At 40.4% G+C, this 72,089-nt stretch overlaps 1 protein-coding gene across 1 annotated transcript; it reads left to right on the top strand.

The window, feature by feature from the left end:
• The first annotated feature begins 6,219 nt into the window (after positions 1–6,219).
• On the top strand, positions 6,220–41,725 carry LOC118965956 (uncharacterized). Its single transcript, XM_090183254.1, has 10 exons — positions 6,220–6,402; positions 9,805–9,849; positions 20,635–20,985; positions 25,437–25,685; positions 25,996–26,205; positions 26,364–26,420; positions 27,890–27,970; positions 28,709–29,055; positions 30,033–30,075; positions 40,811–41,725. Exons 1-8 carry the CDS (start codon positions 6,378–6,380, stop codon positions 29,041–29,043), a joined length of 1,353 nt encoding a protein of 450 aa, XP_090039380.1. The 5' UTR covers positions 6,220–6,377; the 3' UTR covers positions 29,044–29,055; positions 30,033–30,075; positions 40,811–41,725.
• The last annotated feature ends 30,364 nt before the right edge of the window (positions 41,726–72,089 follow it).

A 72,089-nucleotide genomic window follows, 5' to 3' on the forward strand; every position in this document is an offset into this window, starting at 1 on the left:
CCTCAATTAAGCTAGAAAAATAGGATGATCGAGCAGCAGTAAGGGCTCTTCGGTACTGCACGGTACTGTCTTTCCAAGCTAGTCGGAAGACTTCCAGTTTGGTGTGGCGCCATATCCGTTCCAATTTTCTGGAAGCTTGCTTCAGAGCTCGGGTATTTTCTGTGTACCAGGGAGCTAGTTTCTTATGATAAATGTTTTTAGTTTTTAGGGGTGCAACTGCATCTAGGGTATTGCGCAAGGTTAAATTGAGTTCCTCAGTTAGGTGGTTAACTGATTTTTGTCCTCTGGCATCCTTGGGTAGACAGAGGGAATCTGGAAGGACATCAAGGAATCTTTGTGTTGTCTGTGAATTTATAGCACGACTTTTGATGTTCCTTGGTTGGGGTCTGAGCAGATTATTTGTTGCAATTATAAACATAATAAAATGGTGGTCCGATAGACCAGGATTATGAGGAAAAACATTCAAATCCACAACATTTATTCCATGGGACAAAACTAGGTCCAGAGTATGACTGTGACAGTGAGTGGGTCCAGAGACATGTTGGACAAAACCCACTGAGTCGATGATGGCTCCAAAAGCCTTTTGGAGTGGGTCTGTGGACTTTTCCATGTGAATATTAAAGTCACCAAAGATTAGAATATTATCTGCTATGACTACAAGGTCCGATAGGAATTCAGGGAACTCAATGAGGAAGGCTGTATATGGCCCAGGAGGCCTGTAAACAGTAGCTATAAAAAGTGATTGAGTAGGCTGCATAGATTTCATGACTAGAAGCTCAAAAGACGAAAATGTAATATTTTTTTTTGTAAATTGAAATTTGCTATCGTAAATGTTAGCAACACCTCCGCCTTTGCGGGATGCACGGGGGATATGGTCACTAGTGTAGCCAGGAGGTGAGGCCTCATTTAACACAGTAAATTCATCAGGCTTAAGCCATGTTTCAGTCAGGCCAATCACATCAAGATCATGATCAGTGATTAGTTCATTGACTATAATTGCCTTTGAAGTAAGGGATCTAACATTAAGTAGCCCTATTTTGAGATGTGAGGTATCATGATCTCTTTCAATAATGACAGGAATGGAGGTGGTCTTTATCCTAGTGAGATTGCTAAAGCGAACACCTCCATGTTTAGTTTTGCCCAACCTACGTCCAGGCACAGACACGGACGGTCTCAATGGTGATAGCTGAGCTGACTACACTGACTGTGCTAGTGGCAGACTCCACTATGCTGGCAGGCTGGCTAACAGCCTGCTGCCTGGCCTGCACCCTATTTCAATGTGGAGCTAGAGGAGTTAGAGCCCTGTCTATGTTGGTAAATAAGATGAGAGCACCCCTCCAGCTAGGATGGAGTCCGTCACTCCTCAGCAGGTCAGGCTTGGTCCTGTTTGTGGGTGAGTCCCAGAAAGAGGGCCAATTATCTACAAATTCTATCTTTTGGGAGGGGCAGAAAACAGTTTTCAACCAGCGATTGAGTTGTGAGACTGCTGTAGAGCTCATCACCCCCCCTACCTGGGAGGGGGCCAGAGACATTTACTCGATGCCGACACATCTTTCTAGCTGATTTACACGCTGAAGCTATGTTGCGCTTGGTGATCTCTGACTGTTTCATCCTAACATCGTTGGTGCTGACGTGGATAACAATATCTCTATACTCTCTACACTGGCCAGTTTTAGCTTTAGCCAGCACCATCTTCAGATTAGCCTTAACGTCGGTAGCCCTGCCCCCTGGTAAATAGTGTATGATCGCTGGATGATTCGTTTTAAGTCTAATACTGAGGGTAATGGAGTCGCCAATGACTAGAGTTTTCAATTTGTCAGAGCTAATGGTGGGAAGCTTCGGCATCTCAGGCCCCGTAACGGGAGGAGTAGAGATAACAGAAGGCTCGGCCTCAGCCTCAGACTCCGACTCGCTGCTTAATGGGGAAAACCGGTTGAAAGTTTCTGTCGGCTGAATGAGCGACACCGGTTGAGCATTCCTACAGCATTTCCTTCCAGAAACCGTGAGAAAGTTGTCCGGCTGCGGGGACTGTGCCAGGGGATTTATACTAACGTTACTATCTGTACTTACTGGTGGCACAGAAGCTGTTTCATCCTTTCCTACACTGAAATTACCCTTGCCTAACGATTGCATCTGAAGATGGGCTTGTAGCTATCCTCGCCGTAAGGCGATCGTTCTCCTGTATATTATGAGTACAGCGACTGCAATTAGAAGGCATCATGTTAATGTTACTACTTAGCTTCGGCTGTTGGAGGTCCTGACGAACCATGTCCAGGTAAAGCATCCAGAGTGAAAAAGTTGAGGGAAAAAAACAAAATATAAACGGTAATTAAAAAGTAAAAACCGTAAAGTTGTCAGGTAGCAAAATAGGTTGGCAACAAAACGCACAGCAACACGTAAACAAGTCTGCAAGTTGTGACCGGAAATGGCGTTGAAAAGGATACTACGGATAAAACCTGGGGCTAGAGAGTAGGGTCTGGCTAGGGAGTAGGGAGTAGAGGCTAGTGACTAGGGACTTGCGACTAGTGAATAGGGGCTAAGGAGTAGGGAGTAGGGGCTAGAGTGTAGAGGGTAGGGAGTAGGAAGTAGGGATTAAGGAGTAGGGAGTAGGGAGTAGAGGCTAGGGAGTAGGGAGTAGGGGCTAAGGAGTAGGGAGTAGGGGCTAAGGAGTAAGGAGTAGGGGCTAGGGAGTAGGGAGTAGAGGCTAGGGAGTAGGGAGTAGGGGCTAAGGAGTAGGGAGTAGGGGCTAAGGAGTAGGGAGTAGGGGCTAGGGAGTAGGGAGTAGGGGCTAGGGAGTAGGGAGTAGGGGCTAGGGAGTAGGGAGTAGGGGCTAAGGAGTAGGGAGTAGGGGCAAGGGAGTAGGGGCTAGGGAGTAGGGGCTAGGGAGTAGGGAGTAGGGGCTAGGGCTAGGGAGTAGGGGCTAGGGAGTAGGGAGTAGGGGCTAGGGAGTAGGGAGTAGGGGCAAGGGAGTAGGGGCTAGGGATTAGGGGCTAGGGAGTAGGGAGTAGGGAATAAGGGTTGGTTTGGACCATGGTGCTTTTTTTCACCAGACCCAACTCTGCTAAATGGCTCCCTCTTCTGTTCAGCTTAGGCAGCTTTGCCTAGTTGACATCTTACTCGTCAGCAGCCTGATCTGTAGCTGTAATACCATAGAGAACCAGAGAGGAACCAACACAATGTTGTTCACTACACTACCTTGTTCCTGTCCTCGGTAGCTGTAATACCACAGAGAACCAGAGAGGCACCAATACAATGTTGTTCACTACACTACCTTGTTCCTGTCCTCGGTAGCTGTAATACCACAGAGAACCAGAGAGGCACCAATACAATGTTGTTCACTACCTTGTCCCTATCCTCTGTAGCTGTAATACCACAGAGAACCACAGGGGTGTTGAAATCTCACCTGACATTAGCCAAATATATTTAAACTCAGTTTTTCACAACTCCTGACATTTATTCCAAGTAAAAATTCCCTGTCTTTGGTCAGTTAGGATCAACACTTTATTTTAACTTTGGAAGTATGCTTGGGGTCATTGTCCATTTGGAAGACCCATTTGCAACCAATCTTTAACTTCCTGACTGATGTCTTGAGATGTTGCTTCCATATATCCACATCATTTTCATACTTCATGAAGCCATCTATTTTGTGTGCACCAGTCCCTCCTGCAGCAAGCACTCCCACAACATGCTGCTGATACCCCCGTGTTTCACAGTTGGGATGGTGTTCTTCGGCTTTCAAGCCTCACCCTTTTTCCTCCAAACATAATGATGGTCATTATGGCCAAACAGTTCTATTTTTGTTTCATCAGACCAGAGGACAAAAAGTTATATCTTTGTCCCCATGTGCAGTTGCAAACCGTAGTCTGGCTTTTTTTATGGCATTTTTTTTATGGCGGTTTTTGTGCAGCGGCTTCTTCCTTGCTGAGCGGCCTTTCAGGTTATGCCGATATAGGACTTGTTTTACTGTGGATATAGATACTTTTGTACCTGTTTTCTCCAGCATCTTCACAAGGTCTTTTGCTGTTGTTCTGGGATTGATTTGCACTTTTCGCACCAAAGTACGTTCATCTCTAGGAGACAGAACGCGTCTCCTTCCTGAGCGGTATGATGGCAGCGTGGTCCCATGGTGTTTATGTAACGGATGTGAAATGGCTAGCTAGTTAGCGGTGGTGCGTGCTAAATAGCGTTTCAATCGGTGACGTCACTTGCTCTGAGACCTTGAAATAGTGGTTCCCCTTGCTCTGCAAGGGCCGTGGCTTTTGTGGAGCGATGGGTAACGATGCTTCGAGGGTGACTGTTGACGTGTGCAGAGCGTCCCTGGTTCGCGCCCAGGTCAGGGCGAGGGGAGAGACGTAAAGTCTATACTGTTACATTTATACTTGCATACTATTGTTTGTACAGATGAACGTGGTACCGTCAGGCATTTGGAAATTGCTCCCAAGGATGAACCAGACTTGTGTGAAATGTCCTTTGTAGAGCTTTTCTGTCCTGGAGTGTTCGATAGTATAGGTACTTCAGGTGTACCACATGGTGGTGAGAGGGATCTCTTCCCTCTCGTCTTTGTTCAAATGTCCTACAATGTTGTTCACTACACTACCTTGTTCCTGTCCTCTGTAGCTCTCATACAACGGAGAACCAGAGAGGCACCAATACATTGTTGTATTTATCATCCCTCTAATGGTTAATGTCAGGATAATTTGATCCTAGGCAGCAGGAGGTTAGGAAGTGCAGCTCAGTGTCCACCTCATTTTGTGGGCAGTGTGCACATAGCCTGTCTTCTCTTGAGAGCCAGGTCTGCCTGCCATTCTCAATAGCAAGGCTATGCTCACTGAGTCTGTACATAGTCAAAGCTTTCCTTCATTTTGGGTCAGTCACAGTGGTCAGGTTCTGCCACTGTGTACTCTCTGTTAGGGCCAAATAGCATTCTAGTTTGCTCTTGTTTTTGTTCATTCTTTCCAATGTGCCAAGTAATTATCTTTTTGTTTTCTCATGATTTGGTTGCTCCTAATTGTGCTGCTGTCCTGGGGCTCTGTTGGGTCTATCTGCATTTGTGAACAGAGCCCCAGGACCAGCTTGCTTAGGGGACATTTCTCCAGGTTCATCTCTCTGTAGGTGATGGCTTTGTTATAGAAGGTTTGGGAATAGCTTTTTCGGTTGTAGAATTTAACGTATTTTTTGGATTTTGATCATTAGCGGGTGTCGGCCTAATTCTGCTCTGCATGCATTATTTGGTGCTTTGCATTGTTCACGGAGGATATTTTTGCAGAATTCTCCGTGCACAGTCTCAATTTGTTGTTTATTCCATTTAATGAATTCTTGGTGGGTGAGTTGACCCCAAACCGTAGAGGGCAATGTGTTCTATAACTGATTAAAATATATTTTTTTGCCAGATCCTAATTGGTATGTTGAATTTTGTGTTCCTTTTGATGGCATAAAAGGCCCTTCTTGCCTTGTCTCTCAGATCCTGTGGCTTTTAGGGTATGTACAGTTTTTTTGTGTGCTCTATGGTAACAGTGTCTAGATGGAATTTGTAATTTGGAACACCATATTTTTGTCTTACTAAGATTTACTTTCAGGGCCCAGGTCTGACGGAATCTTTGCAGAAGATCTATGTGCTGCTGTAGAACCTCCTTGGTTGGTGGCAGAAGCACCAGATCATCAGCAAACAGTACACATTTGACTTCAGATCCTAGTAAGGTGAGGCCGGGTGCTGCAGACTGTTTAGAGCCTTCGCCTGTGTTTACTGCCAATTTTAACCGCACACCTGTTGTTTGTGTACATTCATTTTATAATGTTGTATGTATTTTCCCCAACACTACTTTCCATCAATTTGTGTAGCAGGCCAAATTGAGTCAAACGCTTTTTTTTTAAATTAACAAAGGTTGAGAAGACTTTTCCTTTTATTTTGGTTTGTATTCTTGTCAATTAGCAGGTGACACATCTGTTGTATGATAATTTGGTAAATAGCCAATTTGACATTTGCTCAGTATATTGTTTTCTGAGGAAATGTACAAATCTGTTAACGATATTACAGAGCCCTCTGTCTCTCCATCTCTCTCTCTGTCTCTCTCTCTATCTATCTCTCTTTGAACCTCCATGTCTCTCTCTCTCTGTCTCTCTCGCTCTATCTCTCTCTAAACATCCATGTCTCTCTCTCTGTCTCTCTCGCTCTATCTCTCTCTGAACCTCCCTGTCTTTCTCTCTCTGTCTCACTTCTCTGTGTCTCTCTTCTTTCTAGCCCCTTTCTGTCACACACATCTTTCACACCTCATTCTCAGCACAGAGGAAGTATAGATGGGTAGTGGAGAGGTGGGGTGGGGGATTGACAGTCTACAAGTCACGAGAGTTTAGAGAGAGTTACTGATCGACACGTTGAGATGGAATGCACCTGTCTTCTACTCTGTGAGTTTAATATTATCTATATGCTTTAATATCTATGTAGTTAATTATCTATATAGTTTAATATCTGTACAGTTTAATATCTGTATGGTTTAATATCTGTATAGTTCAATATCTATATAGTTTAATATCTTTCTCATTTAATATCTATATAGTTTAATATCTTTCTAGTTTAATATCTATATAGTATAATATCTTTCTAGTTTAATATCTGTATAGTTTAATATCTGTATGGTTTAATATCTGTATGGTTTAATATCTATATAGTTTAATATCTGTATGGTTTAATATCGGTATGGTTTAATATCTGTATAGTTTAATATCTGTACGGCTTAATATACAGTTGAAATCGGAAGTTTACCTTAGCCAAATACACTTCATCTCAGTTTTTCACTATTCCAGTAATTTTATCGTAGTAAAAATGTCCTGTCTTAGGTCAGTTAGGATCCCCACTTTAATGTAAGAATGTGAAATTTCGGAATAATAATATAGTGAATGATTTATTTCAGCTTTAATGTCTTTCATCATATTTCCAATGGGTCAGAAGTTTACATGCACTCAATTAGTATTTGGTAGCATTGCCTTTAAATTGTTTAACTTCTTATGCAAATCTGCTTTTAGAGTACTTTAAACTTGGGTCAAACGTTTCGGGTAGCCTTCCGATAGCTTCCCACAATAAGTTGGGGGAATTTTGTCCCATTCCTTTTGACAGAACTGGTGTAACTGAGTCAGGTTTGTAGGCCTCCTTGCTCGCACACACTTTTTCAGTTTTGCCCACAAATGACCGATAGGAATTGAGGTCAGGGATTTGTGATGGCCTCTCCAATACCTTGACTTTGTTGTCCTTAACCCCTTGGAACGACCCAATATCTATATAGTTTAATATCTATATGGTTTAATATCTATATAGTTTAATATCTATATGTTTTAATATCTATAAAGTTTAATATCTATATAGTTTAATATCTATATAGTTTAATATCTATATGGTTTAATATCTATATAGTTTAATATCTATATGTTTTAATATCTATAAAGTTTAATATCTATATAGTTTAATATCTATATAGTTTAATATCTATATGTTTTAATATCTATATAGTTTAATATCTATATAGTTTAATATCTATATAGTTTAATATCTATATAGTTTGATATCTATATAGTTTAATATCTATATAGTTCAATATCAATATGGTTTAATATCTATATAGTTTGATATCTATATGGTTTAATATCAATATGTGTTAGTGTAATTTAATTAAGCCAATATGCTTTCATCAATTGAAAGCCCTTCATCTATTTTATGAGAATTTATAAGATTTCTTGTTTGCATAAAATAGACGCAGACCAGTCTTTAAATAATAGGTAATAGAATTTATTCTCGGAGCGCGATTCCACTCAAAAACATGCATCAGTTTAAATACAGATCATGACGTCATTTCACTGCCATAACCGAACCCCCTCCTGTCGACCAGGACAAAGTAAGGTGAAAAGTTCATTCTAACTTACTAACACACTCCCAGATAACCTTTGACCCCTCAACATTATCGATCACCACTGAACTGACAGTTTTAATTAACAGAAACCCTAGGAATGCACTCACTGCCTAATCTAAAAACCCCAGAGCTAAGTTTCAGGTTGGGTCAACCATAGGCTAACGACCTTATGTGTTTACACAGTCCACAACCCATTTGTTCCTGCCCAGTTGGAATGGTGTTCATTAACAATGTATTACTCCTTTCTCCTGTCACACAATTTCTTCTTATGAACTCATATTGTCTATTAAACATAATATAACAGAGTATAAGTTTACTTACAGTTCCATTTAAAATGATTTGTTCAGTCATATTAATCATAATTTCCTAACATATGGTTTAATATCTATATGGTTTAATATCTATATAGTTTGATATCTATATGGTTTAATATCTATATGGTTTAATATCTATATAGTTTAATATCTATATGGTTTAATATCTATATAGTTTAATATCTATATGGTTTAATATCTATATGGTTTAATATCTATATGGTTTAATATCTATATAGTTTAATATCTATATGGTTTAATATCAATATGGTTTATGGAAATTCATATCTGTGGTACAGCCCAGTGTTTACATCATGTACCATAGTGATAGTTCTCTCTGTGTGTTTCAGTGTTTACATCATGTACCATAGTGATAGTCCTATCTGTGTGTTTCAGTGTTTACATCATGTACCGTAGTGATAGTTCTCTCTGTGTGTTTCAGTGTTTACATCATGTACCATAGTGATAGTTCTCTCTGTGTGTTTCAGTGTTTACATCATGTACCATAGTGATAGTTCTCTCTGTGTGTTTCAGTGTTTACATCATGTACCATAGTGATAGTTCTCTCTGTGTGTTTCAGTGTTTACATCATGTACCATAGTGATAGTTCTCTCTGTGTGTTTCAGTGTTTACATCATGTACCATAGTGATAGTTCTCTCTGTGTGTTTCAGTGTTTACATCATGTACCATAGTGATAGTTCTCTCTGTGTGTTTCAGTGTTTACATCATGTACCATAGTGATAGTTCTCTCTGTGTGTTTCAGTGTTTACATCATGTACCATAGTGATAGTCCTATCTGTGTGTTTCAGTGTTTACATCATGTACCGTAGTGATAGTTCTCTCTGTGTGTTTCAGTGTTTACATCATGTACCATAGTGATAGTTCTCTCTGTGTGTTTCAGTGTTTACATCATGTACCATAGTGATAGTTCTCTCTGTGTGTTTCAGTGTTTACATCATGTACCATAGTGATAGTTCTCTCTGTGTGTTTCAGTGTTTACATCATGTACCATAGTGATAGTTCTCTCTGTGTGTTTCAGTGTTTACATCATGTACCATAGTGATAGTTCTCTCTGTGTGTTTCAGTGTTTACATCATGTACCATAGTGATAGTTCTCTCTGTGTGTTTCAGTGTTTACATCATGTACCATAGTGATAGTTCTCTCTGTGTGTTTCAGTGTTTACATCATGTACCATAGTGATAGTTCTCTCTGTGTGTTTCAGTGTTTCCATCATGTACCATAGTGATAGTTCTCTCTGTGTGTTTCAGTGTTTACATCATGTACCATAGTGATAGTTCTCTCTGTGTGTTTCAGTGTTTACATCATGTACCATAGTGATAGTTCTCTCTGTGTGTTTCAGTGTTTACATCATGTACCATAGTGATAGTTCTCTCTGTGTGTTTCAGTGTTTACATCATGTACCATAGTGATAGTTCTCTCTGTGTGTTTCAGTGTTTCCATCATGTACCATAGTGATAGTTCTCTCTGTGTGTTTCAGTGTTTCCATCATGTACCATAGTGATAGTTCTCTCTGTGTGTTTCAGTGTTTCCATCATGTACCATAGTGATAGTTCTCTCTGTGTGTTTCAGTGCTGTTGAGTACTCTGGTATACTGTAGCCTCGGACAAGGTGGAGGTGAGTACATTTCTCTATATTCATCACCTGTTCTATAATAGTAAAATTTCTCTATATTCATCACCTGTTCTATAATAGTAACATTTCTCTATATTCATCACCTGTTCTATAATAGTAACATTTCTCTATACTCATCACCTGTTCTATAATAGTAACATTTCTCTATATTCATCACCTGTTCTATAATAGTTACATTTCTCTATATTCATCACCTGTTCTATAATCCCCTCCTCATCTTCTCCTCCTCTTCTCCTCCTCTTCTCCACTTCTTCTCCTCCTCCTCCTCTCCTCCTCTTCTCCTCCTCTTCTCCTCTTACTCCTCTTTTCCTCTTCTCCTCATCTCCTCCTCTTCTCCTCTTACTCCTCTTCTCCTCTTCTCCTCTTACTCCTCTTCTCCTCTTCTCCTCTTACTCCTCATCTCCTCATCTCCTCCTCTTCCTTTTCCTCCTCTTCCTTTTCTCTCTCTCCTTTTTCTCATATTTTTCCTCCATCTTTCTCCTCTCATAGTAAATTCTAATTCCATTGTGTTTGATCATGTTAGTACAGCCTGTATGTGTCAAACATCTCAGAGTGCTGATCTGGGATCAGGTCCCCCTGTCTGCCCATGTATGTTATTCATAGTACAGGCCCTGTATCTCAGAGTGCTGATCTGGGATCAGGTCCCCCTGTCTGCCCATGTATGTTATTCATTGTGATCTAAAGCTCAACACTCAAAATAACTGATGAATACAGTCATATAACTGATGATACCACTGGGTGTAAATAGAACAGTAGTGTTGAATACAGTAATATAACTGATGAATACAGTAATATAACTAATGAATACAGTAATATAACTGATAATACCACTGGGTGTAAATAGAACAGTAGTGATGAATACAGTAATATAACTGATGAATACAATAATAGAACTAATGAATACAGTAATATAACTGATGAATACAGTAATATAACTGATGAATACAGTAATAGAACTAATGAATACAGTAATATAACTGATCTATACAGTAATATAACTGATGAATACAGTAATAGAACTGATGATACCACTGGGTGTAAATAGAACAGTAGTGATGAATACAGTAATATAACTGATGAATACAATAATAGAACTAATGAATACAGTAATATAACTGATGAATACAGTAATATAACTGATGAATACAGTAATAGAACTAATGAATACAGTAATATAACTGATGAATACAGTAATATAACTGATGAATACAGTAATATAACTGATACCACTGGGTGTAAATAGAACAGTAGTGATGAATACAGTAATATAACTGATGAATACAGTAATATAACTGATACCACTGGGTGTAAATAGAACAGTAGTGATGAATACAGTAATATAACTGATGAATACAGTAATATAACTGATGATACCACTGGGTGATAGTAGAGCAGTAGTGATGAATACAGTAATGCAACTGATGAATACAGTAATATAACTGATGATACCACTGGGTGATAGTAGAGCAGTAGTGATGAATACAGTAATGCAACTGATGAATACAGTAATATCTGATGAACACAGTAATTTAAATTATAAATAGTGATATCTGATGAATACAGTAATATAACTGCTGAATTCTGTAATATAACTGATGAATACAGTAATATAACTGATGAATACAGTGATATATCTGATGAATACAGTTATTTAAATGATGAATAGTGATATATCTGATGAATACAGTAATATAGCTGATGAATTCAGTAATATAACTGTTGAAAACAGTAATATAACTGATGAATACAGTAATATAACTGCTGAATACAGTAATATAACTGATGAATACAGTAATATAACTGATGATACCACTGGGTGATAGTAGAGCAGTAGTGATGAATACAGTAATGCAACTGATGAATACAGTAATATCTGATGAACACAGTAATTTAAATTATAAATAGTGATATCTGATGAATACAGTAATATAACTGCTGAATTCTGTAATATAACTGATGAATACAGTAATATAACTGATGAATACAGTGATATATCTGATGAATACAGTTATTTAAATGATGAATAGTGATATATCTGATGAATACAGTAATATAGCTGATGAATTCAGTAATATAACTGTTGAAAACAGTAATATAACTGATGAATACAGTAATATAACTGCTGAATACAGTAATATAACTGATGAATACAGTAATATAACTGATGATACCACTGGGTGAAAACAGAGCAGTAGTGATGAATACAGTAATATTCCCTTCATGAAACATTCGACCATAACAGAGTTTCAGTAGCTAGAGGCTGCAGGGTCACAGAAAACCCCAAGCCAAGGACACAAACAAGCAGCCAATACAGAAAGATAAATGAGGTCCAAGCAGCACCACCCCCTGTTATTCTGAGCCTGGCAGGGTTGGTCCTACAAAGACAAAGCAGCACCACCCCCTGTTATTCTGAGCCTGGCAGGGTTGGTCCTACAAACACAAAGCAGAAAATCATCCTAACAAACCATACAGTCAATGCATTCATCTTAAGATATATTTTTTCGGTGGTACAGAGATGGCACACACCCACCCGGAAACAACAGCAGATACACATAAAACACCACAAAAACCTAAAACCATACAGATATTAAGCTGTACTTATGAAGTTTCTGAGAGTACGTGTGATGACTGGTTTTTAGGTTTTTGTGATATTTTATGTGTGAATCTTTTTTTATGACGATTCTCTTCCTGTATCCTGTCAATGTGCTGTCACGTTCGTTAAATGGAGGAGACCAAGGCGCAGCTGTCACACTCTGACCATGGTTTGCGTTGTTTGTTTCTATGTTTTGTTTGGTCAGGGTGTGATATGAGTGGGCATTCTATGTTGTATGTCTAGTTTGTCTGTTTCTATGTCTTTTTGGCCTGATATGGTTCTCAATCAGTGGCAGTTGTTCGTCGTTGTCTCTGATTGGGAACCATATTTTTGGTAGCCTGTTTGGTGTTGGGGTTTGTGGGTTATTGTCTATGTGATGTTGAATGTTAGCACTCAGTTTTGATAGCGGTCACGTTCGTCTTGTTATTTTGTTTGTTTGTTTAGTGTGCTTCGTGTTTTTTCGTCTTTCATTAAAAAAAGATGTATTCACATCGCACTTTGGTCTCCTCACTACGAGGTTCGTGACAGCAGCGTGATATGAATACATGTTACTTTAATGACGACGAAGAAACACATGAAGAAACACATAAACAAACAACAAAACGAACGTAAAGCTAAATATAGTGCTGACACAGGCAACTAACACATAGCCTATAACCCACGAAATACCCAAAGAAGATGGCTGCCTAAATATGGTTCCCAATCAGAGACAACGATAAACAGCTGCCTCTAATTGAGAACCAATCTAGGCAACCATAGACATACATAAACACCTAGATAGTAAACAACCCCATAAACCTACAAAATCCCTAGACAGTACAGAAACACATACATCACACATGTCACACCCTGACCTAACCAAAATAATAAAGAAAACAAAGAATACTAAGGTCAGGGCGTGACATGTGCTGTGCTTTCATTGTTGCCAAAAAAAGAGGATTTGGCTCTTTAAAAAAATGGCGACCTATTGCATTGCTGTGTGCAGAATATAAAATTATATCTAAGTGTCTCTGAAACCGGTTGAAAGAATATCTGGGTCTGTTGGTCCACAAGGACAAGTCTTACCTGACCGTTCTATTGTTGGTAACTTAAATATTTAACCTTGATTTAACCAGGTAGGCTAGTTGAGAACACCTTTATTTAACCAGGTAGGCTAGTTGAGAACACCTTTATTTAACCAGGTAAGCTAGTTGAGATCAAGTTCGATTTTACAACTGCGACCTGGCCAAGATAAAGCAAAGCAGTGCGACACAAACAACAACACGTAGTTACACATGGAATAAACAAACATACAGTCATTAACACAATAGAAAAGTCTATATACAGTGTGTGCAAATTAAGATTTGGGAGGTAAGACAATAAATAGGTCGTAGTGTCAAAATAATTACAATTTAGCAAGTAAACACTGGAGTGATAGATGTGTAGAAGATGAATGTGCAAGTAGAGATACTGGGGTGCAAAGGAGCAAAAATAAATACAGTGCCTTGCGAAAGTATTCGGCCCCCTTGAACTTTGCGACCTTTTGCCACATTTCAGGCTTCAAACATAAAGATATAAAACTGTATTTTTTTGTGAAGAATCAACAACAAGTGGGACACAATCATGAAGTGGAACAACATTTATTGGATATTTCAAACTTTTTTAATTAATCTTACTTCTACCCCCTCCTTTTTCGAACATTCTGTTAAAAATCGCGCAACTTTTCAGCGTCCTGCTACTCATGCCAGGAATATAGTATATGCATATGATTAGTATGTGTGGATAGAAAACACTCTGAAGTTTCTAAAACTGGTTAAATCACGGCTGTGACTATAACAGATCGTGTGTTTCATTGAAAAACGCAAGAAAAACTGCTCTCTGAAAGCTAAAAATAATTTCCATAAGTCACTTCCATGGGTTGTTAAAAGAGGACAAAATTTAATATCGACCTGCATGCAATTCATACAAATTCCACACGATGTCGCCATTGTCGTCATTTTCAATTGAATTTTTTGTTGGAAAATCCATCTATCTGGCTTCCGTTTCTTCCAGTCTCCACCAGGATGTTGTTAATGTGGACATTGGCAGCCATTGATTTGCAGACGAGGAGCTATTGAATATGCATCGCCCTGTAATCATTTTGATAGATTATAAACGTTTACTAATACCTAAAGTTGGATTACAAAAGGATTTCGAAGTGTTTTGTGAAAGTTTATCATCGACTTTTTTAATTTTAAAAAATGACGCAGCGTTTAAAAACAATGTTTTTTTCTGAATAACACAGCTTCCATAGAAAGCTATTTTGGGTATATATGGACCGATTTAAACGAAAAAAAGACCCAATAGTGATGTTTATGGGGCATATAGGAGTGCCAAGAAAGAAGCTCGTCAAAGGTAAAGAATGTTTTATATTTTATTTCTGCGTTTTGTGCTGCGTCGGATAAGCAGAGTCTTTGTTTACGTCGCATTCAGGCATTTTCAGGTGGTGCATGCTATCAGATAATAGCTTCTCATGCTTTCGCCGAAAAGCATTTAAAAAATCTGACTTGTTGGCTAGGTTCACAACGAGTGTAGCTTTAATTCAATACCCTGCTTGTGAATTTTGATCAAGGTTTGAGTTTTAGCGAGTACATTTAGCATTTAGCGTAGCGCATTTGCATTTCCAGGTGCCTACTTGAGACATATGCGTCTCAAGTAGAGTCAAGAATTAACAAATCAAAAACTGAAAAATTGGGCGTGCAAAATTATTCAGCCCCCTTAAGTTAATACTTTGTAGCGCCACCTTTTGCTGCGATTACAGCTGTAAGTCGCTTGGGGTATGTCTCTATCAGTTTTGCACATCGAGAGACTGACATTTTTTCCCATTCCTCCTTGCAAAACAGCTCGAGCTCAGTGAGGTTGGATGGAGAGCATTTGTGAACAGCAGTTTTCAGTTCTTTCCACAGATTCTCGATTGGATTCAGGTCTGGACTTTGACTTGGCCATTCTAACACCTGGATATGTTTATTTTTGAACCATTCCATTGTAGATTTTGCTTTATGTTTTGGATAATTGTCTTGTTGGAAGACAAATCTCTGTCCCAGTCTCAGGTCTTTTGGTGTGTCTCCCAGGTGGCTTGTGGCAAACTTTAAACGCCACTTTTTATGGATATCTTTAAGAAATGGCTTTCTTCTTGCCACTCTTCCATAAAGGCCAGATTTGTGCAATATACGACTGATTGTTGTCCTATGGACAGAGTCTCCCACCTCAGCCCATCTCTGCAGTTCATCCAGAGTGATCATGGGCCTCTTGGCTGCATCTCTGATCAGTCTTCTCCTTGTATGAGCTGAAAGTTTAGAGGGACGGCCAGGTCTTGGTAGATTTGCAGTGGTCTGATACTCCTTCCATTTCAATATTATCGCTTGCACAGTGCTCCTTGGGATGTTTAAAGCTTGGGAAATCTTTTAGTATCCAAATCCGGCATTAAACTTCTTCACAACAGTATCTCGGACCTGCCTGGTGTGTTCCTTGTTCTTCATGATGCTCTCTGCGCTTTTAACGGACCTCTGAGACTATGACAGTGCAGGTGCATTTATACGAAGACTTGATTACACACAGGTGGATTGTATTTATCATCATTAGTCATTTAGGTCAACATTGGATCATTCAGAGATCCTCACTGAACTTCTGGAGAGAGTTTGCTGCACTGAAAGTAAAGGGGCTGAATAATTTTGCACACCCAATTTTTCAGTTTTTGATTTGTTAAAAAAGTTTGAAATATCCAATAAATGTCGTTCCACTTCATGATTGTGTCCCACTTGTTGTTGATTCTTCACAAAAAAATACAGTTTTATATCTTTATGTTTGAAGCCTGAAATGTGGCAAAAGGTCGCAAAGTTCAAGGGGGCCGAATACTTTCGCAAGGCACTGTATATATCTATATCTATATCTATATCTATAAATAACAATATGGGGATGCGGTAGTTCGATGGGATATATTCAGTTGGGCTATGTACAGGTGCAATGATCTGTAAGTTGCTCTGATAGCTGATGCTTATTGATGGTCTCCAACTTTAGTGATTTCTGCAATTCATTCCAGTCATTGGCAGCAGAGAACTGGAAGGAAAGGCGGCCAAAGGAGGAATTGGCTTTGGGGGTGACCAGTAAAATATACCTGCTGGAGCACGTGCTACGGGTGGGTGTTGCTATGGTGACCAGTGCTACGGGTTTCTAATAAGAGACGTTTTCGACATTTGTAAACTGTCTGATGTGAACCTTACTTTGGATCAGGAGAAAACAATGAAAGCCTTTAGGTTTGGGGATGATTTTTTGTCTTGGATGAGTTTACTGGATGCTGGGGCCTCATGTATGGTGAAGGTGGGGGGTGGTTTGAGCTGCCCCATCCCTGTCCAAAGGGGCATCAGGCAGGAATGCCCAATTTCAGGACAGTTGACAGTGTTATGACAAAGAGACTGGCAATTGAACCAATGCTTCGTTTTTTTAAGAGTGAGGCTTACTGGTTTCTCTGTGCCAGGAGTAATGAAGGGTCCCACGATAGCACTGTCTGCATATGCAGATGACATGACCGTTTTTATTACAGGGGTGAGGATGTTAAGATTCCCTCAAATGCTTTAAAGATAGTGATTCACTGTGGGCTGGGTCCACTCCATGGTTACCAGGGGGGCTTCAATGGGGCAGAGATGGGATGAAGACTTGGGTGTTTTTCTTCGCTCTGATGTCTTACAAAAAATAACTGGGTGGGTGTGGTGGAGAAGGTGTATGCCAGATTGTCTAGGTGGAAATGGGTGCTACTCCAGCTGTCTGATAGGGGAAGGGTGCTGGTAGCCAATCACCTAGCCTGATTTTACAGCCACTGGGGCCCTGATACAAGAGCTTCATTGGACCGTTGTCAATTTCTTCTGGTCTGGACAACATTGTATTAAAGCTGGTTCCTGTACCTGCCACTGCACGAGGGTGGGCCTGGTGGACATTTCTTCTAGGATCATGGCTTTCCAGCTCTAAGCAGCCGAGAGACTGTTGTACAGTGACGGTTCTAGCTGGGTGGATACAGCCGACACATTGATGAGGAGTGACAAGCACCTTTTCTTCTTAAAGCAAGAGGGGGGTGATTTGTATATCCTGACTCCATTCTATCTGTTATGCAGACTTGGAGAGTTTGACATGTCCCGTAAGGCCGGCACGACACCAGGGAAGTGGCCTTTTGAAGAGTCTCTTTGTCATAACACTGTCATCCAGTCCCGTGCTATGGGTTCAGCCAGCCTACATTCATGCCTGTTAGGTGTGGGGTGTACCAAGCTGGGTCATCTGATGCGGAGCAGGAGCAGATTGTTGGAGGAGCTGGGAGAAAGAGCGGGGATCCGATCATCTCGCCTACTGAGGAAGGTCGTCGCTGAGGTCTGTGACTCCTTGCCAGTACTTCATCGGCAGTATGTGACTGACACTTCCAATTCTGATCGGTGGAAGGAGGGTCTGGATTATGTGTTCCCTGCACTGATTGTTAGTGCTGCGATGGGGGCATTAGAGGAGGATGTGGGGATGCTGCTTTCCTTCCATACCCCAGAGCTGGGGTAGTTCAAGGAGCTGGGGGAGTTCAAGGAGATGGGGGAATTCAAGGAGATGGGGGAGTTCAAGGAGCTGGGGGAGTTCAAGGAGCTGGGGGAGTTCAAGGAGATGGGGGAGTTCAAGGAGCTGGGGGAGTTCAAGGAGGTGGGGGAGTTCAAGGAGCTGGGGGAGTTCAAGGAGCTGGGGGAGTTCAAGAATGTGGGAAAGAAGGACATGTACATAATGTGTAAAAGTGTCCCGTGCTTCTCCCTTGGAAGGGGTAAAATCGACGAGGTGGGCGGGTGTGTTTGGTCCAGCTGCCTCCCCAAAAGCCTTTTGGTGATCATTAAACAAACTGCCTATTTAAAACAGCTGACCTACAATGGAGGATAATACATGGAGCCATAGCCACTAATATGCATCTGGTACACCTGGATCCTACAGTTGGGGAGGGGTGTCCATTCTGTGCTGAGTCTGAAACTCTGGCACATCTGTTTTTACTGTGTCCCAGGTTGGTCGGGATGACTGACCTGATCACTTCTTGGTTCTCAGCGTTGGGAGAGGTTCTCTTCCCAACTGTATATATTTGAGCCAAAGTACAGGTTTAGTCAAAAGGGTGTAGTTGTGTTGCTTAATTTTGTATTTGGGGCAGCAAAATTAGCGATATGGAAGACCCGAAAGAACAATATTCGGGGACAGGGATGTGGTGGGAATACTGGAGGGAATGTTGGCAGCGAGACTGAGGGTTGAGTTTGCCTATTATAAACTTGTCAACAATATTGATCTGTTTATGAGTATATGGGGTATTCAGAGGCTGTTGTGTTTAGTTACTGTGGAGGAGGATTTCGAGTGGTGTTTTTAAATGATGTGTAACTATGGTTTTGTATGAGTATTTAGTGTGTTGTGGGCTCCCAGACCCAATAAAGATTATATAAAACTCTCTCTCTCTCTCTCTCTCTGTCAGGACCCGGTTACGAACTCGGGTCTCCGGTGTGAGAAACAGTCACTTAGTAAACTGAGCTACTAATAGTTGGCAGAACCCAGAAGATGAGGCAGACACAGCAGTACTTGGCACTAATAGTCAGCAGAACCCAGAAGATGAGGCAGACACAGCAGTACTTGGCACTAATAGTCAGCAGAACCCAGAAGATGAGGCAGACACAGCAGTACTTGGCACTAATAGTCAGCAGAACCCAGAAGATGAGGCAGACACAGCAGTACTTGGCACTAATAGTCGGCAGAACCCAGAAGATGAGGCAGACACAGCAGTACTTGGCACTAATAGTCGGCAGAACCCAGAAGATGAGGCAGACACAGCAGTACTTGGCACTAATAGTCGGCAGAACCCAGAAGATGAGGCAGAACCCAGAAGATGAGGCAGAACCCAGAAGATGAGGCAGAACCCAGAAGATGAGGCAGACACAGCAGTACTTGGCACTAATAGTCGGCAGAACCCAGAAGATGAGGCAGACACAGCAGTACTTGGCACTAATAGTCGGCAGAACCCAGAAGATGAGGCAGAACCCAGAAGATGAGGCAGAACCCAGAAGATGAGGCAGAACCCAGAAGATGAGGCAGACACAGCAGTACTTGGCACTAATAGTCAGCAGAACCCAGAAGATGAGGCAGACACAGCAGTACTTGGCACTAATAGTCAGCAGAACCCAGAAGATGAGGCAGACACAGCAGTACTTGGCACTAATAGTCGGCAGAACCCAGAAGATGAGGCAGACACAGCAGTACTTGGCACTAATAGTCGGCAGAACCCAGAAGATGAGGCAGACACAGCAGTACTTGGCACTAATAGTCGGCAGAACCCAGAAGATGAGGCAGACACAGCAGTACTTGGCACTAATAGTCGGCAGAACCCAGAAGTTGAGGCAGAACCCAGAAGTTGAGGCAGAACCCAGAAGATGAGGCAGAACCCAGAAGATGAGGCAGAACCCAGAAGATGAGGCAGAACCCAGAAGATGAGGCAGAACCCAGAAGATGAGGCAGAACCCAGAAGATGAGGCAGAACCCAGAAGATGAGGCAGACACAGCAGTACTAGAGAAGGTGATTTAATAAAGAAAAAAGGAAAAGATCTTCTGGCAAAAATATAAATCCACAACGTCAAAAGTAATTCCAAGAGAAAAAATGTATATCCTCCAAGACACAAGGAAAATCCACAAAGTGGTAAGAACAGCAGGGAAAAAACAAACCTCAAAAGAATAATCAAAAATAAACAATCACAAAACCAGAGTTTTCACAGCATGGCTGGGGCTGGGTGCTAACATACAAACACAGAGCAAAGAACTGAGGAACACTAAGGGTTTAAATACATTCAAGGGAAATGAGGCACAGGTGCAAATAATAACTGGAAACAAGGGAAAAACAAAAGCGTCAAAAAAGCACAATGGGGGCATCTAGTGGCCAAAACCTGAACAATCTTGGCCAAATCCTGACACAATCTCTCTCTCTCTCTCTCTCTCTCTCTCTCTCTCTCTCTCTCTCTCTCTCTCTCTCTCTCTCTCTCTCTCTCTCTCTCTCTCTCTCTCTCTCTCTCTCTCTCTCTCTCTCTCTCTCTCTCTCTCTCTCTCTCTCTCTCTCTCTCTCTCTCTCTCTCTCTCTCTCTCTCTCTCTCTCTCTCTCTCTCTCTCTCTCTCTCCTCCAGCCTCTCTCTCTCCTCCAGCTTCTCTCTCTCCTCCAGCTTCTCTCTCTCCTCCAGCCTCTCTCTCTCCTCCAGCCTCTCTCTCTCCTCCAGCCTCTCTGAGCATCAGTCCTGACAGATCTCAGTTCTTTGAATTTGAGCGTGTCACTCTGAGCTGTGAGGTTCAGGGGAAATCGACTGGATGGAGAGTGATGAGGACCACAGAGAGAGGAATCCATTCAGAGTGTAATTCTACCTGGGGAAAACCACAAGGGTCTTCATGCAACGTGTCACTAATACCATCAGACAGTGGAGTGTACTGGTGTGAGTCTGGGTCTGGAGAACACAGCAATGCTGTCAACATCACAGTACATGGTACGTCCACAAACACCATCTACTAACATTATAGTGTTTAGTTGTTAATCTGGTTTCAGATAGCTGATGTTAGGTTTATACAGTTGAAGTCAGAAGTTTACATACACCTTAGCCAAATACATTTAAACTAATTTTTCACAATTCCTGCCATTTAGTCCTAGTAAATATTCCCTGTTTTAGGTCAGTTAGGATCACCACTTTATGTTAAGAATGTGAAATGTTGAGAGAATGATTTATTTCATATTATTATTATTATTATTATTATTATTATTATATTATTATTATATGCATATTATTAGTATTATTGGATAAAAAACACTAAAGTTTCCAAAACTGTCAAAATATTGTCTGTGAGTATAACAGAACTGATATTGCAGGCAAAACCCTGAGGAAAATCAAAACAGGAAGTGGCTTCTATTTTGAAAACTCCATGTTCCATAGCCTCTCTTTGCTGGATTTAAAGGGATATGAACCAGATTCCTTTTCCTATCGATTCCTCAAGGTGTCAACTGTCTTCAGACATAGATTCAGGCTTTTATTTTGAAAAATGAGCCAGAAAGATAACATCGCGTCAAGTGGTCACATGAGTTTTGCTCGCGCAACAGAGTTTGGATAGGTATTGTTTTTCCATCTCCTATTGTGAAAGACATTTGCGGTTGATATATATTATCGATTATATATTTTAAAAACAACCTGAGGGTTGATTATAAAAAATGTTTGACATGTTTCTGTTGACATTATGGAAACTATTTGGAATTTTCTTCTGCGTTGTCGTGACCGCTCTTTCCTGTGGATTTCTGAACATAACGCGACAAACAAACAGAGGTATTTTTGATATAAAAAAAATCTTTCTGGAACAAAAAGAACATTTGTTGTGTAACTGGGAGTCTCCTGAGTGAAAACATCCAAAGATCATCAAAGGTAAACGATTAATTTGATTGCTTTTCTGATTTTCGTGACCAAGCAACCTGATGCTAAGTGTACTTAATGTTTTGTCGAGCGATCGATAAACTTACAGAAACGCTTGGATTGCTTTCGATGTAAAGCATAATTTCCAAATCTGACACGACAGGTTGATTAACAAAAGGCTAATCTGTGTTTTCCTATATTGCACTTGTGATTTGATGAATATAAATATTTATAGTCATATTTATTGTATGTAGCGCTATGCTATTCAGCGGTTGATGATGACACTTATCCCGTTAGTGGGATTGCAGCCATAACAAGTTAAGCCATTTTGCCACAACTTTGGAAGTATGCTTGGGGTCATTGTCCATTTGGAAGACCCATTTGCAACCAAGCTTTAACCAAGCTTTAACTTCTTGACTTATGTCTTGAGATGTTGCTTCAATATATCCACATAATTTTCCTTCTCATGATGCCATCTATTTTGTGAAGTGCACCAGTCCCTCCTGCAGCAAAGCACCCCCACAACATGATGCTGCCACCACCGTGCTTCACGGTTGGGATGGTGTTCTTCGGCTTGCAAGCCTCCCCCTTTTCCCTCCAAGCATAACGATGGTCATTATGGCCAAACAGTTCTATTTTTGTTTCATCAGACCAGAGGACAAAAAGTTATATCTTTGTCCCCATGTGCAGTTGCAAACCGTAGTCTGGCTTTTTTTATGGCGGTTTTTGTGCAGCGGCTTCCTCCTTGCTGAGCGGCCTTTCAGGTTATGTCTATATAGGACTATTTTTTACTGTGGATATAGATACTTTTGTACCTGTTTCTTCCATCCTCTTCACAAGGTATTTTGCTGTTGTTCTGGGATTGATTTGCACTTTTCACACCAAAGTACATTTATTACTAGGAGACAAAACGCCTCTCCTTCCTGAGCGGTATGACAGCTGCGTGGTCCCATGGTGTTTAAACTTGCGTACTATTGTTTGTACAGATGAACGTGGTACCTTCAGGCGTTTGGAAATTGATCCCAAGGATGAACAAGACTTGTGGAGGTCTACAATTAGTTTTCTGAGGTCTTGGCTGATTTCTTTTGATTTTCCCATGATGTCAAGCAAAGAGGCCCTGAGTTTGAAGGTAGGCCTTGAAATACATCCACCGGTACACCTCCTATTGACTTAAATTATGTTAATCAGAAGCCATGACATCATTTTCTGGAATTTTCCTAGCTGTTTAAAGGCACAGTCAAACTAGTGTATGTAAACTTTTGACCCACTGGAATTGTGATACAGTGAATTATAAGTGAAACAATCTGTCTGTAAACAATTTTGGGAAAAATTACTTGTGTCATGCACAAAGTAGATGTCTTACCCGACTTGCCAAGACTATAGTTTGTTAACTTCTTGACGCACACATCCATGTCACAGGATCATTTTCGTCAGCAACCACTGAATAGCACAGTCAAATAATATTACTAGAAAATATTAATATTCATGAAATCACAAGTGCCATATAGGAAAACACAGTTTAGCCTTTTGTTAATCCACCTGTCGTCTTAGATTTTGAAATTATGCATATATATGTATATATATATTATATACATATTCTAGCATCTGCTTATGAGAAATAGGCCGTTTACTTTGGGAATGTTATTTTTCCAAACATAAAAATAGTGCCTCCTAGCTTCAAGAGGTTAAATAATAAGACATTTGTGGAGTGGTTGAAAAATGAGTTTCAATGACTCCAACCTAAGTGTATGTAAACTTTTGTGGAGAAATATTCACTCAAAGACTTTGCAGATACCAGAGCTTGTGAATTCAATTATACTTTTATTGCAGAGAGCAACAAAGCCTCCATGGAAGAACTGCCTCCTCATTCTTAGTGCTTGGCTTTTATACATTTTTACGGTTTTCTTCGGGTGAAGGAGAGTCGGAGCAAAATGCAGCTTGGTTGATTCGATACATCTTTAATGACGACGGAAAGACAATACAAAAAACAAGAAACGGACCGTGAAAACCTATACAGCCTATCTGGTGACAACAAACACAGAGACAGGAACAATCACCCACGAAACACTCAAAGAATATGGCTACCTAAATATGGTTCCCAATCAGAGACAACGATAATCACCTGCCTCTGATTGAGAACCAATTCAGACAGCCATAGACTTTGCTAGAGAACCCCACTAAGCCACAATCCCAATACCTACTAAAACCCCAAGACAAAACACACCACATAAATAAACCCATGTCACACCCTGGCCTGACCAAAATAATAAAGAAAACACAAAATACTTCGACCAGGGCGTGACACTAATAATGTCATCACCCCATTTGCTTTGTTACATAGTTTCCATTCTCTTATTGGCTCAGATATTGGGGCATATATTCTATTGGTGGCATGACATGCCACCTTTAGCTAATGTTCCTGTCCAAAGGTCTTTACAAGTTCAGACCTACATTATCAATGTATGCTTAATTGATATATTGTATGTTCAGATATGGCCCAGACCTGTCACGTCTTGTTGGTTTACCTTGCCTCATCTATACATATTCTGCTTACGTTCTGTTCTTTACATGTCCAATGGTCAAAATGTTGATCTAGATGGACACTCACATGGGTTCAGCCTTCATTCTCTTGACACATGTCTAATATTTAAACTTATATTGATTATTCGTTCTACTTCAAAAGGAAAAGTATAGATACTGAGAATCATCAGATGACTGGAAAATATCCAACAACTTCCGACTTCAACTGTATATGATGTTTATATATTATATACAGCTGGTGCTGTGATCCTGGAGAGCCCTGTTTATATATTATATACAGCTGGTGCTGTGATCCTGGAGAGCCCTGTTTATATATTATATACAGCTGGAGCTGTGATCCTGGAGAGACCTGTTTATATATGATGTTTATATATTATATACAGCTGGAGCTGTGATCCTGGAGAGACCTGTTTATATATGATGTTTATATATTATATACAGCTGGAGCTGTGATCCTGGAGAGACCTGTTTATATATTATATACAGCTGGAGCTGTGATCCTGGAGAGACCTGTTTATATATGATGTTTATATATTATATACAGCTGGAGCTGTGATCCTGGAGAGACCTGTTTATATATTATATACAGATGGAGCTGTGATCCTGGAGAGACCTGTTTATATATGATGTTTATACATTATATACAGCTGGAGGTGTGATCCTGGAGAGACCTGTTTATATATTATATACAGCTGGAGCTGTGATCCTGGAGAGACCTGTTTATATATTATATACAGCTGGAGCTGTGATCCTGGAGAGACCTGTTTATATATTATATACAGCTGGTGCTGTGATCCTGGAGAGACCTGTTTATATATGATGTTTATATATTATATACAGCTGGAGTTGTGATCCTGGAGAGACCTGTTTATATATTATATACAGCTGGAGCTGTGATCCTGGAGAGACCTGTTTATATATGATGTTTATATATTATATACAGCTGGAGCTGTGATCCTGGAGAGACCTGTTTATATATGATGTTTGTATATTATATACAGCTGGAGCTGTGATCCTGGAGAGCCCTGCCCTTCCTGTGACTGAGGGAGTTTCTGTGACTCTGCGCTGCAGACATCAGGGAACTCCCTTTAACCTCACAGCTGATTTCTACAAAGATGGATCCCTCATCAGGACTGAGACTACAGGAAGTATGACCATCCCTGCAGTATCCAAGTCAGATGAAGGACTCTACAAGTGTACCAACTCTAGCTCGAAAGGAGAATCACCAGAGAGCTGGATGACAGTAACAGGTCAGATGAGAAACCTTGACATTCAGATTATCTGGTTGTTCTTTACACTGTTAAATTTGAGACGTTATATTCATAATCATTTGTGTTCTTTGAAAAATCTCAAATATATTTGATTTGTTTAACACTTTTGTAGTTACTACATGATTCCATATGTTTTATTTCATAGTTTTTATTCTACAATGTAGAAATAGTACAAATAAATAAAAACCTTTGAATGAGTCCAAACTTTTGACTGGTACTGTATGTCTAAGATAATATTATTCTGATTGATTAGAACTATTTACTGTTGTTTCCTCTGGTGTTTTTCAAGATGGGGGCTCAACCTCATCCCCCTCCTCTCTCCCCCCCTCTCTCCCCCTCACTCTGTCTGTCTCTGGGTTGGTGGCTGCTCTCTCCATCTCTCTGATCATTCTACTGGTCCTGTTCTGCAAGAGGAACAAAGATGTAGCAGCTGAACCCAGAGATGTTACGTATGCTGACGTTAGAATCATACAGGAACCACAACCAAGGAGAAGGAGAGGTACACACACACACACACACACACACACACACACACACACACACACACACACACACACACACACACACACACACACACACACACACACACACACACACACACACACACACATAGTACAGTGTCTTTATGTCTTCAACCTGTTGTCTCGTCTCCTCCAGAGAAGTCTCCAGGAGCTGATCCAGTCTACTCTGCAGTGAAGACCTCCAACACCACAGGTACTGTAGTACTGTATAACACTATAACACCACAGGTACTGTAGTATTGTATAACACTATAACACCACAGGTACTGTAGTACTGTATAACACTATAACACCACAGGTACTGTAATACTGTATAACACTATAACACCACAGGTACTGTAGTAATGTATAACACTATAACACCACAGGTACTGCAATACTGTATAACACTATAACACCACAGGTACTGTAATACTGTATAACACTAACACCCCAGGTACTGTAATACTGTATAAAACTATAACACCACAGGTACTGTAGTACTGTATACCACTATAACACCACAGGTACTGTAATACTGTATAACACCACAGGTACTGTAATACTGTATCACACTAACACCACAGGTACTGTAGTACTGTATACCACTATAACACCACAGGTACTGTAATACTGTATAACACCACAGGTACTGTAATACTGCATAAAACTATAACACCACAGATACTGTAATACTGTATAACACCACAGGTACTGTAATACTGTATAACACCACAGGTACTGTATAACACTATAACACCACAGGTACTGTAATACTGTATAACACCACAGGTACTGTATAACACTATAACACCACAGACCACAGGTACTGTAATACTGTATAACACCACAGGTACTGTAATACTGTACAATACTCTAACACCACACGTAGTGTAATACTGTATAATACTCTAACACCACAGGTACTGTAATACTGTATAACACCACAGGTACTGTATAACACTATAACACCACAGGTACTGTAATACTGTATAACACCATAACACCACAGGTACTGTAATACTGTATAACACTATAACACCACAGATACTGTAGTACTGAATAACACTATAACAGGTACTGTAATACTGTATAACACTATAACACTTCAGGTACTGTAATACTGTATAACACTATAACACCACAGGTACTGTAATACTGTATAACACTATAACACCACAGGTACTGTAATACTGTATAACACTATAACACCACAGGTACTGTAATACTGTATAACACTATAACACCACAGGTACTGTAGTTCTGTATAACACCACAGGTACTGTAGTACTGTATAGCACTATAACACCACAGGTACTGTAATACTGTATAACATTATACCACCACAGGTACTGTAACACTGTATAAGACTCCAACACCACAGGTACCGTAATACTGTGTAACACTATAACACCTGTATAACACTATAACACCACAGGTATTGTAATACTGTATAACACTATAACACCACAGGTACTGTAATACTGTATAACACTATAACACCACAGGTACTGTAATACTGTATTTCTCATTTGGTGGTTCAGTCTGTGTTAATATCCTCTCTCTCCTGTGTTTAGTTCCAGGTGGATCTGGTCCAGTCTGTGTTAATATCCTCTCTCTCTCCTGTGTTTAGTTCCAGGTGGTCCAGTCTGTGTTAATATCCTCTCTCTCTCCTGTGTTTAGTTCCAGGTGGATCTGGTCCTGGTGATGTGACCTATGCTGACATCAACCACACAGAGAAGAGACAACACAACAGGAGGAGAGGTAGGAAGAAGGGAGAGACCAACATCTCCCCCCTCATCTTTCTGGAGTAAATAATATGACCAACAACACTCCCCTCATCTTTCTGGAGTAAATAATATGACCAACAACACTCCCCTCATCTTTCTGGAGTAAATAATGTGACCAACAACACTCCCCTCATCTTTCTGGAGTAAATAATATGACCAACAACACTCCCCTCATCTTTCTGGAGTAAATAATATGACCAACAACACTCCCCTCATCTTTCTGGAGTAAATAATGTGACCAACAACACTCCCCTCATCTTTCTGGAGTAAATAATATGACCAACAACACTCCCCTCATCTTTCTGGAGTAAATAATGTGACCAACAACACTCCCCTCATCTTTCTGGAGTAAATAATATGACCAACAACACTCCCCTCATCTTTCTGGATTAAATAATATGACCAACAACACTCCCTCATCTTTCTGGATTAAATAATGTGACCATCAACACTCCCCTCATCTTTCTGGAGTAAATAATATGACCAACAACACTCCCCTCATCTTTCTGGAGTAAATAATATGACCAACAACACTCCCCTCATCTTTCTGGAGTAAATAATATGACCAACAACACTCCCCTCATCTTTCTGGAATATGACCATCGTTTTAGTGCTTTCTTGTCTACTCAGCATATCATCATAATAAAATAAAATAATGTTTTAGTGTTTTAACATGACACTAACATGTAAACTGTTTATGCGCTTCTATCAGAGAACGTCGTTCCAGACCCTGTCTACTCAGCGGTGAAGACAGACAGAGATACAGGTCAGAAGGTCGTTCCAGATCCTGTCTACTCAGCGGTGAAGACAGACAGAGATACAGGTCAGAACGTCGTTCCAGACCCTGTCTACTCAGCAGTGAAGACAGACAGACAGAGATACAGGTCAGTAGGTCGTTCCAGACCCTGTCTACTCAGCGGTGAAGACAGACAGAGATACAGGTCAGAATGTCGTTCCAGACCCTGTCTACTCAGCGGTGAAGACAGACAGAGATACAGGTCAGAACATCGTTCCAGACCCTGTCTACTCAGCGGTGAAGACAGATAGACAGAGATACAGGTCAGTAGGTCGTTCCAGACCCTGTCTTCTCAGCAGTGAAGACAGACAGACAGAGATACAGGTCAGAAGGTCATTCCAGACCCTGTCTACTCAGCAGTGATGACAGACAGAGATACAGGTCAGAAGGTCATTCCAGACCCTGTCTACTCAGCAGTGAAGACAGACAGAGATACAGGTCAGAAGGTCATTCCAGACCCTGTCTACTCAGCAGTGAAGACAGACAGAGATACAGGTCAGAAGGTCATTCCAGACCCTGTCTACTCAGCAGTGAAGACAGACAGACAGAGATACAGGTCCGAAGGTCGTTCCAGACCCTGTCTACTCAGCAGTGATGACAGACAGAGATACAGGTCAGAAGGACGTTCCAGACCATGTCTACTTTTTTGTGTGCATGTGTACCTCACTTTTTGGTCTGAATTTACAAATGAAGCACTGTGTCTAGTGTAGATAATCAGTGTACCTTATAAACCGCTGTGTCTAGTGTAGATAATCATTGTACCTTATAAACCACTGTGTCTAGTGAAGATAATCATTGTACAATATAAACCACTGTGTCTAGTGAAGATAATCAGTGTACCATATAAACAGCTGTGTCTAGTGAAGATAATCATTGTACAATATAAACCACTGTGTCTAGTGAAGATAATCATTGTACCATATAAACAGCTGTGTCTAGTGAAGATAATCATTGTACCATATAAACAGCTGTGTCTAGTGAAGATAATCATTGTACCATATAAACAGCTGTGTTTTCTAGAACCAAAAATATAGTTGTTTAAGCTCTTTGCAAAAGACACAAAAATAAAACTTAAGAACAGGAAACATAGAAATAGCTAACAAAGAACAGATATACCGCTACTTAGATTTGCTTTAAAGTGGTATGACAGATCTATAACACATTTCTATGTGGATTTTGTTGGGTTGCTCAAAAAGTTAGATATTGCCATTTTAACAAATGTAATCTGTGTGAACTTTAGGTAGAGCTGTATCTGGATCCAGGGACGGAATGTACAGACTGAGGTATGTCCAGATCACTGTATCAATAACCCTAATGTACAGACTGAGGTAGGTCCAGATCACTGTATCACTAACCCTAATGTACAGACTGAGGTAGGTCCAGATCACTGTATCACTAACCCTAATGTACAGACTGAGGTAGGTCCAGATCACTGTATCACTAACCCTAATGTACAGACTGAGGTAGGTCCAGATCACTGTATCACTAACCCTAATGTACAGAGAGGTAGGTCCTGATCACTGTATCACTAACCCTAATGTACAGACTGAGATAGGTCCAGATCACTGTATCACTAACCCTAATGGACAGACTGAGGTAGGTCCAGATCACTTTATCACTAACCCTAATGCTCAGACTGAGGTAGGTCCAGATCACTGTATCACTAACCCTAATGTACAGACTGAGGTAGGTCCAGATCACTGTATCAATAACCCTAATGTACAGACTGAGGTACGGACAGATCACTGTATCACTAACCCTAATGTACAGACTGAGGTAGGTCCAGATCACTGTATCACTAACCCTAATGTACAGACTGAGGTAGGTCCAGATCACTGTATCACTAACCCTAATGTACAGACTGAGGTAGGTCCAGATCACTGTATCACTAACCCTAATGTACAGACTGAGGTAGGTCCAGATCACTGTATCACTAACCCTAATGTACAGAGAGGTAGGTCCTGATCACTGTATCACTAACCCTAATGTACAGACTGAGATAGGTCCAGATCACTGTATCACTAACCCTAATGGACAGACTGAGGTAGGTCCAGATCACTTTATCACTAACCCTAATGCTCAGACTGAGGTAGGTCCAGATCACTGTATCACTAACCCTAATGTACAGACTGAGGTAGGTCCAGATCACTGTATCACTAACCCTAATGTACAGACTGAGGTAGGTCCAGATCACTGTATCACTAACCCTAATGTACAGACTGAGGTAGGTGAAGATCACTGTATCACTAACCCTAATGTACAGACTGAGGTAGGTCCAGATCACTGTATCACTAACCCTAATCTACAGACTGAGGTAGGTGCAGATCACTGTATCACTAACCCTAATGTACAGACTGAGGTAGGTAACAGATCACTGTATCACTAACCCTAATGTACAGACTGAGGTAGGTCCAGATCACTAACCCTAATGTACAGACTGAGGTAGGTCCAGATCACTAACCCTAATGTACAGACTGAGGTAGGTCCAGATCACTAACCCTAATCTACAGACTGAGGTAGGTCCAGATCACAGTATCACTAACCCTAACTTCAACCCCAACTTCAACTCTAACCCTAACTTCAACTCTAACCTTAACTTCAACTCTAACCCTAACCCTAACTTCAACTCTAACCCTAACTTCAACTCTAACACTAACTTCAACTCTAACCCTAACTTCAACTCTGACCCTAACTTCAACTCTAACCCTAACTTCGACTCTAACTCTAACCCTAACTTCGACTCTAACTCTAACTTCAACTCTAACCCTAACTTCAACTCTGACCCTAACTTCAACTCTAACCCTAACTTCGACTCTAACTCTAACCCTAACTTCGACTCTAACTCTAACTTCAACTCTAACCCTAACCCTAACTTCAACTCTAACCCTAACTTCAACTCTAACCCTAACTTCAACTCTAACCCTAACTTTAACTCTAACCCTAACTTCGACTCTAACTCTAACCCTAACTTCAACTCTAACCCTAACTTCAACTCTAACCCTAACTTCAACTCTAACCCTAACCCTAACTTCAACTCTAACCCTAACCCTAACTTCAACTCTAACCCTAACCCTAACTTAAACTCTAACCCTAACTTCGACTCTAACCCTAACCCTAACTTCAACTCTAACCCTAACTTCAACTCTAACCCTAACTTCAACTCTAACCCTAACTTCAACTCTTCAACTCAACCTTAACTTGAAAATGAAGTGTTTGATATGATTGATGTAGCATGTTGTGTTATGAATGATGTAGCATGTTGTGTTTGTTACTAATGATGTAGAATGTTGTGTTATGAATGATGTAGCATGTTGTGTTATGAATGATGAGCATGTTGTGTTTGTTACTAATGATGTAGTATGTTGTGTTATGAGGAATATAGCATGTTGTGTTTGTTAATAATGATGTAGCATTATGTGTTATGAATGATGTAGCATGTTGTGTTATGAATGATGTAGCATGTTGTGTTTGTTAATAATGATGTAGCATGTTGTGTTTGTTATGAATGATGTATCATGTTGTTTGTTATGAATGATGTAGCATGTTGTGTTATGAATGATGTGGCGTGTTGTGTTTGTTACTAATGATGTAGTATGTTGTTTGTTATGAATGATGTGGCGTGTTGTGTTATGAAGAATATAGCATGTTGTGTTTGTTAATATAATGTAGCATGTTGTGTTTGTTATGAATGATGTAGCATGTTGTGTTATGAATAATGTATCATGTTGTGTTTGTTATGAATGATGTAGCATGTTGTGTTATGAATGATGTAGCATGTTGTGTTTGTTACTAATGATGTAGCATGTTGTGTTATGAAGAATATAGCTTGTTGTGTTTGTTAATAACGATGTAACATGTTGTACTATTTCTTCTGAACTTGTCTGTTTGTCTCACTTTCACACCCAGAGACTGTTTCTGAGAGTTACACACACAAGCCACTACACCCAGAGGCCTAGCTTGTGGCATTTAGCATTGTGAGGTTGTGTTGTGTGTTACATGTCTGTGTGAGAGAGAAAGAGATAGAGAGAGAGATAAAGTTGAAGTCAGAAGTTTACATACACCTTAGCCAAATACATTTAAACTCAGTTTTTCACAATTCCTGACATTTAATCCTAGTAAAAAATCCCTGTTTTAGGTCAGTTAGGATCACCACTTTATTTTAAGAATGTGAAATGGAATTTTGATACAGTGAAATAATCTGGCTGTAAACAATTGTAGAAGTCCTAACCGAATTGCCAAAACTATAGTTTGTTAACAAGAAATGTATGGAGTGGTTGAAAATAGTTTTAATGACTACAAACTAAGTGTATGTAAACTTCCAACTTCACCATGGAATGCAACACAGTGTGCTTCAAAATCATAACAATAACAACTGAACAACCAAAAAGCTCCCTGAGGAAAAGCTAAGCTAAAAATATGTGTTTTAAGATCTATTTTAATATGTCCACAGTTTCACTTACCCTCAGGTTCTCTGGCAGGCTATTCTAGAGGCTGGGGGTATAACAACTAAAGGCTGGGGGCATAGTAACTAAAGGCTGGGGGCATAGTAACTACAGGCTGGGGGCATAGTAACTACAGGCTGGGGGCATAGTAACTACAGGCTGGGGGCATAGTAACTACAGGCTGGGGGCATAGTAACTACAGGCTGGGGACATAGTAACTAAAGGCTGGGAGCATAGTAACTAAATGCTCTCTCCACGCCTCTTGGTTCCCCTCATGTTCTCTGGCAGGTTGTTATAGTATAGTAACTAAAGGCTGTCTCTCCATGCCTCTTGGTCCTAGGCTTTGGGATAGTTAAAAGGCTTCCTCTCCATGCCTCTTGGTCCTGGGCTTTGGGATAGTTAAAAGGCTGTCTCTCCATGCCTCTTGGTCCTAGGCTTTGGGATAGTTAAAAGGCTGTCTCTCCATGCCTCTTGGTCCCAGGCTTTGGGATAGTTAAAAGGCTGTCTCTCCATGCCTCTTGGTCCTAGGCTTTGGGATAGTTAAAAGGCTGTCTCTCCATGCCTCCTGGTCCTAGGCTTTGGGATAGTTAAAAGGCTGTCTCTCCATGCCTCTTGGTCCTGGGCTTTGGGATAGTTAAAAGGCTGTCTCTCCATGCCTCTTGGTCCCAGGCTTTGGGGTAGTTAAAAGGCTGTCTCTCCATGCCTCTTGGTCCTGGGCTTTGGGATAGTTAAAAGGCTGCCTCTCCATGCCTCTTGGTCCCAGGCTTTGGGATAGTTAAAAGGCTGTCTCCCCATGCCTCTTGTTCCTAGGCATTGGGATAGTTAAAAGGCTGTCTCTCCATGCCTCTTGGTCCCAGGCTTTGGGATAGTTAAAAGGCTGTCTCTCCATGCCTCTTGGTCCCAGGCTTTGGGACAGTTAAAAGGCTGTCTCTCCATGCCTCTTGGTCCTGGGCTTTGGGGTAGTTAAAAGGCTGTCTCCCCATGCCTCTTGGTCCCAGGCTTTGGGATAGTTAAAAGGCTGTCTCTCCATGCCTCTTGGTCCCAGGCTTTGGGACAGTTAAAAGGCTGTCTCTCCATGCCTCTTGGTCCTGGGCTTTGGGGTAGTTAAAAGGCTGTCTCCCCATGCCTCTTGGTCCCAGGCTTTGGGATAGTTAAAAGGCTGTCTCTCCATGCCTCTTGGTCCGAGGCTTTGGGACAGTTAAAAGGCTGTCTCTCCATGCCTCTTGGTCCTTGGCTTTGGGATAGTTAAAAGGCTGCCTCTCCATGCCTCTTGGTCCTAGGCTTTGGGATAGTTAAAAGGCTGTCTCTCCATGTCTCTTGGTCCTAGGCTTTGGGGTAGTTAAAAGGCTGTCTCTCCATGCCTCTTGGTCCTAGGCTTTGGGATAGTTAAAAGGTTGTCTCTCCATGCCTCTTGGTCCTGGGCTTTGGGATAGTTAAAAGGCTGTCTCTCCATGCCTCTTGGTCCTGGGCTTTGGGATAGGTAAAAGGCCAGAGGACCTGAGGGACCTAATGCGTACATATCTTTAAGCATGTCTGACATGTATTCAGGTGCACAATCGTGGATTGATTGGTAAAAAACCAATAGAATAATAATAAAATGAATTCTAAAACACAACGGCACCCAGTGCAGAGACCTTAAAACTGGTGTAATGTGTTCTCCATCGTACAGAGACCTTAAAACCGGTGTAATGTGTTCTCCATTGTACAGAGACCTTAAAACTGGTGTAATGTGTTCTCTCCATCTGGTCTTGGTCAGTACCCTGCAGCATTCTGTATGTTTTACAGTACAGAGACCTTAAAACCGGTGTAATGTGTTCTCTCTGTCTGGTCAGTACCCTGCAGCATTCTGTATGTTTTACAGTACAGAGACCTTAAAACCTGTGTAATGTGTTCTCTCTGTCTGGTCTTGGTCAGTACCCTGCAGCATTCTGTATGTTTTACAGTACAGAGACCTTAAAACCTGTGTAATGTGTTCTCTGTCTGGTCTTGGTCAGTACCCTGCAGCATTCTGTATGTTTACTCATGTCGGTAGCGGGTTTTGGTAGCACTGTATTGTCCTCAAAGCGAGCAAAGATGTTGTTTAATGTGTTTTGAACGATGTAGCATATATGTTTGCTATTATTACCTTTATTTAACTAGTCAAGTCAGTTAAGAACACATTTTTTTTTTCAATGACGGCCTAGGAACAGTAGGTTAACTGCCTGTTCAGGGGCAGAATGGGAGATTTGTACCTTGTCAGCTCGGGGATATGAACTTGCAACCTTCCGGTTACTAGTCCAACGCTCTGTTTGCGGACGACACAACAGTGGTAGGCTTGATTACCAACAACAACGAGACGGCCTACAGGGAGGAGGTGAGGGCCCTCGGAGTGTGGTGTCAGGAAAATAACCTCACACTCAACGTCAACAAAACTAAGGAGATGATTGTGGACTTCAGGAAACAGCAGAGGGAACACCCCCCTATCCACATCGATGGAACAGTAGTGGAGAGGGTAGTAAGTTTTAAGTTCCTCGGCGTACACATCACAGACAAACTGAATTGGTCCACCCACACAGACAGCATCGTGAAGAAGGCTCAGCAGCGCCTCTTCAACCTCAGGAGGCTGAAGAAATTCGGCTTGTCACCAAAAGTACTCACAAACTTCTACAGATGCACAATCGAGAGCATCCTGTCAGGCTGTATCACCGCCTGGTACAGCAACTGCTCCGCCCACAACCGTAAGGCTCTCCAGAGGGTAGTGAGGTCTGCACAACGCATCACCGAGGGCAAACTACCTGCCCTCCAGGACACATACACCCCCGATGTCACAGGAAGGCCATAAAGATCATCAAGGACAACAACCACCCGAGCCACTGCCTGTTCACCCCGCTATCGTCCAGAAGGCGAGGTCAGTACAGGTGCATCAAAGCTGGGACCGAGAGACTGAAAAACAGCTTCTATCTCAAGGCCATCAGACTGTTAAACAGCCACCACTAACATTGAGTGGCTGCTGCCAACACACTGACTCAACTCCAGCCACTTTAAGAATGGGAATTGATTGGAATTGATGTAAAATATATCACTAGCCACTTTAAACAATGCTACTTAATATAATGTTTACATACCCTACATTATTCATCTCATATGTATACGTATATACTGTACTCTATATCATCTACTGCATCTTTATGTAATACATGTATCACTAGCCACTTTAAACTATGCTACTTTGTTTACATACTCATCTCATATGTATATACTGTACTCGATACCATCTACTGCATCTTGCCTATGCCCCTCTGTACCATCACTCATTCATATATCTTTATGTACATATTCTTTATCCCTTTACACTTATGTGTTTAAGGTAGTAGTTTTGGAATTGTTAGCTAGATTACTCGTTGGTTATTACTGCATTGTCGGAACTAGAAGCACAAGCATTTCGCTACACTCGCATTAACATCTGCTAACCATGTGTATGTGACAAATAAATTTGATTTGATTTGACATTTAAACAGTATAACATGAAGCTCTGGTCTGGTGCCTGACATTTAAACAGTATAACATGATGCTCTGGTGGCTGACATTTAAACAGTATAACACGATGCTCTGGTCTGGTGGCTGACATTTAAACAGTTTAACATGATGCTCTGGTCTGGTGGCTGACATTTAAACAGTATAACATGATGCTCTGGTCTGGTGGCTGACATTTAAACAGTTTAACATGATGCTCTGGTCTGGTGGCTGACATTTAAACAGTATAACATGATGCTCTGGTCTGGTGGCTGACATTTAAACAGTTTAACATGATGCTCTGGTCTGGTGGCTGACATTTAAACAGTATAACATGATGCTCTGGTAGCTAACATTTAAACAGTATAACAATGATGTGCTTGTCTGGTGGCTGACATTTAAACGGTATAACATGATGCTCTGGTCTGGTGGCTGACATTTAAACAGTTTAACATGATGCTCTGGTCTGGTGGCTGACATTTAAACAGTATAACATGATGCTCTGGTCTGGTGGCTGACATTTAAACAGTATAACATGATGCTCTGGTCTGGTGGCTGACATTTAAACAGTATAACATGATGCTCTGGTCTGGTGGCTGACATTTAAACAGTATAACATGATGCTCTGGTCTGGTGTCTGACATTTAATTAAAAAGTATAGCATGATACTCTGCTCTGGTGGCTGACATTTAAACAGTATAACATGATGCTCTGGTCTGGTGGCTGACATTTAAACAGTATAACATGATACTCAAAAGACCCAAAGTCACCAAATGAAACGTCCTTACAACTGACAGAATTAGTAAAAATAGAGGCTGTTCAGAGCAGGAGATCTGTGGCTGTTTGAGGTTAGAGCTATATGTGAACAACATCACCCACACCTCTGTCCCTCTGTCACACATTTCACATGTTTTAGTCATTTATCAGACTCTCTAGTCCAGAGAGACGTACAGTAGAGAGTCATTTAACAGACTCTCTTCTCTTACAGTAGGGAGTCATTTAACAGACTCTCTAGTCCATTGAGACTTACAGTAGAGAGTAATTTAACAGACTCTCTTCTCTTACAGTAGGGAGTCATTTAACAGACTCTCTAGTCCATTGAGACTTACAGTAGAGAGTAATTTAACAGACTCTCTTCTCTTACAGTAGTGAGTCATTCGACAGACTCTCTTCTCTTACAGTAGGGAGTCATTTAACAGACTCTCTAGTCCATTGAGACTTACAGTAGAGAGTCATTTAACAGACTCTCTAGTCCAGTGAGACTTACAGTAGGGAGTCATTTAACAGACTCTCTTCTCTTGAAGTAGTGAGTAATTTAATTCTTGCGACTAGCAATCCCGGATCCGGGATCGTAATCATAGCCTCAAACGAATTAGCATAACGCAGCGGACATAAATACCCCTAGAAAATGTTCCTATTCATGAAAATCGCAAATGAAATATATTCAAACACAAGCTTAGCCTTTTGTTAATCACACTGTCATCTCAGATTTTCAAAATATGCGTTACTGCCAACGCTAGACAAGTATTTGTGTAAGTTTATCATGGCATAATGCTATGCTAGGCTCTGCTGGCAGCAGGCACGAAAATAAGAAAAGCAACCAAATTAAATCATTTACCTTTGAAGAACTTCGGATGTTTTCACTCAGGAGACTCCCAGTTAGATAGCAAATGTTCCTTTTTTCCCAAAATATTATTTTTGTAGCGGAAATAGCTCCCGTTTGTTCATCATGCTTGGCTGAGAAATCGACCGGAAAATGCTACCACTACAACGCTAAACTTTTTTCAAAATTAGCTCCATAATATCGACAGAAACACGGCAAACGTTGTTTAGGATCCATCCTCAAGGTGTTTTTAACATATATATTCGATAATATATCCATCAAGGCAATTGGTTTCTCATAAGAAGCGATTGGAAAAATGGCTACCTCAGTATTTTACGCAAGATTTTCTGCGGGAGACACCATGTGACCACTTGCTAAATATGGTCCCTTACGGCTATTCTTCAATAGAAATGCGTAAAAAGACGTCACAATGCTGTAGACACCTTGGGGAATACGTGGAAAACATAAGCTCATTCGTAGCTCATTCACAGCCATATAAGGAGTCATTGGCATGAGGCGGTTTCAAAAAATGCGGCACTTCCTGGTTGGATTTTTATCTGGGTTTCGCCTGTAACATCAGTTCTGTTGCACTCACAGACAATATCTTTGAAGTTTTGGAAACATCAGAGTGTTTTCTATCCAAAGCTGTCAATTATATGCATAGTCGAGCATCTTTTCGTGACAAAATATCTTGTTTTAAAACGGGAACGTTTTTCATCCCAAAATTCAAATAGCGCCCCCTAACACTTAATTTAACAGACTCTCTTCTCTTGAAGTAGTGAGTCATTTAACAGACTCTCTTCTCTTGAAGTAGTGAGTCATTTAACAGACTCTCTTCTCTTACAGTAGTGAGTCATTTAACAGACTCTCTTCTCTTGAAGTAGTGAGTCATTTAACAGACTCTCTTCTCTTGAAGTAGTGAGTCATTTAACAGACTCTCTTCTCTTACAGTAGTGAGTCATTTAACAGACTCTCTTCTCTTGAAGTAGTGAGTCATTGAACAGACTCTCTTCTCTTGAAGTAGTGAGTCATTTAACAGACTCTCTTCTCTTGAAGTAGTGAGTCATTTAACAGACTCTCTTCTCTTACAGTAGTGAGTCATTTAACAGACTCTCTTCTCTTGAAGTAGTGAGTCATTGAACAGACTCTCTTCTCTTGAAGTAGTGAGTCATTTAACAGACTCTCTTCTCTTGAAGTAGTGAGTCATTTAACAGACTCTCTTCTCTTACAGTAGTGAGTCATTTAACAGACTCTCTTCTCTTGAAGTAGTGAGTCATTTAACAGACTCTCTTCTCTTGAAGTAGTGAGTCATTTAACAGACTCTCTTCTCTTACAGTAGTGAGTCATTTAACAGACTCTCTAGTCCAGTGAGACTTACTGTCGAGAGCGGATATATTTTTTTATTTTTCCAAGCGCCATTCTCTACCAACTGAGCCACACAGGACACAGACACACAAACTGAGCCACACACACAGACACGCATGCAGAGAAACGAAAACACACACAAACACACACACAGAGACCCACACAGACCCACAGACGCAGAGACCCACACAGACCCACAGACACACAGAGACACACAAACACAAAAAGATGCACATGTGCCTTCCTGTTCTGTCCGTCTGCCTCCCCCTCCTCCTCTGTGTTGCTGCAGCAACAGGGTCTATTTTAGTCTCCATGGGAATCTACATATTCTGATTGATGTACATTCAGAGTTCTAAACACTTAAAACACCAGTCAAACACCTGGTTGGAATCAGTCATTATAATTGGGCTGTATGTTGGGGTGTATAAATGTATCTAACTACACATTAAACACTGAGACATGTTGGGGTGTATAAATGTATCTAACTACACATTAAACACTGAGACCTGTTGGGGTGTATAAATGTATCTAACTACACATTAAACACTGAGACCTGTTGGGGTGTATAACTGTATCTAACTACACATTAAACACTGAGACCTGTTGGGGTGTATAAATGTATCTAACTACACATTAAACACTGAGACCTGTTGGGGTGTATAAATGTATCTAACTACACATTAAACACTGAGACCTGTTGGGGTGTATAAATGTATCTAACTACACATTAAACACTGAGACCTGTTGGGGTGTATAAATGTATCTAACTACACATTAAACACTGAGACCTGTTGGGGTCTATAACTGTTCCTGTGGTGTTCCTGTGGTGTTGGAGGTCTTCATTGTTGTAGACTGGATCAGCTCCTATGTCCCTCACTCATCTCTCTCTCCTCTCTCTTTACCTTGTGACCCTGTTCATCAGAACATCATGGTGTTGGAGGTCTTCACTGTAGTAGACTGGATCAGCTCCTCTGTCCCTCACTCATCTCTCTCTCCTCTCTCTTTACCTAGAGACCCTGTTCATCAGAACATCATGGTGTTGGAGGTCTTCACTGTAGTAGACTGGATCAGCTCCTTTGTCCCTCACTCATCTCTCTCTCCTCTCTCTTTACCTAGAGACCCTGTTCATCAGAACATCATGGTGGATGGAAAAAGATGCACAACCCTGTCAGTCCATCTCTTTACTTCTCTTTTCTCTTATATTCTCTCTCCCTCCTTCCCTTATCTTTAACCAACTGCAGCCTTGACCGCCAACAGCATCAGCAACAGAGAGGTGTGAAGTTTCCACAACAGAGAGAGTCAGTTTATCATGTACTTCTCTTTAGACACTGCAGCCTTGACCTCCATCAACAGAGTTAGAGTTAGTTTATCATGAGAACATACAGACACCACTAACTGGAACTATCAACAACAAGAGTTAGTTTATCATGAGAACATACAGACACCACTAACTGGAACTATCAACAACAAGAGTTAGTTTATCATGAGAAATACAGACACCACTGACTGGAACTATCAACAACAATAGTTAGTTTATCATGAGAAATACAGACACCACTGACTGGAACTATCAACAACAGAGTTGGTTTATGACTGGAACCAGCTGACAGTATCAGTTGTGAAGGCTTCAATACTACTAACAGAAGGGAAGTTGTAGTGTTTTGTCCATGATGAATGATGTAAAGACTTCATTACTACTAACAGAAGGGAAGTTGTAGTGTTATGTCCATGATGAATGATGTAAAGACTTCATTACTACTAACAGAAGGAATGTTGTGGTGTTTTGTCCATGATGAATGATGTAAAGACTTCAATACTACTAACTGAATGGAAGTTGTAGTGTTGTGTCCATGATGAATGATGTAAAGACTTCAATGTGTTTTATATTGAGCTGGTCTGTTATATTCTGTTTGTTCATGTGAAATTGGAAAGTGTATTTTTCTATAATGTCGTTGTGGGTGTTTATCTTGAGCAACACCATTGTATGGCTGCCAACTTGTCAAATAAAGCTTCCTAAAATGTGTTAGAAAATGTGTCAGTTTGTCACTTTCATGAGTTTGGAGAAATAACATTGTCTCTAATCTAGTGGAGTAACAACATGTTCCACTACTGAAGACATTGTCTCTATTCTAGTGGAGTAATAACATGTTCCACTACTGAAGACATTGTCTCTAATCTAGTGGAGTAATAACATGTTCCACTCCTGAAGACATTGTCTCTAATCTAGTGGAGTAATAACATGTTCCACTACTGAAGACATTGTCTCTAATCTAGTGGAGTAATAACATGTTCCACTACTGAAGACATTGTCTCTAATCTAGTGGAGTAATAACATGTTCCACTACTGAAGACATTGTCTCTAATATAGTGTAGTAATAACATGTTCCACTACTGAAGACATTGTCTCTAATCTAGGTGTTAGTAATAACATGTTCCACTACTGAAGACATTGTATCTAATCTAGTGGAGTAATAACATGTTCCACTACTGGAGATCTGGGTTGTGCCTTTAAATTTCTAGAAAATGAACGACTAAGGAAGTATGTTTCACTTCTCTTTTTGACTTCTCTAACTCCAAACCCCGGCCTGGTCTGATTGGTCTGTTTCTCAAGCATTCCCGAAGTCTTGTGATATTGTGCCTCTGGGTTTAGAAATTTCTGGTGGGTATTAGCAGCAACAGAGCAGGTTTGAATCCTAAGCTATCTGCTTACACATTGTTTGAAGTACAATAGACCAACATAGCTACCGTAGTAGGTCAAAGCTGTGTGCTGGAAAACCTTGGTAGAGCATGGGTGTAGAAGGAATTGTGGTGCTCGTGTGAATTTCTTTTCTTTTCGGGCTAAAGACCAATGCCTACTTCTCACTTTAAACATACTTTATTTTTTGTAATTAAATACAGTGCCTTCAGAAAGTATTCATACCCCTTGACTTATTCCACATTTTGTTGTCTTACAGCCTGAATTCAAAATGTATTAAAATGTTATTTCTCACCCACCCCACAATGACATCACAATACCCCATAATGACATCACAATACCCCACAATGACATCACAATACCACACAATGACAAGGTGAAAACATGTTTTTAGAAATGTACAGTTCTTGAAAATGAAGTACATATATATATGGAATTCACACCCCTGGTTCAATACATTAACTCTGTACCCCCTGTATATTGTCTCGCTGTTGTTATTTTACTGCTGCTCTGTTATTTTGTATTTCTTATTCTGCTCTTTAATGTGATTTGTATTTCTTATTCGTCTTTTTAAAACTGCATTGATGGTTAAGGGCTTGTCAGTAAGCATTTCATGGTAAGGTTGAATTCGGCGCATGTAACCAATAACATTTGATTTGATGTTAGAATCACATTTGGCAGCGAATAGTGATTACAGCTGTACGTATTTCTGTCTCTAAGAGCTGTAAGTGTTTCTGTCTCTAAGAGCTGTAAGTGTTTCTGTCTCTAAGAGCTGTGAATCTTTCTGTCTCTAAGAGCTGTAAGTATTACTGTCTCTAAGAGCTGTAAGTATTTCTTTCTCTAAGAGCTGTAAGTATTACTGTCCCTAAGAGCTGTAAGTATTACTGTCTCTAAGAGCTGTAAGTATTACTGTCTCTAAGAGCTGTAAGTATTTCTGGATAAGTCCCTAAGAGCTGTAAGTATTTCTGGGTAAGTCTATAAGAGCTGTAAGTATTTCTGGTTAAGTCTCTAAGAGCTGTGAGTCTTTCTGGGTAAGTCTCTAAGAGCTGTGAGTATTTCTGTTGCTAAGAGCTGTAAGTATTACTGTCTCTGTGAGCTGTAAGTATTTCTGGGTAAGTCCCTAAGAGCTGTAAGTATTTCTGGGTAAGTCTATAAGAGCTGTAAGTATTTCTGGTTAAGTCTCTAAGAGCTGTGAGTCTTTCTGGGTAAGTCTCTAAGAGCTGTGAGCATTTCTGTTGCTAAGAGCTGTAAGTATTACTGTCTCTATGAGCTGTAAGTATTTCTGGGTAAGTCCCTAAGAGCTGTAAGTATTTATGGGTAAGTCTATTAGAGCTGCAAGTATGTCTGGGTAAGTCTCTAAGAGCTGTAAGTATTTCTGTCTCTAAGAGCTGTAAGTATTTCTGGGTAAGTCTATAAGAGCTGTAAGTATTTCTGGTTAAGTCTCTAAGAGATGTGAGTCTTTCTGGGTAAGTCTCTAAGAGTTGTGAGTATTTCTGTTGCTAAGAGCTGTAAGTATTACTGTCTCTAAGAGCTGTAAGTATTTCTGGGTAAGTCCCTAAGAGCTGTACGTTTTTCTGGGTATGTCTCTAAGAGCTGTGAGTCTTTCTGGGTAAGTCTCTAAGAACTGTGAGTCTTTCTGGGTAAGTCTCTAAGAGTTGTGAGTCTTTCTGGGTAAGTCTCTAAGAGCTGTAAGTATTTATGGGTAAGTCTCTAAGAGCTGTGAGTCTTTCTGGGTAAGTCTCTAAGAACTGTGAGTCTTCCTGGGTAAGTCTCTAAGAGCTGTGAGTCTTTCTGTGTATGTCTCTAAGAGCTGTAAGTATTTCTGGGTAAGTCTCTAAGAGCTGTGAGTCTTTCAGGGTAAGTCTCTAAGAGCTGAGAGTCTTTATGGGTAAGTCTCTAAGAGCTGTGAGTCTTTCTGGGTATGTCTCTAAGAGCTGTAAGTATTTCTGGCTCTAAGAGCTGTGCGTATTTCTGGGTAAGTCTCTAAGAGTTGTATGTTTTTCTGGGTAAGTCTCTAAGAGCTGTAAGTATTTCTGTTGCTAAGAGCTGTAAGTATTTATGTCTCTAAGAGCTGTACGATTTTCTGGTTAAGTCTCTAAGAGCTGTACGTTTTTCTGGGTATGTCTCTAAGAGCTGTGAGTCTTTCTGGGTAAGTCTCTAAGAGGTGTGAGTCTTTCTGGGTATGTCTCTAAGAGCTGAGAGTCTTTCTGGGTAAGTCTCTAAGAGCTGTGAGTCTTTCTGGGTAAGTCTCTAAGAGCTGTAAGTATTTCTATGTAAGTCTCTAAGAGCTGTAACTATTTCTGGCTCTAATAGCTGTGAGAATTTCTGGGTCAGTCTCTAAGAGCGGTAAGTATTTCTGGGTAAGTCTCTAAGAGCGGTAAGTATTTCTGGGTAAGTCTCTAAGAACGGTAAGTATTTCTGGGTAAGTCTCTAAGAGCGGTACGTATTTCTGGGTAAGTCTCTAAGAGCGCTAAGTATTTCTGGGTAAGTCTATAAGAGCAGTAAGTATTTCTGGGTAAGTCGCTAAGAGGACATTCAATGTTGTCTTTGACTGTAACTAGGCCACTCAGGGACATTCAATGTCGTCTTTGAAAGCAACTGACTGATTAAAACAGGTATTTTCAACAGGTCCAGTCTGTGTTAATATCCTCTCTCAGCTGGTCCAGTCTGTGTTAATATGACTATCTTCTCTCAGCTGGTCCAGTCTGTGTTGATATGACTCTCTTCTCTCAGCTGGTCCAGTCTGTGTTGATATGACTCTCCTCTCTCAGCTGGACTAGTCTGTGTTAATGTGACTATCCTCTCTCAGCTGGACTAGTCTGTGTTGATATGACTATCCTCTCTCAGCTGTAATAGTCTGTGTTAATATGACTATCCTCTCTCAGCTGGTCCAGTCTGTGTTAATATCCTCTCTCAGCTGGTCCAGTCTGTGTTAATATCCTCTCTCAGCTAGTCCAGTCTGTGTTAATATCCTCTCTCATCTGGTCCAGTCTGTGTTAATATCCTCTCTCAGCTGGTCCAGTCTGTGTTAATATCCTCTCTCAGCTGGTCCAGTCTGTGTTAATATCCTCTCTCAGCTGGTCCAGTCTGTGTTAATATCCTCTATCTCTCCTGTGTTTAGTTCCAGGTGGATCTGGTCCAGTCTGTGTTAATATCCTCTCTCTCTCTCCTGTGTTTAGTTCCAGGTGGATCTGGTCCAGTCTGTGTTAATATCCTCTCTCAGCTGGTCCAGTCTGTGTTAATATCCTCTCTCTCTCTTGTGTTTAGTTCCTGGTGGATCTGGTCCAGTCTGTGTTAATTTCCTCTCTCTCTCCTGTGTTTAGTTCAAGGTGGATCTGGTCCAGTCTGTGTTAATATCCTCTCTCTCTCTCCTGTGTTTAGTTCCAGGTGGATCTGGTCCAGGTGATGTGACCTATGCTGACATCAACCACACAGAGAAGAGGCAACACAACAGGAGGAGAGGTAGGAAGAAGGGAGAGACCATCAACACTCCCCTCATCTTTCTGAAGTATACAGACAGAGATACAGACAGAGATACAGACAGACAGACAGACAGACAGACAGACAGACAGACAGACAGACAGACAGAGAAGAGTGCAAAATGTGTTTCATTATGTGCTCGTTCATTTGTGCATGTGAGCGTCCGTGTGTGTGCGTCCGTGTGTGTGTGTGCGTCCGTGTGTGTGTGTGTGTGTGTGTGTGTCCGTGTGTGTGAACTTTAACTCTAACCCTAACTTCAACTCTAACCCTAACCCTTCAACTCTAACTTCAAAATGAAGTGTTGTGTTATGAATGATGTAGCGTGTTGTGTTATGAATGATGTAGCATGTTGTGTTGTGAATGATGTAGCATGTTGTGTTTGTTATGAATGATGTAGCATGTTGTGTTATGAGTGATGTAGCATGTTGTGTTATGAATGATGTAGCTTGTTGTGTTTGTTATGAATGATGTAGCATGTTGTGTTATGAATGATGTAGCATGTTGTGTCATGAATGATGTAGCATGTTGTGATATGAATGATGTAGCATGTTGTGTTATGAATGATGTAGCATGTTGTGATATGAATGATGTAGCATGTTGTGTCATGAATGATGTAGCATGTTGTGATATGAATGATGTAGCATGTTGTGTTATGAATGATGTAGCATGTTGTGATATGAATGATGTAGCATGTTGTGATATGAATGATGTAGCATGTTGTGTCATGAATGATGTAGCATGTTGTGATATGAATGATGTAACATGTTGTGTTATGAATGATGTAACATGTTGTGATATGAATGATGTAAGATGTGTTTGTTATGAATGATGTAGCATGTTGTGTTTGTCATGAATGATGTAACATGTTGTGATATGAATGATGTAACATGTTGTGATATGAATGATGTAGCATGTTGTGTTATGAATGATGTAGCATGTTGTGTTTGTTCTGAATGATGTAGCATGTTGTGTTATGAGTGATGTAGCATGTTGTGTTTGTTATGAATGATGTAGCATGTTGTGTTATGAATGATGTAAAATGTTGTGTTATGAATGATATATCATGTTGTGTTATGAATGATGTAAGATGTTGTGTTATGAATGATGAAGCATGTTGTGTTTGTTATGAATGATGTAGCATGTTGTGTTATGAGTGATGTAGCATGTTGTGTTTGTTATGAATGATGTAGCATGTTGTGTTATGAATGATGTAGCATGTTGTGTCATGAATGATGTAGCATGTTGTGATATGAATGATGTAGCATGTTGTGATATGAATGATGTAAGATGTGTTTGTTATGAATGATATATCATGTTGTGTTATGAATGATGTAACATGTTGTGTTATGAATGATGTAACATGTTGTTTTATGAATGATATAGCATGTTGTGTTATGAATGATGTAGCATGTTGTGTTATGAATGATGTAGCATGTTGTGTTATGAATGATGTAGCATGTTGTGTTATGAATGATGTAGCATGTTGTGTTATGAATGATGTAGCATGTTGTGTTATGAATGATGTAGCATGTTGTGTTATGAAGGATGTAACATGTTGTGTTCTGAATGATGTAGCATGTTGTGTTATGAATGATGTAGCATGTTGTATTTGTTCAAATCAAATCATATTTTACTGGTCACATTCACATGGGGTTAGCAGATATACATATGAGATGAGTAATGTAGGGTATGTAAACATTATACAAAGTGGCATTGTTTAAAGTGTCTAGTGATTTCAGTCAGTATGTTGGCAGTTCAACAGTCTGATGGCCTTGAGATAGAAGCTGTTTTTCAGTCTCTCTGTCCCTGCTTTGATGCCCCTGTACTGACCTCGCCTTCTGGATGATAACGGAGTGAACAGGCAGTGGCTCGGGTGGTTGTTGTCCTTGATGATCTTTCTGGCCTTCCTGTGACATCGAGTGGTGTAGGTGTCCTGGACGGCAGGTAGTTTTCCCCCGGTGATGCGTTGTGCAGACCTCACTACCCTCGGAAGAGCCTTACAGATGTGGGCGCAGCAGTTGCCGTACCAGGCGGTCCGTCAGAATGTCCAGTTGCACAGGGCGGGGTCTAGAACCAGGGGCTCAAGCTTATTGATGAGTTTGGAGGGTACTATGGTGTTAAATGCTGAGCTGTAATTTGTAAATAGTATTCTTACATATGTATTCCTCTTTTCCAGATGGGTTAGGGCAATGTGCAGTGTGATTGCAATTGCGTCGTCTGTGGACCTATTGGGGCGGTAATCAAATTGGAGTGGGTCTAGGGTGTCAGATAGGGTGGAGGTGATATGACCCTTGACTATTCTCTCAAAGCTCTTCGTGATGACAGAAGTGAGTGCTACGGGGCGATAGTCATTTAGCTCAGTTACCTTAGCTTTCTTGGGAACAGGAACAATGGTGGCCCTCTTAAAGCATGTGGGAACAGCAGACTGGGATAGGGATTGATTGAATATTTCCGTAAACACACCAGCCAGCTGGTCTGCGCGTGCTCTGAGGACGCTGCTAGGGATGCTGTCTGGGCCGGCAGCCTTGCGAGGGTTAACACATTTAAAATGTTTTACTCATGTTGGCAGCGGTGAAGGAGAGCCCGCAGGTTTTTGTAGCGGGCCGTGTCAGTGGCACTGTATTATCCTCAAAGCGAGCAAAGAAGTTGTTTAATTTGTCTGGGAGCGAGACATCGGGGTTGGTTTTCTTTTTGTAATCCGTGATTGACTGTAGACCCTGCCACATACGTCTCGTGTCTGAGCCGTTAAATTGCGACTACTTTGTCTTTATACTGATGCTTAGGTTGTTTGATTGCCTTGCGGAGGGAATAGCTACACTGTTTGTATTCGGTCATGTTTCCGGTCAACTTGCCATGATAAAAAGCAGTGGTTCGCACTTTCAAGGTTTGCGCGAATGCTGCCATCAATCAACAGTTTCTGGTTGGGGAAGGTTTTAATAGTTGCCATGGGTACAACATCACCGATGCACTTGCTAATAAACTCGCTCACCGAGTCAGCGTATACGTCAATGTTGTTGTCTCTGGCTATCCTGAACATATCCCAGTCCATGTGATCGAACCAATCCTGACGCGTGGAATCCGATTGGTCGGACCAGCGTTGAACAGATCTGAGCATGGGCGTTTCCTGTTTTAGTTTCTGTCTATAGGCTGGGAGCAACAAAATGGAGTCGTGGTCAGATTTTCCAAAAGGAGGGCGAGGGAGTGCTTTGTATGCATCATGGAAGTAGGAGTAGCAATGATCCAGAATGCTGCCAGCCCGGGTCGCGCACTCAATATGCTGATAAAATTTGGTGAGCCTTGTTTTCAGATTAGCTTTGTTAAAATCTGCAGCTACAATAAAGCAGCCTCAAGGTATATGGTCTCCAGTTGACATAGAGTCCAGTTAAGTTCTTTCTGTCGAGGTGTCTGGGGGGGGGGGTGTACACGACTGTGATTATGGTCAAAGATAATTTTCTTGGTAGATAATGCGGTCGTCATTTGATTGTAAGGAATTCTAGGTCAGGCAGAACAAAAGGACTTGAGTTCCTGTATGTTGCTATGACCACACCACGACTCGTTAATCATAAGGCATACAACCCTGCCCTTCTTCTTAGCAGAGAGATGGTTGTTTCTGTTTGTTTCGCGATGCGTGAAGATACCGGGTGGCTGTACCGACTCTGATAACATATCCTGAGTGAGCCATGTTTCCGTGAAACAGAGAAAGTTACAATCTCAGATGTCCCTCTGGAAGGCAAACCTTGCTCGAAATTCACCAACATTGTTGTCAAGACACTGGACATTGGCGAGTAGTACACTCAGGAGCAGTGAGTGATGTGCCCATCTATGGAGCCTGACCAGAAGACCGATCAGTCTTCCCTTCTGCGGTGCCGTTGTTTTGGGTCGCCTACAGGGATCCGATCCATTGTCGTGGGTGGTGGTCCAAACAGAGGATCCGCTTCGGGAAAGTCATTTTCCTGGTCGAAGTGTTGGTAAGTTGACGTTGCTCTCATGTCCACTAGTTCTTCCCGGCTGTATGTAATGAGACTTGACATTTCCTGGGGTAACAATATGAGAAATAATCCACAAAAAAAAAAAAAAAATACAGCATAGTTTCCTAAGAACGCGAAGCGAGGCAACCATCTCTATCGGCGCCAATTCATACCAGTTATGAATGACGTAGCATGTAGTGTTTGTTATGAATGATGGAACATGTTGTGTTTGTTATGAATGATGTAGCATTTTGTGTTTGTTATGAATGATGTAGCATGTTGTGTTGTGTTATGAATGTTGAGGCATGTTGTGTTTGTTTTGAATGATGTAGCACGTTGTGTTTGCTCTGAATGATGTAGCGTGTTGTGTTTGCTATGAATGATGTGGCATGTTTTGCTATGAAGAATGTAGCATGTTGTGTTTGTTAATTATGATGTAGCATGTTGTACCATATCTTCTGAACTTGTCTGTTTGTCTCACTTTCAAACCCAGAGACTTTGTATCTGAGAGTCAAACACACAAGCCACTACACCTGGAGGCCTAGCTTGTAGCATTTAGCATTGTGAGGTTGTGTTGTGTGTTACATGTCTGTGTGAGAGAGAAAGAGATAGAGAGAGATGCAGTTGAAATCAGAAGTTTACATACACCTTAGCCAAATACATTTAAACTCAGTTTTTCACAATTCCTGACATTTAATCCTAGTAAAAATGCCCTGTTTTAGGTCAGTTAGGATCACCACTTTATTTTAAGAATGTGAAATGGAATTTTGATACAGTGAAGTAATCTGTCCGTAAACAATTGTAGAAGTCCTAACCGAATTGCCAAAACTGTAGTTTGTTAACAAGAAATGTGTGGAATGGTTGAAAAGAGTTTTAATGACTCCAACCTAAGTGTATGTAAACTTCCAACTTCACCATGGAATGCAACACAATGTGCTTCAAAATCATAACAATAACAACTGAACAACCAAAAAGCTCCCTGAGGAAAAGCTAAGCTAAAAATATGTGTTTTAAGATCTCTTTTAAATATGTCCACAGTTTCACTTCCCCTCAGGTTCTCTGGCAGGCTATTCTAGAGACTGGGGGTATAACAACTAAAGGCTGGGGGCATAGTAACTAAAGGCTGGGGGCATAGTAACTAAAGGCTGGGGACATAGTAACTAAAGGCTGGGGGTATAACAACTAAAGGCTGGGGACATAGTAACTAAAGGCTGGGGTTATAGTAACTAAAGGCTGGGAACATAGTAACTACAGGTTTGGGGCATAGTAACTAAAGGCTGGGGACATAGTAACTAAAGGCTGGGGGCATAGTAACTACAGACTGGGGGCATAGTAACTACAGGCTGGGGACATAGTAACTAAAGGCTGTGGGCATAGTTACTAAAGGCTGGGGGCATAGTAACTAAAGGCTGGGGGTATAGTAACTAAAGTCTGAGGGCATAGTAACTAAAGTCTGGGGGCATAGTAACTACAGACTGGGGGCATAATAACTACAGGCTGGGGACATAGTAACTAAAGGCTGTGGGCATAGTAACTAAAGGCTGGGGGCATAGTAACTAAAGGCCGGGGGCATAGTAACTAAAGGATGGGGTAATAGTAACTAAAGGCTGGGGACATAGTAACTAAAGGCTGGGGACATAGTAACGAAAAAAAAAAAAATGCTGCGTCTCCATGCCTCTTGGTCCTGGGCTTTGGGATAGTTAAAAGGCTGTCTCTCCATGCCTCTTGGTCCTAGGCTTTGGGATAGGTAAAAGGCTGTCTCTCCATGCCTCTTGGTCCTAGGCTTTGGGATAGTTAAAAGGCTGTCTCTCCATGCCTCTTGGTCCTAGGCTTTGGGATAGTTAAAAGGCTGCCTCTCCATGCCTCTTGGTCCCAGGCTTTGGGATAGTTAAAAGGCTGTCTCTCCATGCCTCTTGGTCCTAGGCTTTGGGATAGTTAAAAGGCTGTCTCTCTATGCCTCTTGGTCCGAGGCTTTGGGAGAGTTAAAAGGCTGTCTCTCCATGCCTCTTGGTCCTAGGCTTTGGGAGAGTTAAAAGGCTGTCTCTCCATGCCTCTTGGTCCTAGGCTTTGGGATAGTTAAAAGGCTGTCTCTCTATGCCTCTTGGTCCGAGGCTTTGGGACAGTTAAAAGGCTGCCTCTCTATGCCTCTTGGTCTGAGGCTTTGGGATAGTTAAAAGGCTGTCTCTCCATGCCTCTTGGTCCTAGGCTTTGGGACAGTTAAAAGGCTGTCTCTCCATGCCTCTTGGTCCTAGGCTTTGGGAGAGTTAAAAGGCTGTCTCTCCATGCCTCTTGGTCCTAGGCTTTGGGAGAGTTAAAAGGCTGTCTCTCCATGCCTCTTGGTCCTATGCTTTGGGATAGTTAAAAGGCTGTCTCTCTATGCCTCTTGGTCCTTGGCTTTGGGATAGTTAAAAGGCTGTCTCTCTATGCCTCTTGGTCCTAGGCTTTGGGAGAGTTAAAAGGCTGCCTCTCCATGTCTCTTGGTCCCAGGCTTTGGGATAGTTAAAAGGCTGTCTCTCCATGCCTCTTGGTCCTAGGCTGTCTCTCCATGCCTCTTGGTCCTAGGCTTTGGGATAGTTAAAAGGCTGTCTCTCCATGCCTCTTGGTCCTAGGCTTTGGGATAGTTATAAGGCTGTCTCTCCATGCCTCTTGGTCCTAGGCTTTGGGGTAGTTAAAAGGCTGCCTCTCCATGCCTCTTGGTCCTGGGCTTTGGGATAGTTAAAAGGCTGTCTCTCCATGCCTCTTGGTCCTGGGCTTTGGGATAGTTAAAAGGCTGTCTCTCCATGCCTCTTGGTCCTAGGCTTTGGGATAGTTAAAAGGCTGTCTCTCCATGCCTCTTGGTCCTAGGCTTTGGGATAGTTAAAAGGCTGTCTCTCCATGCCTCTTGGTCCGAGGCTTTGGGATAGTTAAAAGGCTGTCTCTCCATGCCTCTTGGTCCTAGGCTTTGGGATAGTTATAAGGCTGTCTCTCCATGCCTCTTGGTCCTAGGCATTGGGATAGTTAAAAGGCTGTCTCTCCATGCCTCTTGGTCCTGGGCTTTGGGATAGTTAAAAGGCTGTCTCTCCATGCCTCTTGGTCCTAGGCTTTGGGAGAGTTAAAAGGCTGTCTCTCCATGCCTCTTGGTCCTAGGCTTTGGGAGAGTTAAAAGGCTGTCTCTCCATGCCTCTTGGTCCTATGCTTTGGGATAGTTAAAAGGCTGTCTCTCTATGCCTCTTGGTCCTTGGCTTTGGGATAGTTAAAAGGCTGTCTCTCTATGCCTCTTGGTCCTAGGCTTTGGGAGAGTTAAAAGGCTGCCTCTCCATGTCTCTTGGTCCCAGGCTTTGGGATAGTTAAAAGGCTGTCTCTCCATGCCTCTTGGTCCTAGGCTGTCTCTCCATGCCTCTTGGTCCTAGGCTTTGGGATAGTTAAAAGGCTGTCTCTCCATGCCTCTTGGTCCTAGGCTTTGGGATAGTTATAAGGCTGTCTCTCCATGCCTCTTGGTCCTAGGCTTTGGGGTAGTTAAAAGGCTGCCTCTCCATGCCTCTTGGTCCTGGGCTTTGGGATAGTTAAAAGGCTGTCTCTCCATGCCTCTTGGTCCTGGGCTTTGGGATAGTTAAAAGGCTGTCTCTCCATGCCTCTTGGTCCTAGGCTTTGGGATAGTTAAAAGGCTGTCTCTCCATGCCTCTTGGTCCTAGGCTTTGGGATAGTTAAAAGGCTGTCTCTCCATGCCTCTTGGTCCGAGGCTTTGGGATAGTTAAAAGGCTGTCTCTCCATGCCTCTTGGTCCTAGGCTTTGGGATAGTTATAAGGCTGTCTCTCCATGCCTCTTGGTCCTAGGCATTGGGATAGTTAAAAGGCTGTCTCTCCATGCCTCTTGGTCCTGGGCTTTGGGATAGTTAAAAGGCTGTCTCTCCATGCCTCTTGGTCCTAGGCTTTGGGATAGTTAAAAGGCTGTCTCTCCATGCCTCTTGGTCCGAGGCTTTGGGATAGTTAAAAGGCTGTCTCTCCATGCCTCTTGGTCCTAGGCTTTGGGATAGTTAAAAGGCTGTCTCTCCATGCCTCTTGGTCCGAGGCTTTGGGATAGTTAAAAAGCCAGAGGAACTGAGGGACCTACTGGGTACATAACTTAAAGCATGTCTGACATGTATTCAGGTGCACAATCGTGGATTGATTCATAAAAACATTAAAAACAATAGAATAATAATATTAATATGAATTCTAAAACACACAGACAGCCAGTGCAGAGACCTTAAAACTGGTGTAATGTGTTCTCTCTGTCTGGTCTTGGTCAGTACCCTGCAGCATTCTGTATGTTTTAGAGTACAGAGACCTTAAAACCGGTGTGATGTGTTCTCTGTCTGGTCTTGGTCAGTACCCTGCAGCATTCTGTATGTTTTGCAGTTTACCAAAGGATTTCTTAGATAGACCAGACAAGCCTGCTTGTAATACAAGCATGGATGAGTCTCTCTGTATCAGCCTGAGAGAGAAACGGCTGCACCTTGGCAATGTTCCTCAGGTGGTTAAAAGCTATTTTGGTCACATTCCTAATGTGTGATTAGAGATGTTCAGAATCTAAAATATCACCTAGTGTCACGACCGTCATATAAATAATTGGACCAAGGCGTGGCGTAGAGGTCGACATTATAATTACAGTGAAACTTATCAAAACAACACAGATATAACGATGTGAAGTACGTAGCGCCCATACGAAACATACGAAACAATCACAGGTGGGAAAAGGAACACACTAAGTATGATCCCCAATTATAGGCAACGATATTCAGCTGCCTCCAATTGGGAAAATTAGACTGGGTATTGACTGATACGTGTGGATGTGTCCTTTTTCTCTTTACTGGAGCTATGGCATCAATGGTTGCCCTTAATTTACAAAGTTTTTATTTAATTGAAGTTTGGACTGACAATAAAATAGTATAAATACACAGTGGTGATCAGATAAAGCAACATCAACTATAGAGGATATGTCAATAGAAAGCCCCTTGGTAATAACCAGGTCCAGAGTATGGCTGTGGTTATGGGTGGACCCAGTAGAATGCCCCTTGGTAATAACCAGGTCCAGAGTATGTCTGTGGTTATGGGTGGGCCCAGTAGAAAGCCCCCTGGTAATAACCAGGTCCAGAGTATGGCTGTGGTTATGGGTGGGCCCAGTAGAAAGCCCCTTGGTAATAACCAGGTCCAGAGTATGGCTGTGGTTATGGGTGGACCCAGTAGAAAGCCCCTTGGTAATAACCAGGTCCAGAGTGTGGCTGTGGTTATGGGTGGGCCCAGTAGAAAGCCCCTTGGTAATAACCAGGTCCAGAGTATGGCTGTGGTTATGGGTGGACCCAGTAGAAAGCCCCCTGGTAATAACCAGGTCCAGGGTATGGCTGTAGTTATGGGTGGGCCCAGTAGAAAGCCCCTTGATAATAACGAGGTCCAGAGTATGGCTGTGGTTATGGGTGGACCAGTAGAAAGCCCCTAGGTAATAACCAGGTCCAGAGTGTGGCTGTGGTTATGGGTGGGCCCAGTGGAAAGCCCCTTGGTAATAACCAGGTCTGTAGTGTGGCTGTGGTTATGGGTGGGCCCAGTAACATGTTGGATAAAGTCCATAGAGCTAAAATTATTCAGAAATTCAATGGCCTTGGAGTCAGTCTCTTTGTCAACATTTAATTCGCCCAACACAATGATTTTATCACAGTTCACAAGGACAATAGACAATAGTTCAGGGAAATCAGTAAATAACGAAATTTAAAAATAATGAAATTTAAACAGTATAACTTGATGCTCTGGTCTGGTGGCTGACATTTAAACAGTATAGCATGATGCTCTGGTCTGGTGGCTGACATTTAAACAGTATAACATGATGCTCTTGTCTGGTGGCTGACATTTAACCTCTTGGGGCAATTTTATTGTAGACGGGGCAATCTGTATTCAATACAGCAAGTAAACAAACCATGCTCCTTTTTACGTCTTGCACAACTCTCAATAGTGTTCCGTTGTTCCTTTATGTGCTTCTTCTTCGTTGCACAAATGAATAACCTCAACCAAATTCCAAAGACTGGTGACATCCAGTGGAAGCGGTAGGAACTGAAAACAGGTTCCTAAGAAATATCACTTGGCAATGACATCTCAGGGAAGAGAAAGCGGCCAAAATAAAATAAAAATCTGAACAGTTAGTCCTCTGGGTTTTGCCTGCTACATAAGTTATGTGATACTCACAGACATGATTCAAACAGTTTTAGAAACTTCAGAGTGTTTTCTATCAAATTATAATAATAATATGCATATCTTCTATTCCTAGCATGAGAAGCAGAAAGTTGAAATTGGGCACACTATTTATCCAAAAGTGAAAATGCTACCCCCTATACCTTAAAATGATATTATTAAACAGTATAACATGATGCTCTGGTGGCTGACATTTAACAGTATAGCATGATGCTCTGGTGGCTGACATTTAAACAGTATAACATGATGCTCTGGTGGCTGACATTTAAACAGTATAGCATGATGCTCTGGTGACTGACATTTAAACAGTATAACATGATGCTCTGGTCTGGTGGCTGACATTTAAACAGTATAACATGAACCTCTGCTCTGGTTGCTGACATTTAAACAGTATAACATGATGCTCTGGTCTGGTTGCTGACTTTTAAACAGTATAACATGATGCTCTGGTGGCTGACATTTAAACAGTATAACATGATGCTCTGGTGACTGACATTTAAACAGTATAGCATGATGCTCAAAATACCCAAAGTCACCAAGCCAAATATTCTTACAACTGAAAGCATTAGTAAACATAGAGGCTGTCTCCACCCCACACATAGACGTATCAGAGCAGTAGATCTGTGTCTGTTAGAGGTGTTAGCTGTTTGTGAACAACATCATGTTGAACACCTCTGTTCCTCTGTCACACATTTCATTTTTAGGTCATTTAACTCTTGTCCAGAGCAACTTACAGTAGTGAGTTGATACATTATTGAACTCTTTCCTGTACTGGTCCCCCATGGGATTTGAACCTACAACCCTGGCATTGTAAGGGCCATTCTCTACCAACTGAGCCTCACTGGAAAAAAACACACACACACACACACACACACACACACACACACACACACACACACACACACACACACACACACACACACACACACACACACACACACACACACGGGTGTATAAATGTATCTAACTACACATTAAACACTGAGACCTGTTGGTGTGTATAAATGTATCTAACTACACATTAAACACTGAGACCTGTTGGGGTGTATAAATGTATCTAAAACATTAAACACTGAGACCTGTTGGGGTCTATAACTGTTCCTGTGGTGTTGGAGGTCTTCACTGTAGCAGACAGGATCAGCTCCTCTGTCCCTCACTCATCTCTCTCTCCTCTCTCTTTACCTAGAGACCCTGTTCATCAGAACATCATGGTGTTGGAGGTCTTCACTGTAGTAGACTGGATCAGCTCCTCTGTCCCTCACTCATCTCTCTCTCCTCTCTCTTTACCTAGTGACCCTGTTCATCAGAACATCATGGTGTTGGAGGTCTTCACTGTAGTAGACTGGATCAGCTCCTCTGTCCCTCACTCATCTCTCTCTCCTCTTTACCTAGTGACCCTGTTCATCAGAACATCATGGTGTTGGAGGTCTTCACTGTAGTAGACTGGATCAGCTCCTCTGTCCCTCACTCATCTCTCTCTCCTCTCTCTTTACCTAGAGACCCTGTTCATCAGAACATCATGGTGGATGGAAAAAGATGCACAACCCTGTCAGTCCATCTCTTTACTTCTCTTTTCTCTTATATTCTCTCTCCCTCCTTCCCTTTTCGTAACCAACTGCGGCCTTGACCGCCAACAGCATCAGCAACAGAGAGGTGTGAAGTTTCCACAACAGAGTTGGAGTCAGTTTATCATGAGAACATACAGACATCACTGACTGGAACTATCAACAACAAGAGTTATTTTATCATGAGAACATACAGACACCACTGACTGGAACCAGCTGACAGTATCAGTTGTGAAGGCTTCAATACTACTAACAGAAGGGAAGTTGTAGTGTTTTGTCCATGATGACTGATGTAAAGACTTCATTACTACTAACAGAAGGAAAGTTGTAGTGTTATGTCCATGATGAATGATGTAAAGGCTTCATTACTACTAACAGAAGGACAGTTGTAGTGTTATGTCCATGATGATTGTTGGAAAGGCTTCAATGTGTTTTATATTTATCTAATATAATAATAATAATAATAATAATAATAATAATAATCATTTCTAATTGTTAATGTAAAATTGTAAATTGTATTTTACTATAATGTCATTTTGTGTGTTTATCTTGAGCAGCACCAGTTTATGGTGCCAACTTGCCAAATAAAGCTTCCAAGACCTGGAGGTTCAATATGTTGTATCCTGATCTGTCCACTAGATGGCAGTGCTCCGTGTGTTGTGTCCTGACTTGTCCACTAGATGGCAGTGCTCCATGTGTTGTATCCTGATTTGTCCACTAGATGGCAGTGTTCCATGTGTTGTATCCTGATCTGTCCAGTAGATGGCAGTGCTCCGTGTGTTGTATCCTGATCTTACATTCCCTGGCTGCAGACATGAATGATACTTTAAATATAAGTTGGCCCTAACCACAGATCTAGGATCAGATTACTCTACCTACAATTCTGACGCCATGCTGTCAAATAAAATAAAATTGTATTCATCACGTGCTTAATAAAACAGGTGTAGGTAGACCTTAACATCTCTGTCTCTGTCTGTCTGGTAGAGTGGTGGTTGCTCCACAAACCAGAGAGGTCAAATCCCAGAGAAACAGTTAATGGAGCAACTTCTTTCTTGTTGCCTTTGTGGGCCTGAAAGGGCAAACCAGAGGTACATAGGGGAAAAGGGGCTAGGTTCCCATCAAAAAGCAAGAATGAAGTGACACCTTGTTTCAAATGTCATTTCAATAGAGTTGTGATAACATACTATGGTGTGGAGTAACAACACAACCATACTCGGCAAAAGCCAACTTTTACCTGGGGCCATTCTTTGTAGACCATTCAAAAGTGTTCCTAGTCTTGGTCCCCCTGAAGAAAGCCACATGTTAAGATAGTTTAAAAATAGTTGTAGTTATGGTGGTGAATTCCCAAAGGAGAGGTTGTGAGTTAAATTCCTTTCATGCCAACTTGCTTTTGTTGCCTTGACAGAACAATGTTGAGGTGGGGTTCCGGAAGAACGTTAGACATTAAGGGAAATTGGATTATAAAATGTTAGGTTATAGCAACTGGTGTTGAGTAGGAGTGCTGATCTACGATCAAACCCACCCCTGTCCATATAATCTTATTCCAGAGACAACTGATTCAGAATGATCCAGGCAAAGCTAATCGTAGAAAAGTGCTCCTCTGTACTCATTTATGAAATGTCTCAGGCTAAGAATGCTGAACAGGAATCAGTACCCCCCACCCCCCGTCAAAGTGATGTTATTCATTCTACTCGCAAATGCTAAACAGATCCTAGTTCAGCACTCCTACTTCAAGCCACCAAGTGAATGTTGGGTATTGGGTGCTAAACGTCTTGAACAGTGGTTGAAAAAGTACCCAATAGTCAAACTTGAGTAAAAGTAAAGATATGTTAATAGAAAATGACTCAAGTAAAACTCACCCAGTCAAATACTAAGTAAACGTCATTGCTAAAAGATACTGAAGTATCAGTGGTAAAAGTATTAATTATTTTACCTTCCATATATTAAGTAAACCAGACAGCACAATTCTCTTGTTTTTTTTTAAAGAAATAGCCATGGGAACAATCAGACATAATTTACAAACGAAGCATGTGTGAGTCAGATCAGAGGCAGTAGGGATAACCAGGGATGTTCTCTGTTTAGTGAGTCCTCCAGATCAGAGGCAGTAGGGATGACCAGGGATGTTCTCTGTTTAGTGAGTCCGCTAGATCAGAGGCAGTAGGGATGACCAGGGATGTTCTCTGTTTAGTAGGTCCTCCAGATCAGAGGCAGTAGGGATGACCAGGGATGTTCTCTGTTTAGTGAGTCCTCCAGATCAGAGGCATTAGGGATAAGAAGAAATAGCCATGGGAACAAGTATTCTGTGCATGTGACAAATACTATTTGATTTGTTACACATGAAAACATGTTGTGATCCTGGTGTGACATTATTGAAGCTGTGCTGACACCTAGTGGACATAAAGAGAAACAACACCACACACACACTATAACCTTAACACAGATGGGATGCATTACATACATTGCTCTTTAAAAAAATATATTAGACACTGATAAATATGTCCAATAAACAGACGTTCAAAAGTCGGAATGTAAAACAAAACGACTGGAAAGTTATTCAAGAGCAGTTGTAGTGAATCAAGCATCTTGGGGTTACCGGTAATAGGTCAAAGTATATATTTTACATGTTCTAATTTATTTAACAAGATGAACTCAACAACATCGACACAAGTTACCTGCTATATTTGGGAAACAGGATTAACACAGAGAGAAATACAAAATACAATGCATGTTTCTGTAGTACGAGTAGGTATATACAGTATCATCGGTAACAATTGTATACAAGCCACCTACCTAATAAAATACTGGGGCTTGCGGTCATTAGTTACATTTCAACCACAGCGATTCCCCAATTGAGGCGCAACAGAGTTCACCGGCAGGAACACCGGAAATAATAACTAAATCAACAAACGAGACATGGTGGAGGCTACCAGAATGAAGAGAGACATTTGTCAGAAAAAACGTCGTGAGTGAAAAACATAATTACATAGCTCACTCCCTACCCGGTATCTCATTCTACTGTTATGCAACTCTGTATGTGTTGTTTGTTGGCAACCCTGTTATTTACAAAGTTTTTGGTTCCTCAAATTATACCCACCCAGTGTGGACTGTATCCGTACGAAACCCGCTTCAAGCTTGGGCTAAAGAAGAAAGGAAGCCACTACAATCAAGTCATCCCAGCTAAAGAGTCGTCTAGGAAACCAAACGACTTGATGAAGACTCTAAGTTGCCGTCTGAATACTTCTAAGGAGCCTCAACTTGGGCAGTGGCTAAAGAGGAAAGGAAGCCCCTCAACATGATGCCTGGGGAGATATTTGCGTACAACTCTGTTCTTGCAGAAGGAATTGTCTGGCAGCAGGAACACACAATTCATGTGTACGGATGTGATCTGCACATTCTGGCCACACCTGACCAAAGTTGCCCTTCATTGTCCAGAGCTCACCACTCTTCTAGACATGAAGCCACTGCTTTCCGTCATGCATGCGAAGGCACATCGTTTGAAATGCCAGGTGAGTGTTTCTTTATTAAGGAATACGTCATTGTATTTATCCGACACGTTACGATTGTTGGTGTCAGGCTGGCAATTGAATCAGTCGGAAGCTGGGAGCAGAGGTCTCTTCTCCATGCTTCAGAGGAGAGTCAGCAGCCTCAGAAGACACCAGGACTCTGTCAAACTGATATAGAGCAAAGCTATGGGCCAAGACACCTCCCTCCAAGAAGATAACTTCATAGATAACCTCCTGGAAGAGGACCTAGATGACAGCATCCACTACAGCCCTGATGACGAGGAATCTGTCCCAGACTGACGGTGTTCGTTTGGGTGGGTGCAGTTTGCATTGGGTGGAAAGTGATTCCATTTGTTTTGTAGATGTGCTTTATCTGCCTTCCTAAGGAAAAATAGTTTGAACATTTTATGGAAACTAAAGGTTTATGTTTCTTCCTTGTTGACAATGTGATCACATGGTACAGATTTGAGAAGGGCGCTCGTCTGTTACTGCTTTTGCCCGATCACATGACCAGGTCACATGACCAGGTCCGACCCCTTTAAATGGCCAATCTGCAGTTGATACATCCACTTATGGATGCTTGAAGAATATCATTTATAAATGCCTCATGAGTATAGTTCAACTGCCGTACCCCATCAGATCCCAAAATAGATGTTTTTGTTCTACTCCAATGTTTGTAAACAAAGTAAATGTAAACATTCACTAGCATGTGTCCAACTCATTCCACGGTGAGCCGAGTGTCTGCGGGTTTCACTCCTCCCATGGAGCTACATCAGTACATTAGTCATGGGATTTTAAGTTAAGGTGACCAGATTTCTGAAATTAAAACCGGGGACATTTCCAGTTCGGAGTTCAATATATCATTACAATATCCAATGTTATTATCTATTATATATATCATTAAAATATCCACTGTTATTATCTATTATATATAATATCAATATATCATTAAAATATCCAATGTTATTATCTATTATATATAATATCAATATTGTCTCTAATCTAGTGGAGAAATAGCATGTTACACTATTGTAGACATTTTCTCTAACCTAGTGGAGTAATAACATGTTCCTCTACTGAAGACATTGTCTCTAATCTAGGTTGGATTAATAACATATTCCACTACTGAAGACATTGTATCTAATCTTGTGGAGTAATAACATGTTCCACTACTGAAGACATTGTCTCTAATCTAGTAGACTATAAACATGTTCCACCACTGAAGTCATTGTCTCTAATCTAGTGGAGTAATAACATGTTCCATCACTGAAGACAGTGTATCTAATCTAGTGGAGCAATAACATGTTCCACTACTGAAGACATTGTCTCTAATCTAGTTTGGAGTAATAACATGTTCCACCACTGAAGACATTGTCTCTAATATAGTGGAGTAATAGCATGTTACACTATTGAAGACATTGTCTCTAATCTAGTGAAGTAATAACATGTTCCACTACTGAAGACATTGTCTCTAATCTACCGAAGTAATAGCATGTTCCACTACTGAAGACATTGTATCTAATCTAGTGGAGTAATAACATGTTCCACTACTGAAGACATTGTCTCTAATCTAGTGGAGTAATAACATGTTCTAATACTGAAGACATTGTCTCTATTCTGGTGGAGTAATAACATGTTCCACTACTGAAGTCATTGTCTCTAATCTAGTGGAGTAATAACATGTTCCATCACTGAAGACATTGTCTCTAATCTAGTTCGGAGTAATAACATGTTCCACTACTGAAGACATTGTCTCTAATCTAGTGGAGTAATAAGATGTTCCACTACTGAAGACATTGTCTCTAATCTAGTTTGGAGTAATAACATGTTCCACTACTGAAGACATTGTCTCTAATCTAGTGGAGTAATAACATGTTCCATTACTGAAGACATTGTCTCTAATCTAGTGGAGTAATAAGATTTTCCTCTACTGAAGACATTGTCTCTAATCTAGTTTGGAGTAATAACATGTTCCACCACTGAAGACATTGTCTCTAATATAGTGGAGTAATAGCATGTTCCACTATTGAAGTCATTGTCTCTAATCTAGTTTGGAGTAATAACATGTTCCATCACTGAAGACATTGTCTCTAATCTAGGTGTTAGTAATAACATGTTCCACTACTGAAGACATTGTCTCTAATCTAGTGGAGTAATAACATGTTCCACTACTGAAGACATTGTCTCTAATCTAGTGGAGTAATAACATGTTCCACTACTGAAGACATTGTCTCTAATCCAGGGTGGAGTAATAACATGTTCCACTACTGAAGACATTGTCTCTAATCTAGTTTGGAGTAATAACATGTTCCACTACTGAAGACATTGTCTCTAATCTAGTGGAGTAATAACATGTTCCATCACTGAATACATTGTCTCTAATCTAGTTTGGAGTAATAACATGTTCCACTACTGAAGTCATTGTCTCTAATCTAGTGGAGTAATAACATGTTCCATCACTGAAGACATTGTCTCTAACCTAGTGGAGTAATAACATGTTCCATCACTGAAGACATTGTCTCTAATCTAGTTTGGAGTAATAACATGTTCCACCACTGAAGACATTGTCTCTAATATAGTGGAGTAATAGCATGTTACACTATTGAAGACATTGTCTCTAACCTAGTGGAGTAATAACATGTTCCTCTACTGAAGACATTGTCTCTATTCTAGGTTGGATTAATAACATATTCCACTACTGAAGACATTGTATCTAATCTAGTGGAGTAATAACATGTTCCACTACTGAAGACATTGTCTCTAATCTAGGTTGTAGTAATAACATGTTCCACTACTGAAGACATTGTCTCTAATCTAGGTTGTAGTAATAACATGTTCCACTACTGAAGACATTGTCTCTAATCTAGTGGAGTAATAACATGTTCCACACCTGAAGACATTGTCTCTAATCTAGTGGAGAAATATCATGTTCCACTACTGAAGACATTGTTTCTATTCTAGGTTGGAGTAATAACATGTTCCAGTACTGAAGACATTGTCTCTAATCTAGTGGAGTAATAACATGTTCCACTACTGAAGTCATTGTCTCTAATCTAGTGGAGTAACAACATGTTCCACTACTGAAGACATTGTCTCTAATCTACTTGAGTAATAACATGTTCCACTACTGAAGACATTGTCTCTAATCTAGGTTGGAGTAATAACATGTTCCTCTACTGAATACATTGTCTCTAATCTAGTGGAATAATAACATGTTCCACTACTGAAGTCATTGTCTCTAATCCAGGGTGGAGTAATAACATGTTCCACTACTGAAGACATTGTCTCTAATCCAGGTTGGAGTAATAAGATTTCCCACCACTGAAAACATTGTCTCTAATCTAAGTTGGAGTAATAACATGTTCTAATACTGAAGACATTGTCTCTAATCTGGTGAAGTAATAACATGTTCCACTACTGAAGACATTGTCTCTAATCTAGTGGAGTTATATTGTGTTCCACTACTGAAGACATTGTCTCTAATCTAGTGAAGTAATAACATGTTCCACTACTGAAGACATTGTCTCTAATCTAGTGGAGTAATAATATGTTCCACTACTGAAGACATTGTCTCTAATCTAGGTGTTAGTAATAACATGTTCCACTACTGAAGACATTGTCTCTAATCTAGTGAAGTAATAACATGTTCCACTACTGAAGACATAGTCTCTAATCTAGTAGACTATAAACATGTTCCACTACTGAAGACATTGTCTCTAATCTAGTGGAGTAATAACATGTTCCACTACTGAAGACATTGTCTCTAATCTAATGGAGTAATAACATGTTCCACTACTGAAGACATTGTCTCTAATCTAATGGAGTAATAACATGTCCCACGACTGAAGACATTGTCTCTAATCTAGTGGAGTAATAACATGTTCCACTACTGAAGACATTGTCTCTAATCTAGTGGAGTAATAACATGTTCCACTACTGAATACATTGTCTCTAATCTAATGGAGTAATAAGATGTTCCATTACTGAAGACATTGTCTCTAATCTAGTGGAGTAATAACATGTTCCACTACTGAAGACATTGTCTCTAATCCAGGTTGGAGTAATAAGATTTCCCACCACTGAAAACATTGTCTCTAATCTAAGTTGGAGTAATAACATGTTCTAATACTGAAGACATTGTCTCTAATCTGGTGAAGTAATAACATGTTCCACTACTGAAAACATTGTCTCTAATCTAGTGGAGTTATATTGTGTTCCACTACTGAAGACATTGTCTCTAATCTAGTGGAGTAATAACATGTTCCACTACTGAAGACATTGTCTCTAATCTAGTGGAGTAATAATATGTTCCACTACTGAAGACATTGTCTCTAATCTAGGTGTTAGTAATAACATGTTCCACTACTGAAGACATTGTCTCTAATCTAGTGAAGTAATAACATGTTCCACTACTGAAGACATAGTCTCTAATCTAGTAGACTATAAACATGTTCCACTACTGAAGACATTGTCTCTAATCCAGGGTGGAGTAATAACATGTTCCACTACTGAAGACATTGTCTCTAATCCAGGGTGGAGTAATAACATGTTCCACTACTGAAGACATTGTCTCTAATCTAGTGGAGTAATAACATGTTCCACTACTGAATACATTGTCTCTAATCTAGTGGAGTAATAACATGTTCCACTACTGAATACATTGTCTCTAATCTAATGGAGTAATAAGATGTTCCATTACTGAAGACATTGTCTCTAATCTAGTGGAGTAATAACATGTTCCACTACTGAAGACATTGTCTCTAATCTAGTGGAGTAATAACATGTTCCACTACTGAATACATTGTCTCTAATCTAATGGAGTAATAAGATGTTCCACTACTGAAGACATTGTCTCTAATCTAGTTTGGAGTAATAACATGTTCCACTACTGAAGACATTGTCTCTAATCTAGTGGAGTAATAACGTGTCCCACTACTGAAGACATTGTCTCTAATCTAGTGGAGTAATAACATGTTCCACTACTGAAGACATTGTCTCTAATCCAGGGTGGAGTAATAACATGTTCCACTACTGAAGACATTGTCTCTAATCCAGGTTGGAGTAATAAGATTTCCCACCACTGAAAACATTGTCTCTAATCTAGGTGTTAGTAATAACATGTTCCACTACTGAAGACATTGTCTCTAATCTAGGTGTTAGTAATAACATGTTCCACTACTGAAGACATTGTCTCTAATCTAGTGAAGTAATAACATGTTCCACTACTGAAGTCATTGTCTCTAATCCAGGGTGGAGTAATAACATGTTCCACTACTGAAGACATTGTCTCTAATCCAGGTTGGAGTAATAAGATTTCCCACCACTGAAAACATTGTCTCTAATCTAAGTTGGAGTAATAACATGTTCTAATACTGAAGACATTGTCTCTAATCTGGTGAAGTAATAACATGTTCCACTACTGAAGACATTGTCTCTAATCTAGTGGAGTTATATTGTGTTCCACTACTGAAGACATTGTCTCTAATCTAGAGAAGTAATAACATGTTCCACTACTGAAGACATTGTCTCTAATCTAGTGGAGTAATAATATGTTCCACTACTGAAGACATTGTCTCTAATCTAGGTGTTAGTAATAACATGTTCCACTACTGAAGACATTGTCTCTAATCTAGTGAAGTAATAACATGTTCCACTACTGAAGACATAGTCTCTAATCTAGTAGACTATAAACATGTTCCACTACTGAAGACATTGTCTCTAATCTAGTGGAGTAATAACATGTTCCACTACTGAAGACATTGTCTCTAATCTAATGGAGTAATAACATGTTCCACTACTGAAGACATTGTCTCTAATCTAATGGAGTAATAACATGTCCCACGACTGAAGACATTGTCTCTAATCTAGTGGAGTAATAACATGTTCCACTACTGAAGACATTGTCTCTAATCTAGTGGAGTAATAACATGTTCCACTACTGAATACATTGTCTCTAATCTAATGGAGTAATAAGATGTTCCATTACTGAAGACATTGTCTCTAATCTAGTGGAGTAATAACATGTTCCACTACTGAAGACATTGTCTCTAATCCAGGTTGGAGTAATAAGATTTCCCACCACTGAAAACATTGTCTCTAATCTAAGTTGGAGTAATAACATGTTCTAATACTGAAGACATTGTCTCTAATCTGGTGAAGTAATAACATGTTCCACTACTGAAGACATTGTCTCTAATCTAGTGGAGTTATATTGTGTTCCACTACTGAAGACATTGTCTCTAATCTAGTGAAGTAATAACATGTTCCACTACTGAAGACATTGTCTCTAATCTAGTGGAGTAATAATATGTTCCACTACTGAAGACATTGTCTCTAATCTAGGTGTTAGTAATAACATGTTCCACTACTGAAGACATTGTCTCTAATCTAGTGAAGTAATAACATGTTCCACTACTGAAGACATAGTCTCTAATCTAGTAGACTATAAACATGTTCCACTACTGAAGACATTGTCTCTAATCCAGGGTGGAGTAATAACATGTTCCACTACTGAAGACATTGTCTCTAATCCAGGGTGGAGTAATAACATGTTCCACTACTGAAGACATTGTCTCTAATCTAGTGGAGTAATAACATGTTCCACTACTGAATACATTGTCTCTAATCTAGTGGAGTAATAACATGTTCCACTACTGAATACATTGTCTCTAATCTAATGGAGTAATAAGATGTTCCATTACTGAAGACATTGTCTCTAATCTAGTGGAGTAATAACATGTTCCACTACTGAAGACATTGTCTCTAATCTAGTGGAGTAATAACATGTTCCACTACTGAATACATTGTCTCTAATCTAATGGAGTAATAAGATGTTCCACTACTGAAGACATTGTCTCTAATCTAGTTTGGAGTAATAACATGTTCCACTACTGAAGACATTGTCTCTAATCTAGTGGAGTAATAACGTGTCCCACTACTGAAGACATTGTCTCTAATCTAGTGGAGTAATAACATGTTCCACTACTGAAGACATTGTCTCTAATCCAGGGTGGAGTAATAACATGTTCCACTACTGAAGACATTGTCTCTAATCCAGGTTGGAGTAATAAGATTTCCCACCACTGAAAACATTGTCTCTAATCTAGGTGTTAGTAATAACATGTTCCACTACTGAAGACATTGTCTCTAATCTAGGTGTTAGTAATAACATGTTCCACTACTGAAGACATTGTCTCTAATCTAGTGAAGTAATAACATGTTCCACTACTAAAGTCATTGTCTCTAATCCAGGTTGGAGTAATAGCATATTCCACTACTGAAGACATTGTCTCTAATCTAGTGGAATAATAACATGTTCCACTACTGAAGTCATTGTCTCCAATCCAGGGTGGAGTAATAACATGTTCCACTACTGAAGACATTGTCTATAATCCAGGTTGGAGTAATAACATTTTCCACTACTGTAGGCATTGTCTCTATTCTAGTGGAGTAATAACATGTTCCACTACTGAAGTCATTGTCTCTAATCCAGGGTGGAGTAATAACATGTTCCACTACTGAAGACATTGTCTCTAATCCAGGTTGGAGTAATACGATTTCCCACCACTGAAAACATTGTCTCTAATCTAGGTTGTAGTAATAACATGTTCTAATACTGAAGACATTGTCTCTAATCTGGTGAAGAAATAACATGTTCCACTACTGAAGACATTGTCTCTAATCTAGTGGAGTAACAACATGTTCCACTACTGAAGACATTGTCTCTAATCTACTTGAGTAAAAACATGTTCCACTACTGAAGTCATTGTCTCTAATCTAGGTTGGAGTAATAACATGTTCCACTACTGAAGACATTGTCTCTAATCTAGTGGAATAATAACATGTTCCACTACTGAAGTCATTGTCTCTAATCCAGGGTGGAGTAATAACATGTTCCACTACTGAAGTCATTGTCTCTAATCCAGGTTGGAGTAATAAGATTTCACACCACTGAAAACATTGTCTCTAATCTAGGTTGGAGTAATAACATGTTCCACTACTGAAGACATTGTCTCTATTCTAGTGGAGTAATAACATGTTCCACTACTGAAGACATTGTCTCTAATCTAGTGGAGTAATAACATGTTCCACTACTGAAGGCATTGTCTCTATTCTAGTGGAGTAATAACATGTTCCACTACTGAAGACATTGTCTCTAATCTAGTGGAGTTATATTGTGTTCCACTACTGAAGACATTGTCTCTAATCTGCTGGAGTAATATAGTGTTCCACTACTGAAGACATTGTCTCTAATCTAGTGGAGTCATAACATGTTCCACTACTGAAGACATTGTCTCTAATCTAGTGGAGTCATAATATGTTCCACTACTGAAGACATTGTCTCTAATCCAGGTTGGAGTAATAAGATTTCCCACCACTGAAAACATTGTCTCTAATCTAGGTTGTAGTAATAACATGTTCCACTACTGAATACATTGTCTCTAATCTAGTGGAGTAATAACATGTTCCACTACTGAAGACATTGTCTCTAATCTAGTGGAGTTATATTGTGTTCCACTACTGAAGACATTGTCTCTAATCTGCTGGAGTAATAACATGTTCTAATACTGAAGACATTGTCTCTGATCTAGTGGAGTAATATAGTGTTCCACTACTGAAGACATTGTCTCTAATCTAGTGGAGTAATAACATGTTACACTACTGAAGTCATTGTCTCTAATCCAGGGTGGAGTAATAACATGTTACACTACTGAAGTCATTGTCTCTAATCCAGGTTGGAGTAATAAGATTTCCCACCACTGAAAACATTGTCTCTAATCTAGGTTGGAGTAATAACATGTTCCACTACTGATGACATCGTCTCCAATCTAGTGGAGTACTAACATGTTCCACTACTGAATTCATTGTCTCTAATCTAGTGGAGAAATAACATGTTCCACTACTGAAGACATTGTCTCTATTCTAGGTTGGAGTAATAACATGTTCCATTACTGAAGACATTGTATCTAATCTAGTGGAGTAATAACATGTTCCACTACTGAAGACATTGTATCTAATCTAGTAGACTATAAACATGTTCCACTACTGAAGACATTGTCTCTAATCTAGTGGAGTAATAACATGTTCTAATACTGAAGACATTGTCTCTATTCTGGTGGAGTAATAACATGTTCCACTACTGAAGTCATTGTCTCTAATCTAGTGGAGTAATAACATGTTCCATCACTGAAGCCATTGTCTCTAATCTAGTTTGGAGTAATAACATGTTCCACTACTGAAGACATTGTCTCTAATCTAGTGGAGTAATAAGATGTTCCACTACTGAAGACATTGTCTCTAATCTAGTTTGGAGTAATAACATGTTCCACTACTGAAGACATTGTCTCTAATCTAGTGGAGTAATAACATGTTCCATTACTGAAGACATTGTCTCTAATCTAGTGGAGTAATAAGATTTTCCTCTACTGAAGACATTGTCTCTAATCTAATGGAGTAATAACATGTTCCATCACTGAAGACATTGTCTCTAATCTAGTTTGGAGTAATAACATGTTCCATCACTGAAGACATTGTCTCTAATCTAGGTGTTAGTAATAACATGTTCCACTACTGAAGACATTGTCTCTAATCTAGTGGAGTAATAACATGTTCCACTACTGAAGACATTGTCTCTAATCTAGTGGAGTAATAACATGTTCCATTGCTGAAGACATTGTCTCTAATCTAGTGGAGTAATATCGTGTCCCACTACTGAAGACATTGTCTCTAATCTGGATTAGTAATAACACGTTCCACACCTGAAGTCATTGTCTCTAATCCAGGTTGGAGTAATAGCATATTGCACTACTGAAGACATTGTCTCTAATCTAGTGGAGTAATAACATGTTCTAATACTGGACATTGTCTCTAATCTAGTGGAGTAATATTGTGTCCCACTACTGAAGACATTGTCTCTAATCTGGTGGAGTAATAACATGTTCCACTACTGAAGTCATTGTCTCTAATCTAGTGGAGTAATAACATGTTCCATCACTGAAGACATTGTCTCTAATCTAGTTTGGAGTAATAACATGTTCCACTACTGAAGTCATTGTCTCTAATCTAGTGGAGTAATAACATGTTCCATCACTGAAGACATTGTCTCTAATCTAGTTTGGAGTAATAACATGTTCCACCACTGAAGACATTGTCTCTAATATAGTGGAGTAATAGCATGTTACACTATTGAAGACATTGTCTCTAACCTAGTGGAGTAATAACATGTTCCTCTACTGAAGACATTGTCTCTATTCTAGGTTGGATTAATAACATATTCCACTACTGAAGACATTGTATCTAATCTAGTGGAGTAATAACATGCTCCACTACTGAAGACTTTGTCTCTAATCAAGTAGACTATTAACATGTTCCACTACTGAAGATATTGTCTCTAATCTAGTGGAGTAATAACATGTTCCACTACTGAAGACATTGTCTCTAATCTAGGTTGTAGTAATAACATGTTCCACTACTGAAGACATTGTCTCTAATCTAGTGGAGTAATAACATGTTCCACACCTGAAGACATTGTCTCTAATCTAGTGGAGAAATATCATGTTCCACTACTGAAGACATTGTTTCTATTCTAGGTTGGAGTAATAACATGTTCCAGTACTGAAGACATTGTCTCTAATCTAGTGGAGTAATAACATGTTCCACTACTGAAGTCATTGTCTCTAATCTAGTGGAGTAACAACATGTTCCACTACTGAAGACATTGTCTCTAATCTACTTGAGTAATAACATGTTCCACTACTGAAGACATTGTCTCTAATCTAGGTTGGAGTAATAACATGTTCCTCTACTGAATACATTGTCTCTAATCTAGTGGAATAATAACATGTTCCACTACTGAAGTCATTGTCTCTAATCCAGGGTGGAGTAATAACATGTTCCACTACTGAAGACATTGTCTCTAATCCAGGTTGGAGTAATAAGATTTCCCACCACTGAAAACATTGTCTCTAATCTAAGTTGGAGTAATAAC

Source organism: Oncorhynchus mykiss, chromosome 9 (genome assembly GCF_057628025.1).
Source record: "Oncorhynchus mykiss isolate SJ-2025 chromosome 9, ASM5762802v1, whole genome shotgun sequence".
Lineage (NCBI taxonomy): Eukaryota > Metazoa > Chordata > Actinopteri > Salmoniformes > Salmonidae > Oncorhynchus > Oncorhynchus mykiss.

Excerpts from the sequence above, each read along its gene's own strand:
- LOC118965956 (XM_090183254.1), top strand. The coding sequence starts at position 6,378 with ATGGAATGCACCTGTCTTCTACTCT. Across the intron at positions 20,986-25,436 it reads TGTCAACATCACAGTACATG|CTGGAGCTGTGATCCTGGAG; the intron begins GTACGTCCACAA and ends TATTATATACAG. Across the intron at positions 27,971-28,708 it reads ACAACACAACAGGAGGAGAG|AGAACGTCGTTCCAGACCCT; the intron begins GTAGGAAGAAGG and ends CGCTTCTATCAG.